This window comes from Lepus europaeus, chromosome 3 (assembly GCF_033115175.1).
Source record: "Lepus europaeus isolate LE1 chromosome 3, mLepTim1.pri, whole genome shotgun sequence".
In the NCBI taxonomy this organism is placed as follows: domain Eukaryota; kingdom Metazoa; phylum Chordata; class Mammalia; order Lagomorpha; family Leporidae; genus Lepus; species Lepus europaeus.
This window is the reverse complement of record NC_084829.1, coordinates 79,470,019-79,542,107: the sequence shown is the minus strand read 5'-3', so window position 1 is coordinate 79,542,107 and position 72,089 is coordinate 79,470,019. Positions and strand designations below refer to the sequence as shown.

Here is a 72,089-nt window from a genome sequence, read left to right as displayed (position 1 = left end):
CTCTGCCGTTGTGACCATTTGGGGAATGAACCAGCAGGTGGAAGATCCCCCTCTGTCTTTCCCTTTGTATCTCTCTGTAACTGCTTTGCAAATAAATGGATAAGTCTTTTTAAAAAGCTGAAAATGGTAGTAACCACATAATCACTAATCTCAGTCACTCCACTGCCTTGTTTTTGCATCTCCAGCTGTATTAGCCCTATTCTTATTGCAATAATAAAGAACTTGTGGCTGGATACATTGTATAGAAAATTATTTGATTTTAGCTAACAGTTTCTGATGCCGAAAATACAAGAGGGGGTAGCTTTACAGGTTTGGCCTCTGGTGAGGGCTCCATGGCAGATGACGTCATGACAGAACACAATCCTGAGAGAGATGCCAAAATATGAGACAGGAAGCCAGAGTGTAGGAAGCGGCCAGTCTTCCTCTTTTTATAAAAACACATTCTCAAAGGAACTAATTCACTCAGCAAGAACAGCATTGATCCCCTTCAAGGACAATGTCCTTAGTGGTGAAATTAACTTCCCATAAAGCTTCATCTTTTAAAGGTTCCACTGCTTCTTCATATCACCACCTTGGGAACCAAGCTTCCAACACATGAACCTTTGGGAAACAAACCACACCCAAGCCTTTTCAACATTTTGTAATGAATACACTGTATTAAGTGCCTCTGTTTAAAATATATATACACAATGGAATATTATTCAGCTATATAAAAGAATGATATTCTACCATCTGCAGCAAAATAGTTGGAGGACATCATGTTGAATAAATTAAGGCAGACCCATAAAGACAAATTCCACATGTTCCCCATTATATGTAGGATCAAATTTTAGAAAGAAAGAAAAAGAAAGGAAGAAAGAAACAGAGAGAGAGAGAAAGGAAGGAAGGAAGGAAGGAAGGAAGGGAGAGAAAGGAAGAAAGAGAGAAAGAAATGTCTGTGTGTATAATTACTGCTGCAAATAGTTTTATAAAACTTTGTTTTATACCTTGTGAAACCAATGGTAAAGAATGTTATGCTACTATAGTTGCAGTGATCTGTGATTACTTTAAAATTTACTGTATATGGGTGAAATGATAATTTTTCCATTCAATTATTATTTATAATCATTGTCTATATTCCCACTAAACTAGGATCTTTTTGCTTTTTACCAGTTAAAGTATTTGGCAAATTATCAAGCATTTTCACTGTAATATAAATTTAAAATATGTTATCTCAAAAACTTAAAGAGAGAAAAAGGAGAAGGAGGGAATGTAGAAAGGAGCGGGGAGAAGGGAGAGGTGGAAGAGAATATCATTATGTTCTTAAAACTGTATCTAGAAAGCAAATTGACCCTGTTAAAAACTAACTAAAAATTAAAATAAAAACTAAAAAGTATAAAAATAAATTGAAAAATATGTATAGTGGTTTCTGTTTCCATTACTGACAAAAGAACCTATGTATATAATATTTTTTTCTGAATTCTTGGCCACATAGTTATTTGTGATTCTGCTTCCTCAAGGGAAACCTGGGTCTTTGAATAATCATTAATTGAAGTGCTAACCTTACATTATGCTTATAACTCATATACAAATCATATGAAATGATTCAATAAAACAGAAAGGTTTCTCTTTTATCATGATAATGAAGCTGAAGATAACTTTGCTTAGGCACTAGCTTGTTGTGTTCTGCAAGTCACTTAATTTCTCTCTGCCTATTTCTTCATCTATAAAATAGAAATAACTTTAGTGTCCAGTTGCACGACTGATATAGCTAAACGAGTCAATATATGTAGTGTGCTCAGGGTAGTGAATATTGCAATCATCTAGTAAATATTAGATACATTGTTATTTTTTTGGACAGGCAGAGTGGACAGTGAGAGAGAGAGACAGAGAGAAAGGTTTTCCTTTTCTATTGGTTCACCCCCCAATGGCGCACCGTGCTGATCCGAAGCCAGGAGCCAGGTGCTTCTCCTTGGTCTCCCATGCGGGTGCAGGGCCCAAGGACTTGGGCCATCCTCCACTGCACTCCCAGGCCACAGCAGAGAGCTGGACTGGAAGAGGAGCAACTGGGACAGAATCCGGCGCCCCGACTGGGACTGGAACCCTGGGTGCCGGCACCGCAGGCGGAGGATTAGCCTAGTAAGCCTGGCGCTGGCCTAGATAACATTGTTATTGTTATTGCTATTTACTCTCACTTTTCCTGTTGCAAAAAGAACCAAGTCAAAACCTCTATCTTAAATCTAAAGTAAAAACAGTCTTAGTAAAAAGATCAGTGGTTGTCAGGAATTGGGAGAAGGAGAAATATATAGGCAAAGCTCAGAGGGTTTTTAGGGCAATTCTGTATGATATTATAATGGTGGACACTGGTCATTATATGTTTGTCAAAACCCATTGAAGATACAGCAAAAAGAGTGAATTCTAATGTAAACTGTATAAACTTAGAGTGATAATGATGTCAGTGTAGGATCATGAACTGTAACAAAGTACTACTCTTTGCAGGGATGTTCTTGGTGAAGGAATTGTGCCTGTGTGGAGGCAAAGTGTATGTGGAAAATCTCTGTACCTTCTCCTCAATTTTGCTATGAAACTAAAAATGACTCTAAGAAATAAAGTCTTGGGGTAGTATTTGGCCTAGTGGTTAATCTGCTGGTTAGGGCATCTGCATCCCATATCGCAGTGCCTCATTTTGACTCCTGACTCCACTACAAATTGCAGCTTCCTGCTTATGCACACCCTCGGAAGAAGTAGGTGATGGTTCAAGAACTTGGATTCCTGTCTTACACCTGGGCGACCTGGATCGCGTTCCTGATTCCCAGCTCCCAGATACCACCTGGCTCAGCCCCAGTCATTGTAAGCATTTGGAGAGTGAACTAGCAGATTCTCTCCCCCCACCCCCCACCTCCCTCCTTTCCTCTCTTTCTCTCTCTTTCAACCTCTCTAATGAGTGGTTGTCAGAAGTTGGGAGGAGGTATATACTTTTAGGGCCGTGAAACTATTCTGTATGATACGATAATGGTAGATACATGTCATTATATTTATATAAACCCATTGAATACACAGCAAAATAGTCCCAAAAATGTTTGAATAAAAGATATTTGAATGAAAATTTTCTATTGACCTTGTATAACTGTATATTACTTACCATACATCTCTTAGAGTATTCTCAACACTTTGGAAACTAATATACAGAATGCCAGGAATAAAACTCCACCTTTATTAAATGTATTCAGTGCCCTCTCAAAAATCTGTAATCCCTGGGGCTGGCATTGTGTCTCAGAGGATAAAGCCGCCACCTGCAATGCCAGCATCCCAGCTAACAGCCTGGGGAAAGCAGCGGAAGATAGCCCAAGTGCTTGGACCCCTGCCACTCATGAGGGAGACCCAGATGAAGCTCCTGGCTTTTGGTGTCTGCCTGGCCCAGCTCTGGCTGTTGCAGCGATCTGAGGAGTGAAACAGCAGATAGAAAATCTCTCCTTATCTATCATCTATCTATCTATCTATCTATCTATCTATCTCCCTCTTTCTCTGTAATTCTGATTTTCAATAATTTTTTTTTAAATTCAATATCCCTTGGGGCCAGTGCTGTGGCATAGTGGGCTAAGCCTCCACCTGCGGTGCCAGTATCCCATAAGAGAGCTGGCTCAAGTCCTGGCTGCTTCACTTCCAATCCAGCTCTCTGCTATGGCCTGGGACAGCAGTGGAAGATGGCCCAAGTGCTTGGGCCCCTGCACCCACATGGGAGACCCAGAAGAAGCTCCTGGCTCCTGACTTTGGAACGGTCTGGCTTCAGCCATTGCAGCCATTTAGTTTGGAAGACCTCTCTCTGTCTCTCCCTCTCACTGTAACTCTGCCTCTCAAATAAATAAATAATTCTTTAAAAAATAAAATAAAATAAAAATCCAAGCTCCCTCAAAAATATATGGAGAAAAGATAGCAAAAGTAGGCTTAAATTTGTGTTGTTCTTATTAGTCCTCCCTGACTGCTTTCCTTTTTCTTTTTGGTGTGAAGACACAGGTTTAGTTTACTACCTCTAGTTCAATCCAAGAATGTCAATAACAAGTCTACTTATTGAGTGCCTATTTGCCTGCATTGTTCAGGGAAACTGTGAGAGTACGGTAAACAAGGGAGCCAGTCTTCGAACTTATGAACCATAGTGTCTTGTGGTTCTTGAAGAGTGAAATAGCAGATGGAAGAGCTATCTCTCTCTGCTTTTTAAATAATTTTTAAGAAAAGAAATTGAGGCCCTTTTTAAAATGACATGCAAAAATGAATAAGGATCAGAAAACAATATAAACATATATCAAATATTTTTAATTTTAATCAATGTTACTAAGTCATGTATTTAATAAAAGAAAATAAAAAACCATTTGCAAATTCAAAAATAAAAAAAAAAAGATAAGGAAACTAGAAAGGCTGGTTGCCTGGTTTGATTGGCTTATGCTGTGCTTATATGTTGAAATGTACTTTATCCTATAAAAATGAACAAGTTCTTCATGTTAATAAATAAAACTTTTGAAAAGAAAATAATTTTAAAGTAGTAAGTAAATAAATATTTTTAAAAGGATCCCATGCTACTTTACAAATTGTTGATGTGGTCTATGTTATCTATGAACATTTTATATTAAGTCAAATTTGATGTTTAAAGTTAAAATAAAGTAACATAAATGTTAAATTCTGGGATAAGGGCTAAACTTAGATTTATTTGTATATATAAACATTTTTTAAAAAATATTTATTTATTTATTGGACAGGCAGAGTAAACAGACAGAGAAAGAGGGAGGGGACATGCAGGAGGGAGAGAGAGAGAGAGAGAGAGAACAAGAGAGAAACTTTCATCTGCTGGTTTATTCCCCATAACAGCCAAGACTGGTCCAGGCAGAAGCTAGCATCCAAGGACTCCATCTGGGTCTCCCACATGGGTAGCAGGGGCCCAGCTACTTCAGTCATCTTCTGCTGCCTTCCAGGCACATTAGCAGGGAGCTATTTTGGAAGTGGAGCAGCCAGGACTTTCACCAGCACTCTGATGTTGGATTCCAGTTTCACAAGCAGACGCTTAACCCATTGTGCCACAACTTCTTTACTTTTTAAATTTTTCAATTGCCTTCTCTGTAATAGGAAATGTGAAGCGTTGTTACAGATAGCTATTTATCAAGTTAGAAAACAATGCTATGAACATTGTTGATCTTATTGAGCAATTTTAATAAGAGTTTTTTTGGTTTTGCTGGAATTTGAATGTATTAGCCACAAATTCTAGACCAATGGAACATTTAAAAAAAATCCTAAACAACTTACACTAAAATTTCTTCCAGGTACAACATTTCCACACATTTTTTTCAATAGAAAAGTATATTTTACACATTTCAATATGTATAGCTGATAATTCTTTTACTGAACTGGAATAATTGAAATTTTTTAAAAATTTATTTGACAGGCAGAGTTATAGACAGTGAGAGAGAGAGACAGAGAGAAAGGTCTTCCTTCCGTTGGTTCACATCCAAATGGCCGCCACGGCTGGCACTACGCTGATCTGAAGCCAGGAGCCAGGAGATTCTTCCCGGTCTCCCATGTGGGTGCAGGGGCCCAAGCACTCGGGCCATCCTCCACTGCCCTCCTGGGCCACAGTAGAGAGCTGGACTGGAAGAGGAGCAACCGAAACTAGAACCCAGAGCCCATATGGGATGCTGGTGCCGCAGGCAGAGGATTAACCAAGTGAGCCATGCAGCTGGCCCCAAATAATTGAAATTTTGACAATTCACTTCAGTTACAAATACTATTTGTAAATGACATACTTCCAATTATGTCTACCGTACCATTACATATAACACTTGATAACCAATTAATAATAACCACAACTATATAATATCACCATCTTTGAGTGGGTAGTCACTTCATCAAATTACCAAATATTTCTCTTAGTAGTCTGATGTGAACATATTCATTTATTCTATGCAATTGGCAAAAACAAGTATTTTTAACATGATGTATCATATAATAATAGCTAATATTCATTGGTTATCTAACACATTTCACATATATCAACAAATAAAAAAGATTTATTTATTTGAAAGGCAGAGTTACAGAGAGGCAGAGACACAGAGAGCTGTCTTCCATCCACTGGTTCACTCCCCAAATGACCGCAACAGCCAGCCAGGAGTCTCCTCCAGGTCTCCCACATGGGTGCAGGAGCCCAATGACATGGGCCATCTTCCACTGACCTCCCAGGTCATTGCAGATAGCTGGATCCAAAGTGGAGCAGCTGGGACTCAAATTGGCATCCATATGGGATGCTGGCACTGCAGGAGGCAGCTCTATCTGCTACACCACAGCTCTGGCCCCTCATTTAATCTTTTTTTAAAAGATTTATTTGAAAGGTAGAGTTACAGAGAGAGAGAGAGAGATCTTCCATCTGCTGGTTCACTCCCCAAATGGCTGCAGTGACTGGAGCTGTGCTGATCAGAAGCCAGGAGCCATGAGCCAGGAGCTTCTTCTGGGTCTCCCACACAGATACAGGAGCCCAAGCACTTGGACCATCTTCTACTGCCTTCCTAGGCCATAGCAGAGAACTGACAGAAGAGGAGCAGCCAGGTCTAGAACCAGTGCCCATATGGGATACTGGCATCACAGGTGTAGGGTCAGCCTACTATGCCACAGTGGGGTAGTATTATGCCCATTTTTAAAATTTGTTTATTTTCATCTACTTGAAAGGCAGAACAACTAAGAGAGAGAGCATATGAGATAGATATTCCAGATATTCACTCCCTAAATGTCCATAACAGCCAGGTTAGGCCAGGCTGAGACCAGGAGCCTGGAATACCATCTGGCTCTTCCACGTGCATAGCAGGGGACCAAGAACTGGAGACATAATCAGCTGCCTCCCAAGATGCATCAGCAGGAAGTTGCATCAGAAGCAGAGTAGCCAAGACTATAACCAGCACTCTGATAAGGGATACGGGTATTGCCAATGGTGGGTTAACCTGCTGTGCCACAATCCCTGCCTCTATCTATAATCCCCATTTTAAGGATGAAGAAGCTGAAACACAGAGCTAAGTCACTCACCCAAGGCACCATAGACACAATAGAACAGGTAGGATAGGAGCTTGAACCCAGTGTAGTCTGGTTCAAGGTCCAGCCCTCTCATACAACAGTCATCTTGAGAAAACAATGTACTGTTCAACCTTCTTATTTGCTAATACCTAAGAGTTTTTCCTCCTGATTTTTTAATCATAAGCAAATGTCCAAAGCTACAACCAATTTCTCTGTCTCATGTTAAATAATAAAAGTTCTGGTGTTCTGGACATTGATTCAGACACCTGCTTTTATCTCTCTGTTCTTTAGAAATGTGTATCATTAGAATGCCTTTGCATTCAGACTAATCTATCAGACTTTCTTAACAAGAGACAGATACATTTTCCCAAGGCTACACTACCAGCATGAAGAATAATGTAGAGGATAGATAGTGGAGCAAGGCAGAGGACTGTGGAAGGAGCTTCTTTGATGTTTTTGGCTGAATCACCAAACAATAATTCAGACCTTGGCTATCCTGGCTCAGATTTCTGAATCTTGGATCAAAAAGACAGGGAAGTAATGTTAACATTGAAGTTCAATAGTATAAACCATGTGACATATAATACATCTAATCCATGCACTGTCATAGATTGATGGTGGAGGGCTATGTTGAATTGTTTAAATGCTTTAATTAGGTTTTCTTGTACTTACAATAATAACTGTCCTTGGATAAGATACACAACGAGTCTGCCTTATAATAAATTCCACAGTATAGACAATTAGAGCACTTATTGCTTAGAGCAATCAGCTAAGTTATTTACATATTAGATACTATTTGCATAAATTATTAGAGCAATGAAAGCGCCATGTATAAAGATACCAAAAACACAATAGTATAAATTGATGGGATAAAAATCTAACTCTGTGTTCTCCTGTTTTCACATTCTTTGGAGTCTGAGTGTTTTCCTTTTCTAGTCTATTTACTTGAAAATAACTTAAGGAGCCTATTTTAGTTTTTTATTGGGTTCTGTTGTCTTCAAGTGGGAAACATAACAGAGGCAAGTTCAGCTCCATGTTCAGGCACTGTCCTTATGGGAAGCTCTCTTATGGCTGTTTGTCACTCACACTTCATCGCTGTTTGTCAGGTTTCAAGTCAGCAGAGAGGTGACACGTGTGACAAAGTTCTCCTCTCTAGACCCAACTGAGACTGTTCGTTCTCATGGTCATGACCATGTGCAAAAGAGCTGCTGGTGCCCTGAGGAAAAGTAGGGAGTGCCTTCCCATTTAGAAATAACTCTGTGAATCACACCACAGACTGCGCTTCTCTCTGAGGCCTCCTTGATGAGTATGGACAGGAAACAAGGAAATCTCTATTTAAATTCAATGTTTGTTCCAAATGTCACTAGTGGTGATATAATTTTGAAGGAAGAAATTTCATTATGATGGAAGTTCAATAACTTAGAGGGAAGACGGGAGATCATAAAAGCAGAGCAATAATTTACATTACCAAAACATCTCTAACATTCAGAATTTAAAGCGCTTTTCAATCTTGAAACGAGTACAGTTCCTGTGGACCAAACAAAGAGACAGATTTGTAGCTTACTGGTTCTGGACTTGTGATCTTAATTATGGTAAGTGAAATGCACAGTGCTTCATTTTATAGAAAATAGATATTAAGCTTTCCAACATTTATTGTGAATATCATCATATTTAAACAGAAATTTCTCAGAAGCCTTATTGTTTGGAAAAATTATTTTTAATTGGTGGTGTTCTTACAATGAAGTTTCTTAAAAGGAGGATCCATACTTATAAATCCATTTTCATTGTTTTTACAAGGTGTTTTGATTATCATTAGAATTTGTATTATTTAATATCTTTATTCTCTTACAGCATTTGCATTAGGCCCTTTATTGTATAGCATTGTATGATGATATTACATTCATCTTTAAGAGATTGCAAAGAATCTGTTGGTTATAGAAGTTAGGTTGTTCTGTGTTGATTTCTTTTTGTTGTTCATGTCCACCTGGAAGCAACATATAATAAAGGGACAGAAAGTTATTCATGTCAAATAGATCATTCCCCCTAGCAGTGGGCATCTAGCCTTGCTGTTTAGAGGCTTGTGTCCCACATCTGGAGCTGCTGGCGCTGATGCCTGACTCCAGCTTCAGAACAATGCAGCCCCTGAGAGAAAGCAGTGATGGTTCAAGTAATTGGGTTCCTGCCACTCACATGGGAGACCTGCACTGTGCTCTTCACTCCTAGCCTGGGTCCCAGCCAGGCTCCAGCCATTGCAGGCATTGGAGAATGAGCCAATAAATGACACCTCTCTCTCTCTCTTTCTTTCTCTCTCTCCTTTGAATAAATAGAAAATAGAAATAAAAAATTGCAATGATTCACTTTAGTTACTGTGTCATTGAACATTGGTCTCTTCTGCTTCACCTCTGTATTGAACCATTGGCTCTAACAGTCCTGAGTTCTCAAAAAGTATTTATTTATAACTTTTCTAGTTTTACATTCCCTATCTGTCATCTTGTAATTCTTATTATTCATCTGCATCTTATTATACATTATTTTAACTACTGTATCACTTGGAAATGCTGAAAATATCAACTCTATATTTCTAAGTAGTCTTCCTTCTTAGTCTCATGATTAGCTTTTTAAAAATTTATTTATTTGAAAAGTAGAGTGATAGAGGGAGAAAGAGAATCTTCCATCTACTGGTTCACGCCCCTAAATGGCCACAATGACCAAGGCTGGCTCAGGCCAAAGCCAGGATGGTGGAGCTCCATCCAGGTCTCACACATGCATGGCAGGGGCCCAAGTACTTGGACCAACTCCTGCTGTCTTTCCAGGCACATCAGCAGAGAGCTGGATTGGAAATGGAGCAACTGGGACTCAAACTGGCACTCTGATATGGGATGCCAGTGTTGAAGGCTGCAATTTAGCTCACTGCACCTCAATGCCAGCCCGTAGCTAAACTTTTGATTACTAAAAACTTAAAGACAGTATCTTTACTGCTAAAATTGAATCAACACAGATAGCCATCGTTACCCACAGTTTATATACTATGACTTCTAAAACCTGCAGCCATGTTTGCCATGAAGAGTGTATTAAAGGCACACAGTTCAGGGCTGTATCTTGGAGAGTCTGATCAGATTCTCTCCGGTGTCCCTTCAGTTTATGTGGAAACTAGAGGCAAGAGTTCGTATAAACAAAAGCAAGAATCCTAAGAGCCAGAGACCTGGGTTTTCATTCTAATTTTATCACTTAATAAATTTGTGACATTCGGGAAATTCTATTTTGGCATCTGTGAAATTGGAATAATATCTCTTGTCTCACTGAGTTGTTTTGAGGGTTGTACAAGTTATGACTTGTTAAGTGTGCCATACTATGTATGGCCTCAAATAAGTACTCAATAAATTCTAATTACTCTACCCTTTTGAGTCCAACTCACCACCAATCAAATCAGCAATAATATACTTTTATGTACCAATAGTATATTGTATCTATATAATATAAATAATATATATTTCATGAGCTAGCTCATGAAAATGATTATTAATTTTCAGAATATTTTAGTTTCCCAAACCAGCTAATAAAAATTAAATTATACAAACATGCAATTAAATAAGTTATATTAAAACAATAGCAATAAATATTTAAAACAATGCATTAGTTATTTATTACATATTATTATCTTTGCTTTCAGATTATTTACACATACTGTATCTGTGTGGTGAAATTACTGCTCAAAACAAATATAACACCAAACTCAGTAAAGTCATTATATGCAAAACTTGAAATTGGTTAGAGTGGAAGTATTTACAACACAGAAATTTTCAAATGCTGTACCTCAGGACTATTTTCCCTAGTAAGATAGTTGCTCAACATTTGCTAGTATTCTACATACTTGATTTTCAAATGGAAAAGCACTCTACATATATAATTTTTGAAGTTTTATCTAAGTTTAAAATTCTAATGCTTATATAGTTTCACACTGAGAACACTGTGTAATAGGGAAAGGGATACCATTAGTGATCACAGAAACTTCAGCAGTTAATAGTACACCAGCTGTAGCTTGGGGGCAGGTGGTTGGTCCTGAAGGTTGCATGTAAGAAATATTAAGCATATAACCATAAACATTTGTCAGGCATGTATTTCTTGAAGTAAGCCCTGCAAATGGCCCTAAATAAAATTTAGTCTTTCATTCTAATTATGATCTGTAATTCACTGGGTGTATTTTTAGAATAGACATGACAGTACTTGCATGTCTATTCTCCACGGTGTCATGAATAGCACTGTTAAGGCATCGTGTTGATAAAAGTCAGTGCACTTTGTAATTGATTCTGAGAAGTCAGATCCGTAAAATCTAAATTCATGACATAAATGAAGACAAGGGATTCTGCTCCTAAAAATATATTCTAATTGTTGAAGAGCATGTTATCCACAAAGAATGGAGTATTTACACTACAAATTCCCAAGAAAACACTGAATATTGTTTATAAATTATGTATTTTATCTCTATATGCTTTATCCACAAACTGTATCTCTGGTTTTTTAGTTTTTATTTAGAGTATTTTTCTCTTGCTAGTACTATCTTAAAAAGCATTTAAATCCCATAAACCTCTACTTTTGAGCAACTATTTACAACTAAACTCTTTCTCATTTTGAAGTAACAGCAGGTTGAATCAGCTAATAGAGTAAAACAGCAATTTGGGCATACCAACTTTGTGAGTAAAAAAGTGAAAAATTTCAGCATTGAAGGAATTACTATATATTAGTCATTTTAAGAATAAAATCTGGAAAACATAAGATAAAGAACAAGTTAATGTCCAATTAATATTTCCAGCAATGATCTTATTTTATCACTTTACACTAAAATTCATTTTACCTATGCAAGAGAGTAGTTTCTACTACAAATTACTTTATTACAAGAAAAACTATTCCAACCTGATTATGCAATTTGAGAGGAAATTAAGAGAAAATCATATTTTATTGATAAATTTTGTGGATAAATTTTATTCCTAAATTTTATATTTTGCTTTTAAATTATTCAATAATTTTCCTACCCACATTTTTCTTGTGTTAGTGCATAGTGTTCTTTTTAATATTGTAATTATGAGACTTAATTGGTCTGTATTGCTTACTGGTGATGAATATATTAACATAATTCTTATGATTAATTTCTTACACTCATATGAACTACATATAACAGAACCTAAGAAGCAGCTCTAAAAACTTTTTATAAACCAAAATGGTTTCCACTGTAGCACTTTTCACAGTATAAAGTATGTTGTGGCAAAATAATCATACTTCCTATCATATAAGGGTTCAAAATGCCATGAAAATAGCAACCCCTGTTTGAGATTATTTTAATTTTCCATTCAAATATACAACATAAAAACAAATGAATACTCATAATATTAAAAGCATACTGGTTGTATTACCTTCATCAGATTGTGGGAAAAAACTATCCAATTTGTAAGGAATGATGAGCCGAACTAAATGAGGAAAGCTTAGGCAAGCCTCAACTCTCACATGAAATGAAGAACATCTAGAAAATGGTATTTGAAACCCTCCTAAAGTTCACCCCATTTGTAACTGGCCACAAATAGTGAGGATGTTCACCCATTACAGCAGACAGCCAGTTCTTGTTCCCTCCAGTCCAGCTTCACACACACACCAAACACATACCCTATATCTCAGTTAGGATGGGAGTTGGGAGCAGATGTCTCACCACGTGGCCTTGGAAAAGGCCATTATGCAGTACTTTTCTATATTCCTCCAGAGGAGCTCAGTGGAATGAAGCAGGGTTGAGCACAATTGTAATGAGCTCACCAGCACAACGTCATGGACTCTCTTTCTCCTTCTCATAGTCTCTCGCTCCATTTGTCTTGGAACCATACTTCAGACTACCTGCATCTGCATCCTTATTGTTGGCTCTACTTTCAGGGAAACCCATACTAAGGAAAATTCTCCATTTTCCCCTTCTTTGACTGCTTCATGATTTCACACTTAAACATCACCTCTTCAGAACAGCCTTACCTGAATGCCCCAACTGATGTAGATTTCTCTTTCCTGATAGCATTAGATTTGCTGATTAACTGAAGTCTCTCGCCACAACACACACACACACACACACAGACACACACACAGAATTAGATTATAGCTTTCTGGGTATCAGGTCACTTGCCTCCTTGCCTCTTGCATTTTTACCCTAGTGCCTGGTACCTGATAGATACTCAATAAATGTATGTTAAATGGGTGATCAAAATGAATGAAGAAAAGAATCCAAGGAAATAAAAAAAGAAGGAAAAAAAAAGATAGGGTTCCCTTGATGATAAATTCAATAAGGAGTTTATGCCTGATGACCCCAAACTGAGCCCCCATAAACAAAAATATTTTTCCTTTCCTATCCCTGGCTTACATACTCTTCCCATCAAAATAGCCCTGCAAAGAGCTTCCGCATCTTAACCCCTGAATGAAATGTAAAGGACTTGACATTATAAAGTACCTGCGATTGCTTCACCAGCACCAAGAAAATAAAACTCCCTTCTCAGCTAAATTCAGCAAGAGGTCATTTGGAAATTCCCCTAGATAGATAATGTGAGGAACAAAAAAAGTCATAAGCTTCCCCAGGAAAATGTTCACACCTACTGCAGGAATGGTGGGAAACTGTGGCCAAAACCTAAGGCCAAATGCTTTCCCAGGCTGCAGACGCACAGAGTGCAGACGGGGCCCTGCACCTGCCCCCAGAGCTGAAGAGGAAAAGAGGGGACACAGAGCTGCAGCTGCCCTGGCTGATCTCTGCAGGAGTGGTGGGATGGATGGACTGCACAGGGTAAATGGCGCTTTCAATACCACTACAACAAAACAAAACAAACAGCCCTTGATTTCAGGGTGAGAGAGGATAAGGAGTAAATCCTTATTCCAGCAATTGAGTGATTGAACTCAGGTATAGCAGAATGACAGCATGTCTTATGGAAACTCTTAAATCAGGAAAAAAGAGGGCATATGGAACAAGTATAAATCTTCAGAGTCAATATTTTATAAAATGTGGATTAGGACTCATTAGAGGAGCAAACAATTAATTTGTGGATCTTGACCATCATTTTCAGAAAATAAGACAGAGTTAGAGGATTACAGCTGAAAAATATCAGAAGGTTTGTATTTTTGTGGGCACATGCATGAGGGCTGGGTAACAATACAAAATGTTTTCTAAATTACAGGTTGTGGTTAAAAATGTAGGAAAATCCCTGTTTAGGGACACCCCTTCTCCCACATGTGACTCAGGGCCTCCCACATCAAAATCTGGGTTCAGATTGTCAAACTTTGGCTTTCTGGCCCCACCCCCAGAGATTCTGATTGATGAGGTGTAGGATGGGTCTGAGGAGCCTGCATGTTAGAGATGCAGGTGACTCTGACTTGAACTAAACTTTGAGACACAGATGACGGCATATGCAGGCTTGCCTTGAGGAGACGTGAAGAATTACTTGTCTTTTCACTTTCTAGCCTTGCCGAGTGCTTCCTTGTGATTAGCATCATGGGGAAGACCTTAATGCCTGATAAGAAACAGTAATGTGGTTGAGAGGGCTTCTGTAAAGTGAGACAGATTCAATTTCTAATCACAGCTTGCCAGCACTAGCTGTGAGATCTTGGGAATCTCATTCACTTTGTTTACATATGTGGGGTTAATAATTACAGCATAGAATTTAAAGATAAGATAAAGCAACTTGTTCATAGTAGCATAGGAAATCATAGGTATTATTACCTTTAAAAGAATTACCAATGTTCTGAACCAAATACTAGTTAACCTAATGTGACAGAGGTTAGTTGAGTGTACAAAGAACTATGTTAAGTCATTTGGAAATGCAGCAATTAAACAACAGTTTCTAGTTTCATTGAATTTATAATCTGATTCTTCATAGATTTTACTGCACAAAATAGCCTTACAAATTACCCAATTCACCTCTCTTCTAACAGATAAGGAAACTTAGACTTCACAGTTTAAGCAGCTTGCCCAGATTTGTCTTAATAGTTGGTGAAGGAATCAGAAATAGAACCAAAACACCTGTACCTAGACCAATGCCCTTCCACCTGTCAGTTCCTGGGTGAAAGCCCACTGGTGGGCTGATAAATGTCAACAACCAGCTGTCTGTGTTGGACTACATATATACATACATATACTACATACATGGACTACATATATACATACATATATATACATATGTTTATATACTTATATATAAGTACTTATATGTACATATATGCATATACATGTAGAGACTTGTATATATTTACATCCATATTTCTGTATATATAGTTGTATATAAATTTACTCAAAGGTTGCTAATATAAAGGAAATGTTGTACACAGTATACAAATAATGATAAAATTATAAAACTCTTTATTATGAATGGCATATCACCAACTGAATCTCATATAATGCTTGAAATGACTTTTGCTCAATTCTTATATCATTGGTCAAACTGTGTTTGCAATTAAACTACAATTTATCAAATGGGCTTCTATATCTACTGATTCTTTACTAAAATTGTGGTTAAAAACACGTAACATCAGAGCGGTTATAATCAAAACAGCATGATACTGGTACAGAAACTGATGGATAGACCAATGGAACAGAATAGAAACACCAGAAATCAATCCATACATCTACAGCCAACTTATATTTGATCAAGGATCTAAAACCAATTCCTGGAGCAAAGACACTCTATTCAACAAATGGTGCTGGGAAACCTGGATTTCCAGGTGCAGACACATGAAGCAAGACCCCTACCTTACACCTTACACAAAAATCCACTCAACATGGATTAAAGATCTAAATCTATGACCTGACACCATCAAATTATTAGGGGACATCGAAAAACCCTGCAAGATATAGGCACAGGCAAAGACTTCTTGGAAAAGACCCAGAGGCAAAGGCAGTCAAAGCCAAAATTAACAATTGGGATTGCATCCAATTGAAAAGTTTATGTACTGCAAAAGAAACAGGAAAGTGAAGAGGTAACCAGCAGAATAGGACAAAATATTTGCGAACCATGCAACAGATAAAGGATTAATAACCACAATCTACAAAGAGATCAAGAAACTCCACAGCAACAAAACAAACAACCTACTTAAGAGATGAGCCAAGGACCTCAATAGACAGTTTTCAAAAGAGGAAATCCAAATGGCCAACAGACACATGAAAAAATGTTCAAGATCACTAGCCATCAGGGAAATGCAAATCAAAATCACAATGCAGTTTCACCTCACCCGGTTAGAATGGCTCACATACAGAAATCTACCAACAACAGATGCTGGCAAGGATGTGGGGAAAAAGGGACACTAACCCACTGTTGGTGGGAATGCAAACTGGTACAGCCACTATGAAAGTCAGTCTGGAGATTCCTCAGAAACCTGAATATAGCCCTACCACATGACCCAGCCCTCTCACACCTTGGAATTCAACCAAAGGAAATTAAATTGGCAAACAAAAAAGCTGTCTGCACCTTAATGTTTATTGAAGCTCAATTCACAATAGCTAAGACCTGGAGTCAACCTAAATGCAAATCAACAGAAGACTGGATAAAGAAATTATGGGACATATACTCTATGGAATACTATGCAGCAGTAAAAAAAAAAATGAAATCCGGTCATTTGCAACAAAATGGAGGAATCTGGAAAACATCATGCTGAGTGAAATAAGCCAGTCCCAAAGGGACAAACATCATATGTTCTCCCTGATCTGTGACAACTAACTGAGCACCTAAAAGGAAACCTGTTGAAGTGAAATGAACACTATGAGAAACAATGACTTGGTCAGCGCTTCTCCTGACTGTCAAGGAACTATTTTATTCCTTTTAGTATTTTATTGTTCTACTTAATACCATTGGTTGAACTCTTCAATTAACACATAATTATTCTTAGGTGTTTAAATTTAACTGAAAAGTGATCCCTGTTAATATAAGAGTGGGAATAAGAGAGAGAGGAGATGTACAGTTTGGCACATGATCAATGGCAGAGCTAGCAATGTTCCAGGGAATTCCAATTCAATCCCAACAAGGTGGCATGTACCAATGCCATCTCACTAGTCAAACTGATCAGTTTCAGTTCATAATTAATCATAATGATAGGATTATCTGAGAAAGGGATCACATAAACAAGACTAGTGTCTGCTAATACTAACTGATAGAATTAAAAAGGAGAGAATGATCCAACATGGGAAGCGGGATAGACAGCAGACTCATAGAATGGCAGATGTCCTAAACAGCACTCTGGCCTCAGAATCAGCCCTTAAGGCATTCAGATCTGGCTAAAAAGCCCATGAGAGTATTTTAGGCATGGAAAGCCAAGACACTCTGGCAAGAAAAATGACCTAAATGAAAGATCTCTGTGAGTGAGATCCCAATGGAAACAATGGGCCATCAAAGAAGGAGGTACCTTTCTCTGAAGGGAAGAGAGAACTTACACTTTGACTATGGCCTTGTCTAAATAAGATCGGAGTTAGCAAACTCAAGAGGCTTCCACAGCCTTAGCAACTATGACAACAGCCTCGGATGATTGCTGACACCATGAACTAGAGTGTCAATTGTTAAATCAGCAACGGGAGTCACTGTGCACTTGTTCCCCATGGAGGGTCTCTGTCCTTAATGTGTTGTGTACTGTGTGAATTAACAGTATAACTAGTACTCAAACAATACTTTATACTTTGTGTTTCTGTGTGAGTGCAAACTTTTGAAATCTTTACTTAATATGTACTAAATTGATCTTCTGTATATAAAGATAATTGAAAATGAATCTCGGCCGGCACCGCGGCTCAATAGGCTAATCCTCCACCTTGCAGCACCTGCACACCAGGTTCTAGTCTCGGTTGGGGCGCTGGATTCTCTCCCAGTCGTCCCTCTTCCAGGCCAGCTCTCTGCTGTGGCCCGGGAGTGCAGTGGAGGATGGTCCAAGTCCTTGGGCCCTGCACCCGCGTGGGAGACCAGGATAAGCACCTGGCTCCTGACTTCAGATCAGCGCGGTGCGCCGGCCGCAGCGCACCGGCCGTGGCGGCCATTGGAGGGTGAACCAACGGCAAAGGAAGACCTTTCTCTCTGTCTCTCTCTCTCACTGTCCACTCTGCCTGTCAAAAAAAAAAAATGAATCTTGATGTGAATGTGATGGGAGAGGAAGCAGGAGATGGGATGGTTACGGGTGGGAGGGAGGTTACTGGAAGGAAAAAGCCACTGTAATCCATAAGCTGTACTTCAGAAATTTGTATTCATTAAATAAAAGTTAAAAAAAAAAAAGAAAATGAATCTTGATGAAGAATGGGATGGTTGCGGGTGGGAGGGAGGTTATGGAGGGAAAAAGCCGCTATAATCTAAAAGTTGTACTTTGGAAATTTATATTTATTAAATAAAAGTTTAAAAAAACAAATAACAAAATTTACCATATTAGCCATTTTTAAGAGTATAGTTCTATAGTATTAAATCTATTGACATTGTGCAATCAATCTCCAGAACATACTTATCTTGAACAAGTAAAACTCTATGTCCATTAAACAATAATTTTCTTTTCTTTTTTTTTTTTATTCATTTGACAGGTAGAGTTACAGACAGTGAGAGAGAGAGAGAGACAGAGAGAAAGGTCTTCCTTCTGTTGGTTCACTCCCCAAATAGCCACTACAGCCGGCGCTGCACTGATCCGAAGCCAGGAGCCAGGAGCTTCCTCCTGGTCTCCCATGCAGGTGCAGGGCCCAAGCACTTGGGCCATCCTCCACTGCCTTCCCGGGCCACAGTGGAGAGCTGGACTGGAAGAGGAGCAGCCAGGACTAGAACCCAGCACCCATATGGGATGAAGGAGGATTAACCAAGTGAGCCACGGCGCTGGCCCCAAACAATAATTTTCTCCACATCCTTCATAACCCTTTCCTCTCCTTTTTTAATGGTGTTCATTATAATGGGTATAAGATGATGCACTAATTTTTGACCAATAAAATGTTGAAACATAGTCATTAAATCTGACTATGTAATCTACTAGTAAGCTATTTCTTTCCCTCATATAGATTATATTCGTTAAACTAAAACCTATTTTAATTGTTTGCTCTTATGTTGAAACTTACACTCATCAATAATGTCAGTGATTACTTTGCTGAATCAGATATTTTTCCAATATTGGAAGAATACTTCCTCAGTTTTTTATTATTCACAACGTAATGACTACTAAGACAACATGTTTGTAAGATTAATTTATGTTTTACTATTTTCCTCATCACTCTGTAGGTGTAGACGAGAGGTAAGAAAATTTTCTCTCTAATGGACCAGAGAGTAAAGAGTTAGACTTTGTCAGTCATTTGTCTCTGTCAAAATGACCCAACTCTGTCAATGTAGTATGAAAGCAGTCATAGATACTGCATATGAAAGGACATTGCTGTGTTCCAGTAAAACTTTATATCAAAAGATGTCAGGCAGGCTCTAATGTGCTGCACCCTTCTTCAGACGATCAACAAAACTTTGTTTTACCTTTCTGCCTGCCAGTTTCCTTTATGTAAATACTCCTGATCATCATCTTTTTTTAAAAGATTTATTTTATTTATTTGAAAGACAGAGTTACAGAGAGATGTAGAGACAGAGAGAGAGGTCTTCCAACTTCTGTTTTCACTCTCCAGATGGCCGCAATGGCCAGAGCTGTGCCGATCCAAAGCCAGGAGCCAGGAGCCAGGTCTCCCACATGGGTGCAGGGGCCCAAGGACCTGGGCCATCTTCTACTGCTTTCCCAGGCCATAGAAGAGAGCTGGATTGGAAGAGGAGCAGCCAGGACACGAGCCGGAACTTCAGGCCAGGCCTTTAACCCGCTGTGCCACAGCACTGGCCCCTCTGAGCATCATCAATTTAATGTGACCAACATGAAGTTACTGAAAGTGGAGCTTAAAAGAAATGCACAGTAGCACACCAGTTATGGCATTCCCACATACAAATAGACAAATGATCTCAATAGCACAGATAATAGTAAAATGTAGTTAAATGATTAGGAAAGTGTCAATTTTGAGTATTTACTGCTTTTGTTTTTAATATAATTTATTTATCAATATAACTTCATTTTTATTAATGGCTATAATCAAAAACTCGCTTACAAAACTGAAATTCAACAATGGTCTCTCACAAACCAGTGTGGGCCAGGTGCAGCAGCCCAGTGGTTCCAGACTTTCGTCTCCTGCCAATCCCCTCAGAGATCTGAGAACTATCAAACCCTTGCCCTTTGCATCCTTTCAAATTTTAAAAAATTGTCTGCTGAATGAGGGAAGAAATCTACTTTCTGGATATGTATACTTCTTCCCCATAATTTCATTTCTATAAAAATACCTCCTTTCCCAATTATTATTCAGGCCTTAAGGTAATTAAGTTTCTGACCGAACCTGTACTGCCTTAGAACTTACTGAACTGAATGGTTACTCATGTGTTTGTATTGTGAGTCACATCTGGTCTAAAAGAATTGGTATATATACTCTTTAGAAGTTTCTAAAATCACAGCATTTCCCAGCCTGGGCCCCATAACTTTTGAAAGAAAGTAAGTAAAAGATGACATATGTGAACAGAGTCAGAGGCTGTGCAGTTTAGATTTGCTCCAACATATACAATGTAATCTTTGATAACCGATTTCACTTATTTGTTTAATTATCAATACTTGCCCTTCTACAAATTACAGGTGGTAATAATGTCCAGTTGTCTTGAAGTTTGTGAGGGACAATATTGCCAAAGTGAGTTGAGAACAATGGCTAATGGGCTATTGGAAATGTAGGTCATCATTTATCATCTGGGCATGAATTTGAGGCATTAAAGATTGTAATTCCATGAACTGACATAAACCCTTTAAACTTTGAAAAATGTGCTGAGATCGTTAAGGCAAATTGAAACTACCAGCTGAAATTAGTTTTCCAATTTCTGGTTGCATTTCCTTTAGCCACGTTCTCCCTTTCTTCCTGTGCCATAAGTAATTGAGAGATGAAGGCTTAATTTATTCAGATATGTTTTTCTTTGGGTCTGGAATAGATGGTCTATGGCACCATGCCACAGTTTCCACGTTTTTCCTTTTTATGCCTTTCCTTTGTTGCTCTATATTTTCCATTCTCTTTTTTTTTTTTTTTTTTTTTGACAGGCTGAGTGGACAGTGAGAGAGAGACAGAGAGGAAGGTCTTCCTTTTGCCGTTGGTTCACCCTCTAATGGCCGCCGCGGTAGCGCGCTGCAGCCGGCGCACCGCGCTGTTCCGATGGCAGGAGCCAGGTGCTTCTCCTGGTCTCCCATGGGGTGCAGGGCCCAAGCACTTGGGCCATCCTCCACTGCACTCCCTGGCCACAGCAGAGAGCTGGCCTGGAAGAGGGGCAACCGGGACAGGATCGGTGCCCCGACCGGGACTAGAACCCGGTGTGCCGGCGCCGCAAGGCGGAGGATTAGCCTGTTGAGCCACGGCGCCGGCCTCCATTCTCTTTTTTTTCTCCTAGATTTATTTTTCTCTTGCTTTCCAGAGTAAATGTGCACCTAACACTAGAGCTTGGCGTCATCCTTGAACCAGTTTGAGGCATAACATTTTGGTCTTCCTTTAAATAGGAGGCAACTTGAGTTCTAATGATCACTGAATCCATATTTGTCAGGACATGATATTACATCACCCATTTTCTGGTTCCAGGTCATTTCCACAATCTACCTCCCACCTTGCTATGTGTGTATACTACCAAACAAAGCCCTCCTTACAATGAAATGTCTCTTTAATCATAAAATATGAAGGAGGACACAGGACAAGGGTACTGGAGTTCAACCTGGTAAATATCCTATGCATGGTAAGCCTCAACTCTGTGTGTGCTGTTTGGTTCATGCTTCAGTCATGTGAGACTGTTGGCCTCCCCATGGGGCCTTCCAGAGCTGACCCATGTCCCTATTATGAAGATCCAGTGCAAAATCGCTTTACTTAAGTAATTTACTTTACTTAGAAGTTCTGACTATTCTTTACTAATGTTGTATGTAAAGGAAAATTTAGAAAGCCACATAAAGTTGGGAAATGTAGTTTGTAGTTTTAGTAGAATGGCATATTTATACTGACAAGCTTCTGTTTGTAAGTATATTGTTGAGAAGAGTAGTTGTGAAAGAGTTACCCAACCCAAAGTTTTGTTTGTCTTCTGTGTGTGTGTGTGTGTGTATGGCTTTGAAAGAGAAAACATTTGCTTTTATATCTCCTAAGATTAGCCAGAAGTAATTGTGGTTAGCTTTGCAGAAATTCCTCATCCTAATGATGCAAACAAAAATCACAAAGCACAGAGCTTTAGGTTTCAGAGGTGACTCACAAAGTCTAGCAATCCATCTTGGAAGTCTTAGCAGGCCTATTTTTGGGCTGTTCCCCACACATGGCGAGGCTGCAGAATCCCAGGTGTTCTTGCTGAGAGCAAAGTGGGAGCATGAGGATTGCCCCGAGAAGCAAGAACATGCTCATTAAAGCCTGTTTCTGGTGGGAGACGAACCCGACTGGCAGTTCTGCTTTTCTCCTTGTAGTGACCCCTTTCCTTGTTAGAGAGGGGGTCTGATGTCCAAATGTACCTGAGTTTAATGAGTTGTGGTTCACTGGGGACCCAGAGAGAGCACAGAAGTGCTTGCCAGGTGAACCAAGAACTGTTTATTTCACAGAAACTACCCATTTTAAATAATGTGAAACTTTTTTTTTTTGTGAAACTCTTTCTACGCCTTGAAAGTCTGAAATGGCATACATAATTAGGGGAAATTTAGGGCTGTGGCATCAGTGAACTAATCCAGCTGGCTGGATTAATGATTCCCTTATTTAAAAAAAATCCCTACAAATGATTTGATAAGATCAGTAGACATTCATCCATCTCAAATGAAGGTGGCATAAAATTAGAGAAACTCTTCTCATTCTGAAAATGTGGGATACTTAATCAGGTGAAATATCTTTGAGTCATGTTTTAGGGAATTAGGTCACCATATTGATTGTTTTAATCTGTCAGATACTTATTAGCTACAAAAATACTGTCTCACAGGGCAAATTTCAGTGAAATACATGTGCATCTCTGTGAAACCAAACATAATTGTATAAAATAAAATTGCAAGCAGAAAAGTGGCAATTTATACATAGCTAGAGAATAAAGTTTTAGACGAATTATAAATAGTGTGATGACTGCAGTAAGAAAACGCATGACAACTATTATAGTGTCAAAGCTCTCAAGAGGGGCTGCCTCTGTGGCATAGCACGTCAAGCCTGCGGCATCAGCATCCCATATGGGCACAAGTTCAAGCCCTGGCTGCTCCACTTTTGATCCAGCTCCCTGCCAATGACCTAGGAAAGCAGTGGAAGAGGGTCCAAGTGCTTGGGACCCTACACCCGCATAGGAGACCCAGAAGAAGCTCCTGGTTCCTGATTAGCCCAGCTCTGGCTGTTGTGGCCATTTGGAGAGTGAACCAGCAGATGGAAGATCTCTGTTCTTCCTCTGTCTGTAACTCTGCCTCTCAAATAAAAGTAAATAAATAAATCTTAAAAAAAAAAAAGCTCTCAAGAAACACCAAATGTGCATCACAAGCTAAGCTAAGCACTAATCTGGCAATACATGTCATGAAAAAGAGACTTTTTCCCCCTTTTGGCATGATATTCTGAAAAAATTTACCACTACTGGAAAAAGTTATTTTTTCTGTCAGTGTTCTAGAAATGATTTCAAATGTAATTAAAGTGTATGAAAAACTTCTCTACTGTTATTAGCATAAAAATCAACTGCAAAGGAAAACTGCTTTTCAATTCAATGTGTTAAATATCTTCTTTGCAAAATCAGTTACATCAACTACTGCATCATATAAACTTTATTTCTCCTGTTCAAATGAAAGTTCCAATTAACTTTGTGTATGTGATGTGTTGTGTGACTCTAGTCAAGTTCATTAATTTTTCTCTGCTTTGTTTCTCCAACTGAAAATTGAGATTATGTTGTAGCTCTTCCTCCTCACGATACTCTATAGAGTTAAATTGAGCATAAGTAAACTATTTTTATATGAAGTAATAAAGCTATAACCTGAAGATATTAATACTCTCATAAAATTTTAATTATTACAACTGAGAAAAGCAGCACAAATTTCCAAATACATTAAATAGAAGTATACAGCCTAAGTCATCACTGAGCTTAATAGGTTGGCAGGGAAAGAAACTGAGGCAACAACAGGTATGATGTATTGACCACATTCTTTATGCCAATCACTTTACATGCACTGTTTCATTTAACTGTCTTGACACCTATGAAGTCTACCTTATAAATGAGAAAACTGAAATTTGCAAAAGCCATATACCTTGCCTACTAAATTCATGCACTTGAGAAGTGGGAGAGACCAAGATTTGAACCACTTTGTTTGGGGGTGGCGCTGTGGTATGCACCCACATAAGAGACCTGAAAGAAGCTCTTGGCTCTGGCTTTCGGCGTGGAAGATTCTCTCTCTCTCTCTCTCCCTCCCTCCCCCCTCTCTCTTCCTCTCTCTGTGGTTCTGAAAAATAAATCAAATCATTTTTTATAATGTATAATTTTTTAAAAGATTTATTTATTTACTTAAGAGGCAAAGTTACACACAGAGAGGAAGAAACAGTGAGAGAGGTCTTTCATCCACTGGTTCACTCCCCAGTTGTTGCAATGGCCAGAGCTGTGCCGATCCAAAGCCAGGAACCAGAAGCTTTTTCTAGATCCCCCACACGGGTGCAGGGGCCCAAGCACTTGAGCCATCTTCTACTGCTTTCTTGGATCATCAGCAGGGAGCTGCATCAGAAGTAGAGCAGCCTATACTCAAACGGGCACCCAAATGGGATGCTGGTGCCATAGGCAGATGCTTAATCTACTATGCCACAGTATTGCCCCTCAAATAAATATTTTAAAAAAAAAAAAAAGGACAGTCCTGACTGATAGGCCAAATTCTTAATCACACTACTCTGACTGCCTATCCAAACTCCAGTTCCCTGTTCCCACATTCCAAGACTTTGAAATACTACATAAAGTCTTATCTAAAAACATAAATGGGATATACAGCTATTAAAACAGACTTTCCCTGAGATCTTATTCTATTCAAAATTTCCCATGAAATTGCATGACATATTATCATCCAAACGAAAATAAATTTAGGAGAATCCTATCACTTAAGTCTATAGGTAGAAGACATGCAACTGTGTTATTTGTGTGGGTATGCTAAGAAAATGCATTTTCTCTGCAGATAACCAAATATTTAAACTCATGAAAACCACTCCTGGACAGCGCTGCAGCTCAATAGGCTAATCCTCCGCCTGCGGCGCTGGCACCCTGGGTTCCAGTCCTGGTTGGGGCACCGGTTCTGTCCGGTTGCTCGTCTTCCAGTCCAGCTCTCTGCTGTGGCCCAGGAAGGCAGTGGAGGACAGCCCAAGTGGTTGGGCCCTGCACCCATATGGGGAGACCAGGAGGAAGCATCTGGCTCCTGGCTTTGGCCGTAGCAGCCATTTGGGGGGTGAACCAATGGAAAACGAGACCTTTCTCTCTGTCTCTCTCTCTCTCTCTCACTGTCTAATTTTGCCTGTCAAAAAAAAAGAAAAAGAAAAAAGAAAAGAAAAGAAAACCACTCCTGGGAATTTACCCAAAGGAAATGAAATAAGCATATGAAAGAGTTATCTGTACCCCCATGTTTATTGCAGCTCCATTCACAATAGCTAAGATATGGAATCAACCCAAATGTCCATCAACCAATGACTGGATAAAGAAATTATAGTATATATACACTATGGAATACTACACAGCAGTCAAAAAATTAAAATCCCTGTCTTTTGCAATAAAATGGAGCAACTTGAAATCATTGTACTTAGTGAAACAAGCCAGTCCCCAAAAGACAAATACATATGTTTTCCCTGATCTATGGTAACGAATAGAGTACCTAAAAGATGATGTATAGGAGTGAAATTGACATTTTGAGATTGATGATTGTTTACAGCTCTTGTCCTGACAGTAGAAGAACAGAGTTTTTCTTTATACTACTTGTTGAATTCTTACTGTAGGGTTAATCTTATGAGTATAAAGTTAACTAAAAATAGATCTTTGTAAAAATTAAAAGTGGGATTAGAAGTGAGAGGAGCAATAACGGTGGAAATGTGGGCAGGAGGAAGGGTAGGGTAGGAAGTATCACTATATTCCTGAATCTGTATAAATGAAATACATGAAATTTGTATACCTTAAACAAAATTTTTTTAAAAAGCAATAAAACTTCAAACAAAACATGTAAGTAAGCATGCATTTGCCATTTCAAAGAACAAAACATAATCATTATTTGGAGTATTTTTTCATGCATAGAATTATACTAGATTTTTTAATTTAAATTTTTTTATTTGAAAGACAGATCTCCCACCATCTGGTTCACTCTCCAAATGCCTGCATCTGGGCTGGGCCAGACCAAAGACGGGAGCCTAAAATTCAATTCATGTCACTCACTTGCGTAAAGCAAGCACCCAACCTAGTAGCTGGCTGTAGTAAGCCATCACCTACAGCTTCCCAGCGGTGCATTAGTAGGAGGCTGGAATCAGCAGCAGAGCATCTTATCAGCTGCATCAACACCACCCCCTTAGATATTTTTTTCACCTTTTCCTTGTGGAAAATGTTCCAAGTCAATGATATGAGATGTGTAAAGACTAGGAATAATCTGTGTGGAATAATGAAATGAATAAGCTTCTCACTGGCCTCACCGATACTATGTACATGTTTGTCATTTTAATAGTTTTTCCCCAACAGGTATTTTAAGGGAAATACAGAAATTAAATTAATTTTTAGAAAAATGAAAAACATGCTGTAAATATAGAGAAGAATGCCATGTGTGGTAACTTCAAAATCTTGATAATGAAAAATACTTACTTGACATTATTGACCATGGTTAGAATAAAAGAGAATTTTTAAAACTAGTAATAATATAAACTGTTATGGCTTTCAGCAGGAAAAACAGCAATTTTTGACAAAAATACACTTAAATGCACCTCACAGAACAGGCTTTTTTTCTGAAATATGTATCTTTTTCTTAATGTTATACATTATAAACAATAAATGTCACAGTGGGTTCAACTTGTATTTTAAGGTCCTGGAGAGCACAATGTAGAGAGCTACTTAAACACCAGGGAAGAAATCAACTTATTCTGAAACAGCCACCTTATGCAAAAACGTCATCTAAATGAGGATGTTTGTGTAATGTAAATGAACTTCTTTTACTAAAAGTAGACATTTACCACTGCTATTAACACTTTATCCCCAGGAGGTACAGTTTTCCCAGTGCTAAGCAGTAACACAAAAATGCACAATTGTTCTTCCTAGAAAAAAGCATTGCTGCATTCAATTGGTATTTATTCTATTATTTTGCAAAAACACTGGAACATAAGGAAAAAATATACACCATATAAAGTTTCATTCCACATAAAACTAGGCTTCTGAGAGAATAATTTTCCAGCCTGCCAGATGTTTTCCTGCTTTATTACATGTGAACAGTAGTGATATATCAAGAATATTGAGGAATCCACAAATATATTAAGTCTCCTACAGCCTTGCCTATAAGCATCTTAATCATTTGCAAAAAAAAAAAAAAAAAAACACTGATGTTTATAGTTGGCATCTTCTAACTAAAATGATGCTTTGAAAGACACAGAATGTGATTTCCATCCATCTAATTCCTGTTACTCCATTCTACCACAACTTGAAACTGAAAGCCAAGAGACAGAAAGAGAGGGGCGGGGGCAAGGGAGAGGGAGAGGGGAAGGGAGAGAGAGAGAGCAACGTTCACCTTTATTTGCTTTCATGAGAAAACATTATTCCAAATGAATTTGATAATGTTAAATTAGTTCTATAATTTAACATACTAAATGTTAAATTAGCCCTATAATTTTCCTTTTTAATTGTTCTTTTTAAATGACTCCTGAAATGATTAATTGAGATGAGATGTTGACAGAGTCAGACGTGGCACAAGAGACAGGAAGTTTCTTCTGCCAGTGTTGGTTGGTTGGTCAGGAGTAGGAGACTGAGAGATGAAAATGCACGCACACACACACACATGCATATCACAGGCACATCATATCATACACACACACACACATTTTCATGCACACGGGATCCCTTGTACACATGGAGACACACATTCATTCAATAGGAAACAGTAAGCAGTTGAAGAATTTTTGAGTGGAGAGAAATATAATCAAAATCATAAAAAAACAGGCAGATTCCCTCAGTGTTATTTGGAACTGCTTTAACAGACACCATGCTGCATCAAAATGTGGCAAGTCAGATATTTTCACAAGAGAAGCAGAAGCAGACAGCAGTGTCGTTACTGCAAGAAGTCCAGCGTCTGAAGCCTGGTGAGTTCTGGTATCAGATCAATGAACTGAGGTTCTCTCGCCCACTCCTGCCAACAGTATATGTCCTTTCAACCTCTGGAGTCTATTACTCCTTCTCACATGAGACTACTAACGGTCCCAAGCCTGAGCTTTGATTTTACGTAGCATCTACTAGATAGCACCTCTAACGCTTTATAGTCGGGACAAGAACCAGTTATGTGTGCTATCGATAGAGTGACCAAAAACTCTGAAAATCACGGAACAGAGTAGTCAATACCATACTCAACTGAATCTTGATCCCTAGATCAATACCATGAATACTGAACTTTAAGTTAAATTAATCCAAGACAAAGCCTCTGTATCTTCCCAACAAAAGAAGTTAAAACTTCTGACTAATAAAACATACTCACAATTTCTTCAATCACTTTTCTTTTCTCTGGCTTACTCCAAGAGATTTTGATGACATCTCTATTGTTACTACTGTCTCATGCATGTTGATGTTTTTTAAATTTTTTGGACTTTGATCTTGAAGCAATTTTATAAACTAACCAGTTGTGAACACCTACAAGAAATGTTACCTTTAGCACTTCTTCAGTTTGGTCAGCTGCACAGGTCTAACTGAGGTTGGGTACAGTTCTGTTTACCCCATGGCATTTTGAGAATTTTCTTATGATGTATAGTCAGGACAAACATCTTCACAGAGAGGACCGGAGACCTCTAGAAGGGGTTGGGGGCCATCTGGTTGTTATCTATAGAGAACAAGTCACCAAAAGCTCGCATGCCACTTCCCTGAAAGCCAGAGCACAAAGGGGTGGGGGGTGAGATGAGGGCTCTGTGCTGGAGCAGAGGCCAGAGGGAAGCTCAGTGAGTTGTTGCTTTGGATGATGGTTGGCATCAAGTGGACACAGGTGCTACTAGTCAACGTAGCTTAGTTCAGCTTGCTCTGGAGAGAAGGGAAGGTGGAAAGCAGGGAGAGAACAGGGTGTTAAAATGCTGGGTATTAAATTATTATTAAATGGCCTATTATTATTTAATGAGCATTCAAATGTGTATCTGATACCACTTAACCTAGATCATGGTATATCTATTTAAGTTGGGTGGCTCATTGTATAACAGTACTTCTGTTCTTTCTTTTTTAGAAGAATATTCTTACTTTTATTTTGTAATTAGGGGATTTTTCCTAGCATAAAAATTGGGTCTAAATTTATTTTATTTCTTTGAAGGGCAGAAAACCAGAAAGAGTGGGTGAGACAGGCTGACAGAGCAAGAACTCTGAGTGAGAGCAAGAGAAAGAGAGTGAGAGCAAGCTCCCATCTGCTGATTCACTCCCCAAATTCCCACAACAGCTGGGGCTTGGTCAGCCCAAGCCAGGAACCAGGAACTCAATCCAGGACTTCCACATGGGTGGCAGAGACCCAGCTACACAAGCCATCACCTTCTGCCTCCCATGGTGTGCATTAACAGGAAGCTGGATTTGGGAGGGGAGCTGATCCTTGAACCCAAGCACTCTGGCCTGTGGGATATGGGCATCCTAGGTGCAGTCTTAACCAGTAGGCCAAACGCCTGTCCCATAAATTGAGATCTCCAAGCTAATGGGGAAACAATAAAATTTTGAAAATTTAAAATGAAATGAAAATCTTTCCAGGCCAGCAGAACCCAGCACCCTTGTAGCTTATGATAAGGGTTTCACTTCCAGTTAAGATTTGTGGTCCTCACTGCTGACCTCAAACTTGATCTTTAAAGCACCTGAAATATGACAAATAAACTTTGACAGAAATATATTTAATGACTCATTTGCTGACATCCACAGGTAAGGCAGAGGAAACTGCTAGTTCTCAAAAAACCAATTTGCATCTGGCTGTCCCCCTCAGGAGCTGCCTGCAGGGCTCGGTTCCCACTTACCTGAAGGAGGCTGCATGGCTGAGCCCTGCACCCACGCCTGGGGACCTCGTCCCATCCAGCTGGAGTTAAGACGAGGGGCTGTAAGAGTCTGCTCCCAACTTGTTAAAATTCATCATTTGTAACCATCGAGATAAATATTTACTTCCCCTAACCTTTACTTGTGTCGATTTTACTCAGGGGATGGGGAAAAAAATCTGCTTTGCAGAAATATCCCCAAGTTTTCTGTTAAATTCAGCATTTTAGAAAGAAAAGGAAAAATTCACAAGGAAAAAAAGAATCCTCTAGATAGTGAACAGCTCCTCTCGCTGAAATTTCTCCCTTTCCTGCTTCAGAGTGTTTATGAAAGGGAAGTAAGTAACCAGCCTGAAAGTCTGCAACATAGCATCAAACACAAATCTAGCACTGGGAACACTGGAGCCTCTGTGAAACTCCAAACGCAATATTAATTTCTTCTTAAGAGTAATTAATGGGCTGGCACCATGGCTCAATAGGCTAATCCTCCGCCTGCGGCGCTGGCACACTGGGTTCTAGTCCCGGTTGGGGTGCCAGATTCTGTCCCGGTTGCCCCTCTTCCAGTCCAGCTCTCTGCTATGGCCCGGGAAGGCAGTGGAGGATGGCCCAAGTCCTTGGGCCCTGCACCCGCATGGGAGACCAGGAGAAGCACTTGGCTCCTGGCTTCGGATCAGCATGGTGCGCGCCGGCCGCAGTGGCCATTAGAGGGTGAACCAACGGTAAAGGAAGACCTTCCTCTCTGTCTCTCTCTCTCTCTCTCACTGTCCACTCTGCCTGTCAAAAAAAAAAAAAAAGAGTAATTAATGAAAATGTCTACATTCAAATGTCTTCAAAGACTTGGGAAAGGCCCATTCCAAGTTTCCTTACAAACAAAGATCCAAAATATGAATTTGTGTCTTATGTTTCATGTCTTCAATCTAGACTTCAATTTGAACTTGTTGGGTCAGAATGACAGGGCTATGGAATTCTTAAGTACACAAAAGAAAAGTATTTTGGAAAATTTTAAGTGAGTTAAAAATCTCATATATTTTTTCAGTTGCAAATAGTGTGGTATTGAATGATGCCTTTTCCTGATCATAGCATTTCCTGACCAATTATATGTGATTTGATTGTTCTGTTAGTTTTTGCAATGTATTTTCTTATATAATAGCAGGAGCAATGCTTTTGTCTTTTCCTATCAAACCTTGTTACTCCAGGAGTAGTCCCTGGACTAGCAGCTTTGGCACTGAGTTTATTAGAAATGGAGAATGCAGGATCCACCCTATACCTTCTCAATCAGAAAATGCATTGTAGCACGTGTGACTGCTGTGCACGCTCTACCCTGAGGAGCCCTGTGCTAAAACACAGCTACACAAACTTCTTACAAAGAAGAGATGGGCTTTAAGTTTTTCATAATGAATTATTAAAGATAAGCCAAAAATGCTTTGAAAAAATCCTAAAACTTCTCATATTTAAACCAATTCATGATAATGACAACATCACAGAGTTTTAACATGACTTTTCCTAAATTTCTTTCTAGAAATCCCTGAGTCCCAAACAATGTGTAATAAACCACAAGGTGCAACCAAAAGAATAATTCTTGATGACACATACAACAGCAATTGCTAGCTTTTGTATGATATAACTTTTAATGGGCCAGGATTATTACTGTGTGCTCATTTATCAAATACTTGTGTCTTGTATGCAGTCGTTTTGGAACTCGTGATAACAGAATAATGCTGCAACTCTTCCAGCAAAGCTGTAGAAAGCTTTCTTCAGAACAAGAGTAACCTCTACTGGATTGTGGTTCTCTTTCTGGAAATCCAACACGAAACTGAGGATCTGCTCAGTTTTCAGAGGAAATTGCTCTGCTTACTCTGAGATAATCTACCTTCGTTTTCTGAAATAAACTACAACTCCTAAGGAATAATAAACTTGCGACCTGAAGAACACATTATCTATGTGAGAATTTAGGACAATTACATAACATTTTCCTGTCAAATCACGAAATCAGATTCAATTGGTTAAACTGTGTGTGCCAATGACACATTTCCTACTTAAATAATTTAATGTATCATCTTCAATCATTTAAAAATAAATTAGTTACAGAAAAAAATGCTTAGTGACAGTAGTGGTCTGAGGGTAAAGACTCTATGTCAATTATTTCTTGTTTCCATTTTCTTGAATTTCCAAAATGCTTCACAATGAATGTTATTATTTTGTAATGACAAAACCCTTTATTTTAAAAAAAGAACAAAGAATTACTTTAACTCTTGGTGAAAATACAAAATAATTGCATATTAAAATAGAATGAGCAGGGCCAGTGCTGTGGCATAGCAGGTAAAGCCACCATCTGCAGTGCAGGCATCCCATATGGGCGCCAGTTCGAGTCTGGCTGTTCACTTCCAATCCAGCTCTCTACTATGGCCTGGGAAAGCAGTAGAAGATGGCCCAAGTCCTTGAGTCCCTGCATCCTCATGGGAGACCCGAAGAAGCACAGCTCTAGCCATTGCAGCCATCTGGGGAGTGAACCAGAGGATGGAAGACCTCTATCTGTCTCTGCCTTGGCCTCACTGTAACTTTGCCTTTCAAATAAATGAATGAATCATTTTTAAAAAAAAAAAAAAGGGAAAACAATAGAATGAGCATCTCTGATAAGGTTTCTTTTTGTCTGTAATGTGTCCATAAAATCAAATCACTTCATTCTAGAGACGCTTAAATAGAATTAATCACAGGAAAACTACCACATGTAATCAAAGTAGAAACCTAAAATTTAACTAGATGTGTTATAAAATTCATACAGCTTTGCCCCTCTTTTTGACTTAGAAAATTATACGTTCTTGTTGACTGGATGGAGAAAATTCAGAATGAGAAAAGTGTAACCATAAGAAAGTTTGTGTGGATATGGGTGGTAGATTGATAGATTATTCAAAAAAGAAAGCATAATTTTGATTATATTTCTCTCCATCAAGAATTCTTCAAGTGCTTACTGTTTCCTGTTGAATGCATAAAAATTCTTAAGCGTGGCTACAAAACTTTCTATGCTCTTGTTCCAGTCTTACCAGTCACCTCCACTACTTGCTATCCTTTTTTTGTCCTAACCAAACCAAATAACTCGCTATGTCCCTAATACAAGCCAAGTTTTCCATTCCACATTATCTTCACTGTTTCTGTAGTTTCCTCAGTACCAATTTTCCCTGTCCCACTCCCCACCATGATCCCAAACTCCCTGGAAAAATCCCACTCTGTGCATTACGGAGCTTTACAGCTTCCTGTAACAGAATAATTAACCAACTGTGTCTTAAAAAATACATTGCTATCTTATATAACAGGAAGTTCTGATATGGAAGGAGCCGCTGGCTTTCCACCATTCTACTTTGCTATCTTCAGCAGCTGGCCATTTTCTTCAAGTGTATTTCCCTATAGTCACAATATAGTCACCACTGCTCCAGGCATCGCTTCCTCACACACCCACTGCAAAAGGGGAGGGGAGGGAAGTTCCCCGTATATACTTTCATTATAAGTGACGGAAAACCATTTCCAGCATGCCCTTAGCAAACCTCTGCTCGGCTGCCAATTGAAAGGAACATTATATTCATTCTCTAGTTTCCAAGGAGGTGGGGAAAAATAAGCATTTAGTATTTTCAGCCTCTAAAATGAGGCTACTGTCCAGAAAGAGGATGGGGTTGAGGTAGGAATGGTTATTATATGGCAACAGTTGTCACTATTATTTTAGTTCTCCAAAGCCCTAATCCTATGACATTGACATCATGAACTCTTCTCTGAGTCATCTCTCCTTTGGATTTCCAGAATGTTGTATATTTCTATGCATGTTTTGTGGTTAGTTACCTGTATGTTTGCCTAATTTTCACTATGAGAAAGCATTAACTATGTCTTATTCATATTTTATTCCCCATTTGCCCCAGCATAGTCATGGACCCTTGGAAATTGTTGAAAAAATATTACCTGAACTCAAAAACTTCACTAATTTGAACCGTATGTGGATGATTCACTCTAGCTATGGAACAAAAAAGACTTACAAGCCCCAGCGAAAACTTAGGATTTTCACAAGTAATGCATATTCTACTTTTCAATAAGCAAATTCCATGCTTAAAAATCAGAAGCAACATGTAAAAATATAGATGGTGAGTGGTTGTTGCTGTGATTGTCACCACCTGGGATGCCTGCATCCTACATGGGAGCGCCTGCTCTGCTTCCAATCCAGCCTCCTGGTAATGTGCACCTTGGGAGACAGCAGGGAATGGCTCAAGATGGTTCCTGCCACCCTTGTGGAGATCCAAGTGGAGTTCTAGGCTTCTGGCTTCAGCCTGGCCCAGCCCCTGCTGTGCAAGTATTTGGAGAGTAAATCAATGGATAAAAGCTCTGTGTCTCTGTCTCTTTCCCTTTCTGTCTCTCTCTGCTTTCCAAAAAAATAAAAATTAATAAAAGTGTAAAAATATGTAGAGAACCCAGGCTAATCTCCTTTACACACACACACACACACACACCCTGGCAAGACTGGAGCCAGAAGATAAAGGGAGGCCCCCGAGGACTCATCCCAATTCCAGACTCAACCTAATTTAGACCAAAATGATTAGAACGACCAACTACTTAGAGCAGCAATCACAAAGAAATATGCTTAGTTCCTGAGAATTATGTGGAGTTATCATACTACTTCTGGACTTCAAGCCTCTTCTTTTTACAGTGAGTGAATTTATCTTAACTCGATATTCTGCCACTCACCACTGAACTTAATCCAAATTAATGCATCAGTCTCCCCTAGAGACTGGAATGCTGCCAATCTCCAACAGCCACCGTCTTGAGGAAAGTCTTCTTGAGTAAAGCCTCAATCAAGCCAGGAACTTGGCTTAACTCTAAGACTGGCCAAAACTACATCTATCTAGGCAAGCATCATCAGCTCTCTGCGTTCAGTTGTGTTGGCAAAAATGCTGGCTGCACATTGAGTTCCTCAAGCCAAACAAAGTACAGTAACAAATTGTTACTATCCTAAACATCAACATGGCTGACTGTGTTTAGTTAAAGCTCACTGTCTTCTTACCAAGGAGTCAAAGGATTGAGTCAGATCTTCCCAATGCCAAAGCAGCTTACCACCAACCAAGGGGTAAATTAAACACAGGACAATCTGACTCAGTGGTTCTTCACTTTGTGTGCTACATTTTTCACCAAAGAACCTCAGACTAACACTGTGGTAATCTGTGCAAGCAAAATAGTCAAGTGTAGGCAAAGAAAAGTCAAGGCAACCTAAAAATGCATTTTGTATTTCCATCTAAAGGTTGCTAATTGAAAATATTTCTTTGGACTAGGTGGTTATTTTATGATATGACCAGTAAGGTCAGTTCAAATAATAAGGAGCTTGTTTGACTTTTCATTGTTGCACATGTCGGGGTAAGTATAAATAAACAGCAGGAAAACCTCCTTAAACTGGGCCCTGGTGAAGACAGAGAGCCAGAGGACAGGTGTGCTTGTTCTCATGGCATAACTACAAGATATTAAGATTTTAAAGTCAAATTAGCTCGATGAAAATTAAATATAGTAGATGACTTTCAAACCATCCTATGCCAAAAAAGGAAAGAATTTTTAAAGAAGCATCTATTAGGGAGCTACCTGCATTACTGAGATACTGAAGACAGAAGCCAAGCTCTCAAGGACTTGAGAGAGCACCAGAGTGAGAGGTCTACACACAAATGACTACAATACAAGATAGCAACAATAGAGGGCCTTCCTATGACAGGAAGAGTTTGGCAGTGAGAAGGTAAGTCATGGAGTAATGACTTCATGACTGCCTGTGCATTTTTTTTTAATTAGTTACTAAAACTTTATCTCCCCATGAAATAGCCACATAACAATTTGTCACTTTTTCCATACTTGCTGAATAGAAACATTTTATAAATATTCCTAATTTCTCTAAACACACACAGCACTGTGGCTTCCATGGGATAGAATTTGAATCTCTGGGTTCAAATCCCAGCTATACCACTTCCTAGCTGTGTGAATTTTAGTGATCTATTTAACCTCCAGCATGCTTCAGTTTTCTCACTTATGAAAAAGTCCCTGCCATATTTCCATGAAAAAAAAAAAAAACAAAGTTGCTTCCTATTTTAAGTTCATATTATGTATGCAGTATATGTAGAAAGCATGCACACATATGATACAATATGTAGTATAAAGTGTAACCATACATAATGTAATATAATGTTAATTTTAAACTAACCCATATCTGTGTGACCAACTTACCTAAGGACTATTAAGAACAGAACACCACCCGATGTTTAACATGATTCGCCAGTAGTGAATTTTTAGAGTGCAGATTTGTTCAAATACTCTCTGGTGAATCCAAGTCTCAATAGACTTCTTATCAAAAGACAAGAGAGAAAATAAAGGGAAAGGGATGGGCATTTGGGCTAGTAGTAAAGGCACCAGTTAAGACACCTGCGTCCCATAAAGGAGTGCCTGGATTCCATACCCAGCCCCTGCTTCTGACTCCAGCCTCCTGCTAAGACACACCCAGTGAGGCAGTGTGATGGCTCAAGTAACTGAGTCCCTGCCTTCCGCTTGAGAGACCTGGATTGAGTTTCCAACACCCAACCTTGGCTAACCAATGTTTATCCAAGCACTGGGGGAGTATACCAGAGGACAGGAGTTCTGTCTATTTCAGTCTCTCAAATAAACAAATAAAATTAGATAAGAAAAAAAGAGAATGGCCAGTGTCGCAGCTCACTAGGCTAATTCTCCACCTGCGGTGCCAGCACCCCGAGTTCTAGTCCCAGTCGGGGTGCCGGTTCTGTCCCGGTTACTCTTCTTCCAGTCCATCTATCTGCTGTGGCCCAGGAAGGCAGTGGAAGATGGCCCAAGTGCTTGGGCCCTGCACCTGCATGGGAGACCAGGAGGAAGCACCTGGTTCCTTGGCTTCAGATCGGCATAGCACGCCGGCCGTAGCGGCCATTAGGGGAGTGAACCAACGGAAGGAAGACCTTTCTCTCTGTCTCTCTCTCTCTCTGTCTAACTCTGCCTGTCCAAAAAAAAAAAAAAAAAAAAAAGGAAGAAAAGAAACAGGATAATACATGAAACCCTGTTGTTGTTTACTCCATTCATTCACTCAGAGGTCAAAACCAGCTGGTCCCAAGAACTGACCTGCTAAACATAGCATCATGTTTAGACTTGATTCCAGGAAGCTTTAAAAAACTGATAATTAAAAACTAATAGAAAGTATGATCTTACTTTATTTTAAAAAAGCCATTTTAGCTACTTGTCTCCTATCTTTCTTGACATCACTAGTGGATTAGTTTTCCTGGTGCAAAATTATAATAAAGAATCTGACTCTACTCTTGATGTTCAAACTCTGATGCTTTCAAGCCCTTGTCTCTCTTTTACTCTCTCATCCACATCTGGGCAAACCAATAAGAAGTCTCCAGCCATCATTCCCCTGGCTTAGGAGTAAGGCTGACAAGCAAAAGGAGTCAGGAGAGAATTCCAGTCAAACGAACCTGGGAACTCCTGACTTGCCCATTCCCTTACCCATGTTAAAAATCAGAGCCACTCCTCTCTTGTTGTCTAAGCTATTCTAGACCACATTGGATATCTGTTCTCTCTCTACAAAAAGTCCCATTGTTCCAGTCATAAACCTTTTTAGACTGCCTTGGTGTATGTGTGTTTGTGTGTGTGTGTGTGTTTCCTGGCTGGCATTCGCTCCTTCTTCTGCACAATTTTTTGCCATCCACTATCCTCATCAGATGCCAAACCAGTGAGAACCACCTAATCTTGGGCTGTGAACATTCGAAACCATGAGCCAAAATAAATCTCCTTCCTTCACAAGTAGCTTCTCTCAGGTGTATGTTATAGGGATGAAAAGCCAATTTACAGTGCAATATAGATCAAAACAAGGCCTATTAAAATAAGACCTACAAAAGGAGAAAGCCATCGTTTCTACCGCTTTACCTTCTAATGACCCAATTTGACCAATGTTCAAACTTGATACAAAATGAATGATATCTAAAAGTGGATTACTCTAGCTTTAATGCCATAGTGCATCCAACTAAGACTCTCACACTCAATATTGAAATTACTGACTCCATCCAATTAGCAGCCAGAAAATAGTTTGCCAGGACACATTTGACAAACATGTTCTATTAAGTTTCTATGTCAGCAGCCTCATAGCCCCAGTTTGTATCCACCTTTGAAGGGACCCACCACAACTTCTCCTGGCTGTCGGTCAGGTACCTCAGCTGCCCTGTCCTCCCGCTGTCTCTGTGGCCAAGATCTCATCCTATCGTCTAGAAGTACAGGTATGATTCTCACTGATGAGATTATCCTCTTCCAAGATTCATTTGCTATCTCATTCAAGAAATACAAATACTCACAAAAAAAGAAATGAGTCATTGCCCTACAAGAAAGTACAAGTTCCTGCCACTTCAGTTTAATTCTCAGGGATTATTTTGTCAGTCAAGGGCTGCTCCATCCCTGACAGTCAGAAAATAATTATTGACCTTCTCACTATCCTAACACATTAAGATAATCCAACACCTTTAACACTTCCAAGGTTCCAGAAGCAACAGATTCCTCATTGACAAATTTTACTTAAATTCATTTACGCTGTTACTTAAAATTGGATAACCTTGAATGGAATGCCCTCCAACAAAAGGCTTTAGAATTTGTACAGATTGTGTTTTTATAAATAGGCATTCCCACTGATGTCCCCCAGGGCCTCCTTCATAGTAGAAGCTTTAACAACCTTGCTTTTTGCCTTCTGGAGCCTATCTGAACCATCCACAGCGGCCGTAAGTCGCCCATTGGCTTCTGATGCAAGAAACTGCCCCCGCCCCCTTTCATGTTACAGACCATTTGTATATCAGCTGCTGACTGCACACTGGCCTTTCTGGACACAAAGGCCCTCACAGGCCCTGAACCCGTGACTTGCCATTAGCAGCTGCCTCTAATGCCTTGGCTCACCGATGTGGCACCCTTCAGACCTGGCACAGTTATGGAGGCCTCCTCGTTAAAATGGTAATGGTGCTTACAAAACAAAGCCAAATATGCACCTATGGGAGCACTGTCCAACTTACAGGATGAAGTGGCTGGCCTCTCTGTCCTCAGTCCCTTACCACATGCAGTGGTACTACAGGAGGCCACCCTTTGCCAAGACCCAAGGACCACATAGAGAGTCCCTAGGAATGAACTGATTAATCAGAAAAGGGAGCTCATGTACTTTATCCATGGTAAGGCCACCTTACCACATGATGGAGCCCTCCACCGAGCTGTTGCTATCCGACCCCTAACCAGAATATCTCCACTCAAGGTTAGGACTCAAGAGTGAGCACAGCTGGCCAGACCTAACGCACTCATCTTTGCATGAGAGGACGCTTGGCCAACAATTGGTTCAATGTGCACATTTCACAGATCCTTGGAGCATTACCAGTTACCTAGTAATGGCCAATTAGTCTGGCCAATAGCAATATCAATAATTCATTATCCAACGTCACCCCTTTTAAGCTAAGAAACTCTGGTAATTGCTCATGATACCCAAAATATAATCCATGGTCACTGGTCTAGCCAAACTAAAACCAAAATAAGAGTCTTCTTCCGCACACTTGTTATCTCCTTGAGTATTCCACATATTACTGATGGTGACCAAGGCATACATTTCACTCCTCAAAACACACACCCTGGGCTCTTAAAAAAGCATTTAATGGAACTTTCACCTCCCTCACTGACCTCATGCTACAAGCCTGACAAAGCACTTATTACTAGCTTAATTAAGGTTAAAATTAATTGAGTGAGACATGGCACACTTCAGTCATCAATCAGACATCAGCAGTGAGTTGGAATACAGGGTAGAGTCTGTCTCCATTTGTGATATGATTATTGACAGCTTTTAGAGCCCATCCCTCCTTCTCCCACTTTTTTTTCTTTGAAAGCTCTTATTTAATGAATACAAATTTCTTAAGTACAGCTTTAGGGATATAGCGGTTCTTCCCTCCATACCTGCCCTCCCACCCCCACTCCCGACCCACCTCCTACTCCCTCTCCCATTCATTCTTCATTAAGATTCAAGGCCCATGAGCTTCATCCTTCAGCATCTGCTGGGACACTAAAACCACAGAGAAACCCGAATGTCCCTCCAGCCTCATCTACAATCCCAATGAAAACACACAGACAAGTCCTGCTCTCCCCAGGAAGTGCCACTGTGCAACCAAATTGACCTGCTTCTACCTTGTTGATGCACATGTGTTGTCAACATTCTTGATACTTAAACCAATGTGAGAAGAAGGGGATTGACCCCATCTGGTTTGAGAGTGGGGACACAGACACAGTTATTCATTTACCCCCCTGCTCATGGACTTCTAGTTGCTTCCTCACTGTCCAGAGAGTTGCAGATTTATCTTTCTTACTCTCCACTGTTCTCCTCTCTATACATTATGCGTCACATGCTGCTGTTCCTTGAGCACACTCAGTCTTCAGCTGCCTCCACTGTTTGCCAATGTTGTCCCTTCTTGGCCTGAGTTTTGTCTTCCACTCACCATTTCAAGTTTCCTCTTCCTTAAAAACATTTTTATAGCTAACTCCAGCAAAAACCCTTTTGCAAAATCTCCCAACAAGATTAGATCTCTCTGTGCTTTAAACTTATCTCACACTGTTTGAATCTCTGGTCCATGCTCCTCATGTTGTGGCCTACAACAGTCATTCACATCTTAAAGCTCAGGTGTGGAAAACATGGGGCCCGGATAAAGTCCCATTCTTTCCTCAAAACACAGCAATGCAAATCCCAAATCTGAGTCTTACTACCTAGTTGTCCTTGGGAACAATATCTGTTCTTGCAAAGCTTCAGTTTTCCCTTCAAATGATAAGAAATAAGACTTTCTATATAGCTCTGTCTTGTGCCTGACTCACAGTAAACACTCATTAAAATGTTGGTTGTTGTCATTACTTATTACTAGATCAGATGCAATTTCAAATGAGAAACTCATTTTGTAAGATACAGTGCAACAACAATTCCTGATAGGTATCAAGTTTTAATAAATATAGGTTGAATTAACTGAAGAAAGGATTCCTGGGTCTTCACTGAAATCTGAAAGCAAATTAACCAGAAGATTAACCAATTAAATCACTTACATGGCATCTAAATTAATTCTAAGTATATATACACAAATCATCTTAAAAAGAGAAGGAGAGAGAGTAGAATTCAGGCAAAGATATAGATTTGTCTTGAAAATTTATTCCTAACTTATGATTAGCTAAATAAGTTATCCAATTGTTTTTCTACACCCAACACAGCCTTTCCCCACCCTGCAACTCTCTGTACCTCTCCCAACTGGCTTATGGGCTTAGGTTCCTTCTAAGTTTCTTATTTTAACAAAGAACAGACATTCACCAATTTGAAACCGTGACAAGTTACTTGGCAATTTTGTCAGTTTCTTTCTGATCAAAATCCTGTCCACAGATATTTCATTACTCTTTAGTTTGATGTGAAACTTTTAAAACATATAGTGATGTATGGTTTATACCAGAGAACATTCAAAGATTTGTGGAAAATGGAACTAAAAGACAAGTTTATTTTGGGGCAAAAGATTTTGAAATCCATGCATACTACTGTTTAATATTCCTAATTTAAACAGATATCAAAGTTCCTAGAGGCTAGAAAGTGTAGTAATTATCCTTCAAGGATTTGCCTTCAGGGGAAAAAATTAAGGTAGAAAAATTAAGGCAGGAAGACACAAAGATGTTCATTAGACTATTAGTTAAAATTTCAAGAAATATCCTATATGTATAAAATACTTGATTGTCTGCAGTACTCTAAAACCAGGTATCAAAGTATGTTGGGTTTTTTTTTTTTTTTTTTTTTTTGACAGGCAGAGTGGACAGTGAGAGAGAGAGAGAGACAGAGAGAAAGGTCTTCCTTTACTGTTGGTTCACCCTCCAATGGCCACTGTGGCTGGTGCGCTGTGGCTGGCGCACCACGCTGATCCAAAACCAGGAGCCAGGTGCTTCCTCCTGGTCTCCCATGCGGGTGCAGGGCCCAAGCACTTGGGCCATCCTCCACTTCATTCCCGGGCCATAGCAGAGAGCTGGCCTGGAAGAGGGGCAACCAGGACAGAATCCGGTGCCCCGACCGGGACTAGAACCCGGTGTGCCGGCGCCACAAGGCGGAGGATTAGCCTATTGAGCCGTGGCGCTGGCCTCAAAATACATTTTCATGTTGGTGGAGAATGTTGACGGCATTGTAAATGAACAAGCAAGATGCATATGACATAAAGAGAAGGCCATTTTCTCAATTTTAGGGCCTGTCTTCCTTTGGGTACAACTATTCAAGGTTTATTTTTAAGTATCTACAAAACATGAGTTTATTAAAGGTACGTCTGTTGGATGTCTTATAGCCATGTGTTTGAATGATCTATAAGAATAATCACAGAACATGTTAATTTAAAAGTAGTATTCTTCAGATATAGTGTAGTACTATATGTAAAATCAAGAGAAACTGTATCATAGCGTTATATATAGTTGTGAATTGATACAGCCACTGTCACAGTTCAGATCTCTGGAGTATAATTGGTCACCTTGAATGTCACGTATCATGGTTCTCTTTAGGAGAAAACAAAAAGCAGCAGAAACAGGACTGTGGAGGAAGACAGGATGTAGGGAAGCCTGTAAACTTCTATTAAGAAAAAGTCTATTTTGATAACATCCTCAGGTTATTTAAAAAGTCTTATTAGATATTTACTTCTCACAAAAGGATTGTAGTTGGTCATATTTCAAGTTTTTACTTCCTTGAAAACAAATGTTTCCTTACATTAACAAGTTAAACTAGGAGCCACAAATAAGTCCTATTATCATAAAATGTCAACTAAACATAAACTGCATGTCTGTTTTTACAAACATTTTAAGTTTTTGATGGAGTAATCATGTTCCTTAATCTTAAAACATATTTTCGTCTTAAATAATAAAAAGTAAACCTCATCAATTCTGCATATGCTACTTTAAAAGGCATGCATGATAGGTTTTTTTTTCTCAAAACTCACATAAATGACAGTGCCAACTCTGGCATATATATGTATATATATGTATATGTATATATATATAAATATATATATATATTTATAATACAGATATAAATATCTGTATATACACACACACACACTACAGTGGGAGGAGCTGGGCCTATTGTGTGCAGCCCTGCACATCAGGAAAGACAGTGAATTGGCACATTAGCAGCAGGGTTGGTGATGTTTGGCCAGTCAGTCCACTGGTTTTCCAGGGTGATAATGGATTTGCATTGATTAGTTTCCCTGTTTGGTTTAAGCTCTTGGAGGATGTAACATGCACCTGGAGTGGGTGTGGGCCAGAACAGCAGACTAGAGCATGCAAAGCTGACTGTCTCACATGGTAACTAATTTCATGGCCATGAACTTGGTCTCATTTGTTTAATTTTCTCACCAGCTGAGCTAACTCATCTTCAAGATCGAATACAAGCTAGCATGGTCTTCCAGAGGTATTTTTTTCTTTACAAATGAAATATTACTGTTAAATTTCCAAAATATTTCCTAACATGTCACAGGCTTAAAGGAGCATTATAATAATAAAACTTCCATGAAAAAAAAAAGATTTCAAAATCATTTGAGTATATACAAGGGTCTGAAACATCATCATTTTTTAATAAACAAACTAGATGTGAAATTTAAAGCAAATGGAAACATTCACTTGAAGCAAAAGTAAATAAATCCATCAAACTAATTGTCTTTTTTTTTTAATTGGACATTGAGAATTTCAAAGGTCTTAAGGTAGGAAATTAGTAATACCATCATTTGACAAAAGGAGACTGGAACATTAAGGTCTTGCCCTGACTGTCATAATAGAACACACTGTCACAATTATCCCTGTTTTCATTTGTAGAATGGGAAATGGATTTGACATGTCTGAGAGATCTTCCAATGCTGAAATACTATGAACTCATATGCTGTTTATATTACATAAATTATATATCAAACTTTTTTAAATATCTAGATTTTTTTAACCCATGAAAAAGAGCTGCTAAAGTGTTCTAAGGTCAAGCACAAAATTTAAAAAGTGCACCTTTCTTGAGTCAAAAGTCGCTGAAGATAAGAATGAAAAAATAGCTCTGCAAAATATCTCCAATGAGTTGCTTTTCCTCATCTAAAAGGAGACAGAATCATTCGGACAGTGCAGAATATATTTTCTTAGACTAATTATTTCTAGTGCAGCACTGCGGTACTGCTCAGAGATTTTTAAGAGACACTGTAGAGGTACTGTTCATATATTATCCAGAAATACCACTTCCTCCCTTTCGTCTCCTTTACTGTTTAGAATCCTTGCTCAAGTCTAACAGCAAAATTGGAATTTCATCCAATAAATGTCTGCCTTCAGTTCATGGTGCAGGTCTGAAACCTGGATGACTGAATGGATTTTGGAACAGGAGGAATGCATGTGCCAAATTGTTTTTAACCTTGCACATACTCATGGTGTCTCTTTTACTGCAGGCTTTGGAGAAAAATTTAAATGGAAAGCAGAAATGACATGGGAAACTCACATACTAAAGTTGCAAAGCCTGGACTATCCTCAGCAAGCTGAGCCCATCTTACATCAGGCCAAAAGGGACAGAATGAAACAATTCCTAAGGAAACAATCATGGTGCATTTGGATCTTTCTTTTCACAGTGACTTAAATTAAAAATTAAAAAAAAGTATAAATTTTTCTAATTATATAAGAGGTGAACATAATTCACATTTGTTAGCAGTCAAGCTATTTATAAAGGATTTACTACTTATGATTTGTTCATTTATTTCAATCGAGCTTTCCCTCCACTCCCATAATTCTGTAGCTTATCCTTTAAAAAAGTCTATCAAATGTGCTTTAAAATTTCCTTATTTTGTAGGAAAAAAATCTATCAGCTGCTGTACAAATTCGCCCTGTAGGTTACCACTGAATCACACTCATGGCAGCAAAATGGAATTACAAAACCTGCTGCAACCTGAATGGTTTCAAAGAAAGAGGAGAGTTACAATTCAGGGTCCAATAGCTGGGCGACGCTAAAATGCTTGCCACTTCAAGTAGAAATGTATTAGGGGCTTATCAAATGTTCGAATTTTTGAAGTATTTTTTCTTGAAATGAAATTTGTAAAGGATAAATGAAAGATATTTTCTGCTAAGCATTTGAATCATGGTAACATAAAATATATTACTGATGAAAATGAATTTTTAAATTGGATTACTTGTAGGTTTCTGGAATCTAAAATGTGTAACAGTACTATTAACACAAATGGGTTTGTTTCATTGTTAAATGAAGTGATGTTTTTATTTTATTTTTCCTATATTCTACTTACTGTATTTAAATAACAGCTATTTCCCAAGGAACTTAGAATGTCTTGTAGGTTTATAGACTTATGAACTATAGTTGCACAATATCAATTGGCTGTCAAACCATAACTATTTTTTACCTTAAGAATTTTCTACTGCCATTTTTTTGGACAAGAGCAAGGAGTTATGTGACAGAAAACACCAGTGATAAATTGGGAAGTCCAAGAGAAAAGTAAGAAACCATAACGTCACAAAAACTACCTATCGAACAGGTGAAAACTCAGCTCCGTGTGCTCACAGATTTATTGTTGCTTCAGGGAACTGCCGAGCAACACCAGACGATGAATACACTGCCTTCCTGACTCAGCTAAGACTCAGTTTTTAAATATTAATTAACACATGATGAAGACACAATTCTTCCAACCAAAGACTGTGTCAACATTATAATTTGCTGTTTTCTACTATATAGGCAGACTCACCAACCCAAGTTCAACAGCAACTTACTCCTAAGAGGGTGTGCTGTAATTTTACCACACATTTTCACTATTTCTGGCAGGCTAGCGTCATCATCTTCCTTGGAAAAGAATGGCAGCCAGCCAGTTTATCCCTGAGTGAACACTTCAACGTTAAATGGAATCTTAAGCATCATATATTTAGCTTTTTCTCAGGTAACCCACAAATAATGAACACTAAAAATTTCATAAAATGAACTTTATGAAACTTAAAGTATTAAAACTTCATATTTGAATGAATCACGCAATCTAAACAAAGGACAGATTTACATATTTTTATCTTATTTTGAAAACTTTGAATTTACTTCAACGAAGGGATCAGCCAAAACTTCTGGAACCTACAGTACTAATTCCATTTTATTTATAGCAATATTGAAATGTAAATTTTATTTCAAACATAAAGCACTGCAGAACACAACCAATTTAAAGGGAAAGTAGGCAGGCCCTAAGACTAACTAATGCAAGTTTATGTACTACTTTCAGTTAAGTAATAAAGGTGAAATTTAAGTCACTTGATGTAATACCTTGGAGACTGACTAACAGAATTTACTTTCGAGCTTCCATGGCTGATAGTAAGCTCAACAAACAAATAAACAAACTTCTGGTCTACTACTGATATAAATGAACTAATGATTGCTTTCATTTATACCTGTGAGTCTTCACAAAGGTGTATAAACAAACACAACTCAGTTACAACCAAAATATTCTCGAATTCTTAAATTCTTCACATAAGAACCTATGATTAACTGCAATCCTCAATTATGGACATGGATACTTATCTCCCCTTATTTCCTCAAGCTTCAAATTCAATCATGGCAATTTTAAAACAAATTAGCTGAGCCTCTGAAAAAGTATCAATCATTTATGTTTCTTTTATTGAAATGTTTTTAAAAAGATTCTCAAGAAAGAAAATCTAAGTTTCAACTTGTATTATGATCTTAGGGAAGTATTTTTTAATTCATATTTTAAAACTTTTATTTCAGAATTTTCTGTCTTTAAGATACTTCCTTTTCATATATTTATTTGCACTGTATTTCATGCTCTGCTATCAAAGTCCACAGAACAATCTCATACGGACAGTTTTCCTAAGTAAACAATAGTGTTCTGTTCCAGCTTCATCAGTCTAGAAAAAGTCCTGAACTGTCAACCATTTACCCTCAGAACTCTTACCAATTTCATAATGCTCTTAACAATTTTTTCATGAATAGCATTAACTTTGAGACCAGGAGAAATCTAGTCACATGAATATTCAAACACTCTATTTAAATCCTAAAAAGATCCACCATTTCAAAACTATCTCCAAACTCTATTTATATAAGACATTGCTTTAGTTTGATCCTCAGCTATGTTAACTAATAACACCATCTGAATGAAGACCATTCGGTATCATTGCCCTTCATCCTTTTTTTTTTCAAACAGCAAACTTGAACACACTGTAATTCTTTTAAGAATCTTTATTGATTTTTTTCTTAACAATTCAGTCTTTTGGATCTCGATGCAGTTTATAAAAAGAACTTCAGTTTCATATAAACTGCAATCAAAAAAGTAATTTACTTTGTCAAAGAAGTTATCTGAAGTTGCAGGTTACTTTTTGTAATATGCAGAACAGTAAAATGTAAGCATGCTCTTGGATGCAGGTGCTCCTGTGCACTATGGAGTTATTTTTAAGAGCTTGCTAGGGTCTGCAGGCAGTTTATAGGATGCAATTATTTTCTCCATAATCTTACGCATAGGAGAATAAAACTGATATTTATGAGTAAAGAAATTTTCTCAAAAAAAGTTGAGGCAGCTTTTGTTGAATGCTATCTGTGTGGGTACACTTGCTACACCTTGAACTGCACTAAGAAAGAGACAGACAGCAAGGAGTCCACGTTCATGCTGAAACTTGAAAAATCCCTCCACACAGGTGAAGAAGTTCCCAGAGAAGGAAGAGGGTAGAACACCATGCACAGCTGTCCATCGTGTTACATTAACAGAACACACCAAGAAACTTTACATAACATGGAAGCAAATCCCCTTCACTGCTTTCAAAGTCAGTGGTGTCTACAGTGGAGGGTGCAAGTGGAACAAGCCTAGGACGGGAGAAAGCTTAAGTCTACACCTCATGCAGAGTTGTCCTTGATCTGTCCGCTAACGTGGTTCAGACATCCGAGTTGGAGCTGAGGTTTGTTAACCTGGGATCCGCGTTGATTTCGTATCTGTAATGATACCCTTCCATGTGATCCCTGCAGGCATCTCTGATGTTATGCATCCACTTTTTTATCCCCTTGCGGTTCAAATACAAAACCAGGAGGAAAATCGCGCCTATTAGGGCCAAAACAATGCCCAGGAAGACATAAGAAGTCTGCAGGGATGGCGGCAGGATAGGGTCACAGTCCAGGTCGGAGCTGTTGAGTTCCAAGAGCACCCGGCTCCGCATTTTTTCTGGGAACGCACAGGTGAGCCTGGCTTTGCCCTGCACTACCTCGGTCTCCTTGAGCCAAGCCACCATGTCAGCCATGTGGCAGTCGCACACCCAGGGATTGTTGTCCAGGAAGACCCTGACGTGGGCCAGGCCTTGCAACTCGGCTAGGGTGCCATTGTGAAGGACTTTGAGGGCATTGTCCTCCAGGTGGAGGCTCTCAAGGTGAGTCAGGTTGCGGAAGGACACGTAGGTCAGGCTCACCAGCGAATTGTTACGCAGGTCCAGGTGTCTGAGGCCCGGCAGGTAGGCCAGCAAGTCCCGGGGCAGGTACAGGAGATGGTTGCTGGCCAGCTCCAGGCGACTGAGTCCACGTAGCGCGTGGCCCGCCCGCAGGGCCGCGGCCACCATGCCCTCCAAGCTCTTGTTCTGCCGCTGGTCCGCCGGGGGCGCGATGTGGTTCAGCATCAGTTCCATCAAGGGGCTGGGGGCCGAGACGCTGGCGTTGCTGCCAGAGAAAGCGAAGGGGCTGAGGTGGGCCAGCGGGTTGTGGCTGAGGTCGAGCTGGCGCAGGCTGTGCAGGTGCTCGAAGGCGCCGGCGCGCACCTCCTCCAGGCGGCTGCCGCTGAGGTTGAGCGCGGCCAGCTCCGCCAGCGGCGGCCGGCGGACGAAGGCGCCCGCGGGCAGCACCGCCAGCTGGTTGCCGGTGAGGAAGAGGTTGCGCACGTACGGGGGCAGGTCGGCGGGCACCTCGGTCAGGTTGCGGTTCACGCACTTGACGGTGCGCGCCGCCTCGGAGCACTCGCAGGGCGGGGGGCATTGGCCCGGCAGCGGGGGCTGAGCGGACACCTCGGAGGCCAGGGACGACGCCGCCGAGGAGGTGGAGGAGGCCGCCGAGGAGGTGGGAGAGGGCGAGGAGACCCAGCCCAAGAGGACCAGCGCCAGGCGCGCCAGCCGCAGCCGCCCGTCCCCGGCGGCGGGGCCCCGGGAGCACGCCCCAGGCATCGCGGCTCGCTCTCCCCGGAGCTGGGCTGGGACGACGCCCGCTCCGAAGGCTCGGGAGGCTGGGCCCGGAGGGCGCGGGCTGGCCGGAAGCGTCTGGAGAAACTTTCCTCTCGTGGGAGCGGAGGAGAGCCGCCGCCGCCGCCGGAACGTGGCTCACCCCCGCGCCGCGGGCGTCCCCCCTCCCGGGGCCGAGTCCCCCGCGCTGCCCTGCCCTCCAGAAAGTACGCACGGCGGCTCGGGACGGTGGGCTCGCGCTCCTCCTGCGGCTCCTCTACCTGCCGCGGTCCGGGGTGCCACCGCCTCGCCGCTTGGGTTGGCGCCTCTCGCTGGCTCCGCGGCGCGACCTGGGACAAGCGGGAGGCAAGCGTGAGGAGCGGCGGTCGCCTCGGCTCCCCGAGTGCAGGAGCCCGGGCTCTGCGAGCCAAATCGTCTCCACTCTGCGCCCCCCACCACTCCCCCCGAGACCTCCCGCCGCCCGCCCCCTCCAGCCCCCACTGCACATCCTCACCCGGGAGAGCGACCCGGAGCGCCAAGTCCCCGTCTCCGCGGCCCACACTATATACACCCTTCCAGCCTCGCGCCCTCCTCCCCTCGCGATCACGCTCGTCGGCCGCCTCGAACTTCTCGCTTAATCCCCAGCGCCTTCCCCACCCAAACTTCTCACTCCCGCGGCTCCTTCCCCACCCGCCTCCGCGGACCACCTGCCTTCCGGGGCCTCCGCCCCCGCCTGGACCTCTCCGCCACGTCCAGGTTGGGATGAGAGGCAAGTTTCGGGTTACAGGAGTCTTTTGATCTCTTTTGGAACCTCCTTGGATTAGCAGGAAATGGAGGGCAGCGCAGCTGTCGCCCCCCTCCCGGGCCGCACCCCGCCAGCCCCTGGGATCCCAGAGGGGCGTTAAGTCCTCTCCAAAGGGAAGGAGGGGGTCGGCGAACAAAGCGGCGCTGGGACCCCGGGCGCGGCGGCTGCTCTCCCGCCCTAGACTGGGGAGGGGGCCCGGCGCTGGCCCCGCGCCCTCCCCCGCGCCGGCCGCTCACCTCCGCGCGCGCGCGCCGCTCGGAGCCAACTCCGCGTCCCGGCAGAGTGGCGGCGACTTCCCGGCTCCGCGCTGCGGGCGCCGACTCGCCTCGCCCCCCAGCCCCTGGCCCAACCCCCGCAGCTGGGCAAAACCAACCCGGGGGAGGCGGAGGGCCGGGCCTGCCGCGGGGACTCGGGCTGCGCGGCCGGCCTCGGCAGCCTAGGTAGGAGGACTGAGGGCGAGGGCTCGCGGGGAGCCGGGCTGCGCGCCTCCTCCTGGTGGCAGTTCAGGAAGAACGGGCCGGAATAGGTGAGGGAATCCCTTCCTCTCCCCCCCCTCCCCGGCACCCTTTGGTGGTTCCTCGTGTTTGCATAACTGTATTTACCTTGGAGGGGAGCGAACCCTTTGGTGAGCCTCGTGGAACTCACCGTTGCGGGCACCCTCGGCAGCGAAGAGGTAGATGCAAGCGGGGCAGACAGAGCCGCGCAAAGCCGCGGCAGGCAGGAAGGAGCCGAAAAGCTAGGGCGGCGGCGGCAGCCGGCGCCCAGCCTCGGAAAGTCTCCGCACCGACGTGTGATGCCTTGGGCTGTCAACTTCAGAGTTGGGTGTCATTCATTCCTTCCCACCTGTGCCGCCCCCGCTCTGCTGGGGTCGTTGCGGAACTCGAGAGAGAAAGGGAGAGAGAAAGAGACAGTCAGAGTCAACTTTAAGAAAGCAAGATGAGTGGCGAGTAGATAAATTCTTGATCCATTAGCTTTTTCTGCTCCCCAAATTGAAAGCAGAGGGAAGAAAGCGACAGCCGAAGCATCCGAAAAACACAAAGGCAAATGGCAACGACGTGAGTCACCCGGAAAGTGGACCCGCCCCCTTCCCAGAAGAGGCGCGCGCTGTCAGTGCGGGTGCTGAAGCCCGGGGACCCCACCCGCGGGGCGGTGGGGGTTGGGCAGGTGGGCCCGGGAGGGCAGCAGAGGGTCTCAAAGTCCCTCCTCCCAGGGGCGCCCGACAGGCGGCTGGAGACCAGCGTAGGGGAAGGGGCAGAGTGGAGGATCACAGGAGGCGTCCGTTAGTACTCCGCAGAGGTTTGGGAACCTGAAAGGCCAGTGGCGCTCTCTCCGTAACTTTCATCCCCTTTGCGCCCATCAAAAAACCTCCCCTAAAAGGCGGGAAGGTGCTGACTGTTCCTGGGTGCTGCACTGGGGGGCGGGGGGCAGTAATTAGGGCAAACGCGATTAGGTAAATTCAGATCTAGTAATATACAAAAAGGGTCAGATGAGAGGGGCTGAAGTTTGTGTCCGTGAAATGTGTCCTTAGCATGAAAGCCCCAACTCGGGAGGCCCTATGACTTGTGTAAGAGAGAACTGCAAAAAGGGCCCCGAAAAAGCTGGAGGAGTTGGAGACTGCAGAGATTCGTGCAAAAAGCCAGTTTCATTAATTTGCATCTTTAGCACATTTATCTAAATCCCTTTTTCTTATTTTTAAAAGTGTTTTGCAACATAAATGTGAAGCACTTGGAAAAAAGAATCTCAAAAGCTGTCATGTTCTGTAACCTGATTGTGGGATGGTTATATAAATCTATACATATGTTAAAATTCATAGGACTTTGTACACTAGAAAGTCAACTTCCCTGTATGACAGTTTACAAAATAAAATCAATTACTCCTAGGAGCGGGGTGGAAACTGTAGTAATGTTTGAGCCCGATACTAAATCCTCTTCTATCTGAAGAACAGCTGCCCTGGTTGGAAAGTGAGATGTATTTGAGGAGCTGGAAAGGCATTTATATACTCTGATCTGATCCTCAAAACTGTTCACAGGCAAGATGGATACCATTAGTGTTACTGTCTTGTTGTTGTTGTTGTTGTTGTTGTTGTTGTTGTTGTTGTTATTCTCTTTTACAAATGAAGACACTGGGGATTTGAGCCGAGAATAACCAGCAGTGATTGAGTGCCTTCTACTTGCCAAGCCACAGGCTGCTCACTTCACAAAAGCTACCTCACATGCTTTTCACACATGTATGGAGGTACGTCCTCTCATTCCAGTTTCACAGACTAGAAAATTGACCACAAAATAAATTATATAACTTGTTCAAATGAATGAGTGATGGAGGTGAGGACCAGGCCCAGATGTGACTGATTCTCATATGTAGTTCACATTCCAGGTGAGATTTGTTTGTGTTAAGCCCTATTCATGTTTCATTTAAGCAGAATGGAAGCCTCCTTCTAGGTTTGTTGTTGTTGTTTTTTTGTTTTAAGTGAATTGGTTGTCTATTTCTCAAAGGGAAAGAGAGGGAAATGTAGTCTTTTTTTAAGGTTTTATCTATTTATTTGAGAGGTAGAGGTACAGAGAGAGGGAGAGTCAGAGAGAGAGGTCTTCCATCCACTGGTTCACTCCCCAGAAGGCCTCAATGGCTGGAGCTGAGCTGATCTGAAGCCAGGAGCCAGGAGCTTCTTCCAGGTCTCCCACATGGGTTTAGGGGCCCAAGCACTTGGGCCACCTTCTACTGCTTTCCCAGGCCATAGCAAAGAGCTGGATCAGAAGAGGAGCAGCCAGGACATGAACCAGCACCCATATGGGATTCCAGTGCCACAAAACTTGTTGTCCACCTCTACCTTCCGGCAGCTGACAGTTGGTTACAGCTTCAGAGTAGGGACCGGGAAATTTAGGAACATTTCTGGCTTACTTGCTGTGTGTCTTCTGTGTACTTGTTTCCTGATCTGTGAAATAGGACTACTAATTAAACTTTAAGACATTTTCATGAGAATTGAGAAAATGTAGGTAACATGTTTAGCAAAATCACCAAGTATTACTGTTCTCGCCTTAATTACTCTCTCTCCTGCAGCTTATTGTGACCCCCTTTATCTTGGTAACTATGTTGTGATAGGAATACTAGGGTGAATACTTGAAGGTCTCCTTAAACTAGAGTTCCAGATTTAGCAGGTAAAAATACAGGACACACAGTGAAACTGGAATTTCAGATAAGCAGTGGATCATCTTTTACTGTTAGTTTGTCCTGTGCAGTATTGTAATACACACTACAACAATATCTCTTGTTTACAGTTAAACTTCAGATTCAGTTGGGTGTCCTGTAGTTGATCTGGCAGCAAGCAGCTCATAATATGGTGGAAGCAGCAGATGCTGAGGTCAAAGCTCTCAGTGCAGAACTGAGTGCAAGTTTGGTGTAGGTCTCTTTCCAGGTTCCCTTCTTCTTGCTTCTGTTCTTGCTATTCTTTATATTAGAGGGATCACAGCATATGCATTATTCACAGTTTTCTAAAGACAACCATATATCTTTCTCATATAGATATACTTTTCTCTTTTTTTAAAGATTGTAAAATATTCCATACAATGGCTTGTTATACCACAATCTTTTAACCATCCTATTGAAAAAAACATTTAGATCAGTAACTATTTTTTCAAAGAAGTTGCCTTCAAGTGAGAAAAGCTTACTAGGATCAGTTCTATTTTGATTGTCTTAAGCATTTAATTATCTTAAATTATCATACTTTACTCCTGACAGCTTGAAAATTTTTTGTGCATGATGCTATTTACATGCTCTAAAGCAGGACAGAGGATTACAGAGTACATTTTTTCACTATTTATTCTTCTATTCCAAGATGAAGTAAAGAAGGATCTGACTATCTTGACAGAGAAGCAGAAATTTTAGTGTATTGCAGTAGGTCACTTTGTATCTCCAGGAACCATGTCTCTACACTATCATTTATTTAGAAGATTTAGAAGGAATCACTTTTCTTCTGATGACCTGATGGAAAATCATTAGTAAGTTTTTGAAATATTGCTTCTAAATCCTGGGAAAGCAAGGCATAAGTAAGTATGAAAAAATGATGGGTGATTATGGCCATCCTCATGGTAACTGGCAGAGAGAAGCCACAGAGGTTAGGATGAACACACAGCAAGATTATTTCAAGGTAGTTAATTTTGATCCCTGCCTTAAATTAAAGGAGTTGATACAGGCAAGCACTTTCAAATCTGAAAAGTCTTCAAAACAAAATCAAGTGTTGGGACATCAAGCACTTATGCCATAACACCATCAACCAACACTTAAAACATGGATGATCAGTTTGGGAGTCAATATGATAAAAGAAAGGGTAGGGGGAGTTTATATATATGTATATATGCATATATTAATAATTCTTAAAAAATTATTGATAAGAGAACTTTTCTTAGCTTATCTCAAATCACTTTAGGAAGAATGAGGTTTTTTGGTGATATAAAAACTAAATGAAATATAAGAGAAATATAGAGAATGGGTCAAAAATGATGTATTTGTCTCATTGATCAGTATAATGAGAGAGTTAGTTAAAGAAAAATATAACAAAGGTGTTTTAAAATTCATTGGAGATTAAATAAACATTAAAGGAAGAATAAGAAAAGAACTGTGATAAAATAAAAAGAATAAACTGGCATGGAAATAAGTGATTCTTCAAGGATGGGAAAATACTGAAAGGTAAATGCAAGCAATCATAATCTACAGAAGTCTCCACATAGCTAAAATCATAGATCGCTCAGCTTGAATTCAGTGAGGTACTTTTCAAGATTTCACTGGATACCCTCCTTATTGGTATACAAAGACAGAATAAGAAGTCCTGCCCCCTGACAACTTACAGTTAATGGGGAAGCAGATTAACAGTCACAAAACCTGTGGTAGGTGCAAAGGCTGGGACTTGGAGTGGTGAGATTTCGTTTGGTGGTGATGCTTGAGTTATTTTAAAGTGTTATTAAGAACTTGCCAGGTAACAGATTAGCACGCTAGTGAAAGGACTCAAAGAATTTCTTCAGTTCTAGAGACTTCATGGGTAGAGCACAGCACACATTAGAGGGAGCGGTATAAGCCAGATTTGAAGTGTGGTGGGATCAGATTACTGATGACCAGTCTCAAATGTTTGCCTTCTCCTGAAGTGCTGGGGAACCAGTGGAGGCTTTTCAGCAGGGAAATGACATGATTTTACATGCATTTTAGAAAGATCATATTTGTTGTTTGTTTGAGGGGTGATATAGGCAGGAAAGACTGAGAACTGGGGGCGAAGTTGGGAAGCCCAAATGAGAGGTTATAAATAATGTCAAGCAAAAAGATTGGCAAGGCAGGAACAAATGATATAGCCCAGTAGTCCTCAACAGGGTGGTGCTGCCCATAGTGAGCAGTTTAGATATTTCTGGAGGCATTTTCTGGTGGTCCTGATAATAGGGGAGAGCCGCTAGCACTCAATGGCCACAGGCTTGGGACAGCGTTATACAGCCACAGGGGCAACGTTATACAATGAATTGTTGTACATGTGAGTGACTGTCAGATGAAACTGATTTTCTTAACCTGGAAACAGTTCTGTTTCACTTTTTTTTTTTTTTTTTTTTTTTGGATAGGTAGACAGTGAGAGAGAGAGAGAGAGAGAGAGAGAAAGGTCTTCCTTCCGTTGGTTCACTCCCCAAATGGCCACTACGGCCGGCGCTGTGCCGATCCAAAGCCAGGAGCCAGGTGCTTCCTCCTGGTCTCCCATGCGGGTGCAGGGCCAAAGCACTTGGGCCATCTTCTACTGCCTTCCTGGGCAACAGCAGAGAGCTAGACTGGAAGAGGAGCAACCAGGACAGAACCAGTGCCCCAACCGGGACTAAAACCCGGGGTGCCGGCGCCTCAGGTGGAGGATTAGCCTAGTGAGCCGTGGTGCAGGCTCTATTTCACACTTAAAGTCTGCATACGTATAGTATGGTTTTACTATACACTGAATTTTCCAGACATAGAACTATATTGTTCATTAAGGGAAGAATATGTATTGTTTTGTTCAAGACTTTTACCAAAATTTTATCTTCAGCACACATGTCACTCGTTCTATCTGAATCACCAATAAAACATATCCATCAGTTAGCATTTGTAGTTGTTGCATTTTCAGTGACTCTTATTTCAAAATGTAGTATTAAAAAAATCTATCTGTATTATTCACTTGAATTTTAGTCTAAGTCCTGTTAAATCCCAGCTTATTTAGAAGAAGGTAGAATTATATCATCATTTCATTAGGTCTCCCAATGAAATTCTGTCCAAGTATTTACATATTGTACTACATATCAATATAATTTAATATTTAATTAATCTCATTTTATTTCTTCTTTATTATTTCAGTTAATATACTACAAATTTTTGAAAATTTTATTTTTATATAATAAAAATTGCTTTATAAAATATTTGTATTAAAAAGGAACCAGTGGAAGGAAACAGGCATTTGGTATAGCAGTTAAGATGCCCACTTTCCACTTGAGTACCTCAGATTTGAAACCTGGCTTCAGTTCTGGCTCCTGACTCTAGTCTCTGCTAATGCAAACCCTGGGACAGCAGTGATAATTCTTGTCACTGGATTTCTGCTAACCAGATCAGAGACTTGGGTGAGTTCCTGGCTCCCAGCTTTGACCCTGGCTCAGCCCCAGCCATTACCAGTGTTTAGGGAGTAAATGAGCAAATGTGAACTCTCTCTCTCTTTTTCTCCCCCTTCCTCTCAAATAAATAAATAAATAAATGGAGATGTTGGGTTTAGAAAGCTTGAAAACAATCTTATATAGGTTAAACATTCCCAACCCAAAAATTCAAAATCTGAAATGCTCCAAAATTCAATATTTTTTGAGTGTTGACAAGATATCACGATGGAAATTCCACATAAAATCTCATGTAAAAGTTTGCAGTCAATACTAAAAATATTGCATAAAATTACCTTCAGTCTAAGTGTATAGGCACATATAAAACATAAGTCAATTTCATGTTTAGATTTTGCAAGTATTCCAAAATTTAAAAAAACCCAGAATCTGAACTTTTTTCATGCATTTCAAGATAAAGGATACTCAACCTGTAGAGATCTTTAAGAATCAGAATCTATAAATCTTAAGGATTTATTCATTAAGGTGAGAATACAGATATTTATAATTCTAAACATTGTAATTTATAGATAACTTTTTAAAAATTTTTTTAAAGTTATTTATTTTTTTGACAGGCAGAGTTAGACAGAGAGGGAGAGAGACAGAGAGAAAGGTCTTCCTTCCGTTGGTTCATCCCCAAAATGGCCGGAGCCAAGTGCTTCCTCCTGGTCTCCCATGCGGGTGCAGGGCCCAAGCACTTGGGCCATCCTCCACTGCCTTCCTGGGCCACAGCAGAGAGCTGGACTGGAAGAGGAGCAACTGGGACAGAATCCGGTGCCCCAACTGGGACTAGAACCCAGGGTGCTGGTGCCGCAGGCAGAGGATTAGCCTAGTGAGCCTTGGCGCTGGCCCTATAGATAACTTTTGTATTTTAAATGATGACCAAGTAAAATTATAATAATTCTAGATTGAAGAGTCCAGTTTGGTTGTGAATATGCTTAAAAAATGCATAGAGAAAGGGTGGAACAGTGAACTTATCTTTTTAAAGAAGAACTTTTCTTATTTGGTTGAAATTATTGTCTTTTAAAGGAAATTGTGGTGAATATTTAAATCAGTAGTGTTACCCAATATCCTTTTTTTAATGTAAACTAATTTGGCTTTAAAGGTAACACTGAAGATTCTTCATTGTTGTAGTTCTTACCCAATATGGATTCCTAAACCAAAATGAATCCAGCCACAAAATAGGAGCAGTTGAAATTGTAGCCACCATCCAAATTCAATTAATTCAATTAAATGTAATGCATTTCAATCAATGTTTATTCACATGCCTTTTATGGTAGTATCCCCTTTTCTTTCCAAATAGAGCCAGCAATTTCCCTTAACAAAATGTCTGATCCTGGCACATTAACAATCTATTACATGTCCATGGCAGAGACTGAGCAGATATGCCTAGGCCAAAATATGGGTACGTGGCCCTGACTTCTCTAACCTATTTTATAAGTCTGCCTTGTAAGCTGAAATACAAGATTCATAAGGTAGCTACTAGCATGGCTTGAAATAAAAATACATGAGTATTTATCAGATTTAGTTTAGATCCTCATATAAAAACCAGGGAAGAACTAGAAGATGTTATGTACTTTGGAATAGAAATGTATCATATTACCTTGGCAGTGGAAAAAAAAGAGGTTGATGAGTTTAACTGTGGAGACACAATCAAGCCAGTATTAAATTATATGACCTGAACAGAGTGGGAGACCGGAGCGGAAGATGCCTACAGTGAACTGGAATGAAAGCCCGCTGGAACAGTGTGTGAAATCAGGTTATACTTTAACCCAGGAAATGTTGATGTGGTGACATTTACAAAGGGGTGGCATTCAAAATAGTTTAAAACAAGTATGACGGAGGATGGCCTAAGTGCTTGGGTCCTGCACCCCATCGGAGACCAGGAGAAGCACCTGGCTCCTGGCTTCAGATCAGCGAGATGCGCCAGCCGTGGCGGCCATTGGAGGGTGAACCAACGGCAAAAAGGAAGACCTTTCTCTCTGTCTCTCTCTCTCTCACTGTCCACTCTGCCTGTAAAAAACAAAACAAACAAACAACAACAAAAAACAAGTATGGCACAGACACTGAAGTGTTCAACAATCAGGCAGGGCACCAGCTGTCAACAGCTGCCAGAGTGTCACGGGTCCAGGCTGCCTGAACACAAGCCCTGCATGGCTTCTGGAGGACTCAAGGCATTTTGAGGATGCTTCACCTCAACCATCATCATAATATGTACAGTCATTCTAAAATCGCTCCGTAGTTCCTAAGCTCCATGGTAAGGAATTGAAAACTTCTTTAAAAGTGAACAACCAAGAGTTATAGACAGAACTTGTTGGTTGTTTATAAAGATTTTTGGAGTATGTGCTGAGTCCCAGTAAGCACTGTTCTGAGAACTGAGGACACAATGGCGAATGAAACAGATAAGGGACGTATTTTCAGGGAAGTTATTGTTAGTATTAATTTATTAAATCAGTTACCCCAAATGTGGAAATCTAGTTTTCGTTTTTAAAAATTCAATTAAAATACTTTGTCATTCAAGGTAGCAAACACATGCTCAATAGTGGAGAATAGCATAAAAATCTGTGCACCTATTCTTCAGCCCTACAAATTCCAATATTTGATTTCTTTTTCAATTTTCTCTTGCATGTAACTCTGTAATTTGGTAAATTTTTATTCATTTATCCACTCTTAGACCCATTTAGCCATCAAGACTCAAAAGGCACGCCCTTTTGCAACCCTGCTAGCCACCCCAGCCCATTCTTAGGTAAACATTAATGTGATTTCTGCTACTATGGGTAGTTTGGATTTTCTAGAATTTCATATCAGTGGAATCATACAGTATCTTCTCTTTTACATCTGGCTGTTTCACTCAGAACAATTTATCTGAGATTTAGCCATATTGTTATGATTATCAATAATTAGTTTATTTTTATTTCTTTTCTGAGTAGTAGTCCATAGAATGGACCAAGGACACTTTCTTTACCCTTCCCCGTTGGTGAACATTGATTTGGATTGTTCATTCTGGCCATATCACGTGTAAGTCTGTGATATATGTCCATATTCAAGTCTTTGTATGGGCGTATGCTTTCATAACCAAGATAAGAAATAGAATAGGCCGGCGCATGGCTCAGTAGGCTAATCCTCCGCCTTGCTGCGCCGGCACACCGGGTTCTATTCACGGTTGGGGCACCGATCCTGTCCCAGTTGCCCCTCTTCCAGGCCAGTTCTCTGCTGTGGCCAGGGAGTGCAGTGGAGGATGGCCCAAGTGCTTGGGCCCTGCACCCGCATAGGAGACCAGGATAAGCACCTGGCTCCTGCCATCGGAACAGCGCGGTGCGCCGGCCGCAGTGCGCCTACCGCAGTGGCCATTGGAGGGTGAACCAACGGCAAAAAGGAAGACCTTTCTCTCTGTCTCCCTCTACTGTCCACTCTGCCTGTCCAAAAAAAAAAAAAAAAAGAAATAGAATAGATAGAATTCTTGAGTCATGTGATAAATTTATGTTTATTTTATTTTTTCAGAAATTGTCAAACTGGTTTCTAAAGTAGTGCCTCTTTAGATGACCATCAACAGTGAATAAGATTACAGTTGTTCCACAGCATTCTGACACTTAATATGGTTAGATTTTTAAATCACACTCCATCCAAAAAAGGAGAGTAACCTGGGACAAGGCTTGTATAAAAGGAGGTCTAAAGAAATGGGTCTATGGGGACCTGTATTGTGACACAGCCGGTAGATATTCTAAAAGGTATATAATGATATCTCATTTTACTTTTCATTACTCAGTGATGTTGAGCACTTTCTAACATGCTTAATTTATACCTGTGTATTCTCTTTCATAAAATGTCTGATTGACTCAACTTCCTGTCTTTAATTTGGGCTTGTTGCCCCTTGCGATAGAGTTTTAAGAGTTTTTAAAAATCTACTGTCTAGGATATTAATATTAATATCCAAGAAACATTAATATCCAAGAAATAGTCATAGAGTTCTATACCTCAGCAAATATGGTTAAAACTACCAATTTCTGGCCGGCGCCGTGGCTCAACAGGCTAATCCTCCGCCTAGCGGCGCCGGCACACCGAGTTCTAGTCCCGGTCGGGGCTCCGGATTCTGTCCCGGTTACCCTTCTTCCAGGCCAGCTCTCTGCTGTGGCCAGGGAGTGCAGTGGAGGATGACCCAAGTGTTTGGGCCCTGAACCCCATGGGAGACCAGGAGAAGCACCTGGCTCCTGCCATCGGATCAGTGCGGTGCGCCGGCCTTGGCGGCAGCCATTGGAGGGTGAACCAAACGGCAAAAAGGAAGACCTTTCTCTCTCTCTCTCACTGTCCACTCTGCCTGTCAAAAATTGAAAAAAAAAAAAACTACCAGTTTCTGGGAAAAGTAAAAAAATTTATTTTAATCGCTCAAGCAAAAATCTTGCTACTTTAAAGGAAGAGAAATCTAATTGGTTCATATTCTTGTTTTTTTGTTGTTGTTGTTGTTGTTGTTCTATATATGCCAGAAAATTTGGGAACACTATCCATAGTTTTAGTATTAAAACATAATTTAATTTTTAAAAACATTATTTATTGCATTTAAATAGTTGACATATTTACACACTTGGTCTTAGCCAAAAGGCCGAGAAGCGATAAACAGTTGAAATATTTAAAGTGACAGAAGGTATAAAAGAAAGTTTCCCTCCAATTCTGTCCCTCTGTCTTCCAATAAACCTTTCCATAGCTAATCAACTTTTATCAATTTTTTGTGTGTATTCTTTTTCCAGTTATATATTATGTACATGTATGAAAATTCATTTTCAGGAATAGTTGTAACTCAGAGATTATTACTTACTAGTATAATGACTCTTTTGTGTAGATGGTATTCACTGGTAATGTATTAACTATCCATTGCTGCACACACACATACACACACAAAACAGACCTAAAACAACTGTTTATGTGTGTTTTGCATCAGTAGATTGACTAAGGACTGGATGATCTGAGTTTGATAGGCTTAGCAAGCTCTGTTACTTGGGGCTTGCTCATGGTCCTGAAAATTGACTGGTGGGCTCCACTCTAAGTTGGGCTTGACTGGAGCAGCTTATTTGAAGATACTTCAGCTCCAAATGGCTCCTACGCTTCCCCTAAAACAATTGGAATAGCCTAAGCGTTTTGTTTTCATGGCAACAAGAACAAGAAAGCCCAATATATGTCCTTGCTAAAACACTGCTTGTATCACATCTGTCAATGTACTAAAAAACCATAGCAAATCACATGCCAGGCCCAGAAGCAGGGAGTCACACTCCATCCAAAATGGGTAAGTGCTGTAAAGTACCCTGGCACAAGGCTTGTTTAAAGGAAGGTCTAAGGATATGGGTCTGTTAGAGCCAGTGTTGGGCCACAGCAGCTTAAGCCACTGCCTACAATGCCAGAATCCCATATTGGAGCTCTGGTGTTGGCCCCAGCTGCTCCCACTTCCAATTCTAGCTCCCTGCTGATGTGCCTGGGAAAGCAGTGGAAAATGGCCCAAGAGTTTCAGGCTCCTGGCTTCTGCGTGACTTCAGCCTGGCCCAACCGTGGCTGTTGCGGCCATTTGAGAAGTGAACCAGCAGATGAAGATCTTTTTCTCTATATATCACTCTGTTTTTAAAATAAATGAAATACAATAATTTTTTTTAAAAATGGGGCTATTGCAATTTACTTAAATAATTAACCTATTATGATGTTTTCAGCCTCTTCTCATTATAAGCAGTGCAATAGAGACAAAATGTACAAAAGTCATCTTCCACTTATGCAGTATATCTGTAGAATAAATCTTTTAGAACTGAAATTCTTGGTTAAAAGATAGGGGCTTTTGTAATTTTAATTGGTTTTGCTAAAGCACTGTTCAGATATGATTGATTGAAGCAATGTATATTCCTACCAACAATCTTGGGACTATGTTATCATTTTATAAAAAAATCTTTTCCGTTCTGACATGTAAAAACATAATCTTTGATTACTCTATTTGTATTTTTCTTGTTGTAAGACTGACAATCTGTGTTTATGTTTTAAAAACCTATATTTCCTTTTTTGAATTCATCTGTTCTTATCTTTTACCCATTTTGTTCAGTAGAGTTGTGGAGGTGTTTGAGGATATTTTTTTTGTTTGTGACTGTTTTTCCTCTTCCCAGTTGATTGATTAAGGAAAATAGAACTTTATTTATTAGTTAACATATATCCACACACTTGCTCTTGGACTTTGGTTTTGGAAGTTTTTCATGTAGTTTTTAAAAATTGTGGGATAGTCTAGTTTATCACTCTTAGAACTTCTGAGTTTTGAAATTCAGGAATGCCTTCATTTTAACATTAAAATATTTCACTTTTACATTTATATCTTTATCACCTACTGTATTTTTTTAGCATTTGTTGGACTCTAGTATCACTTCTTTTTGTTCTTGTTTTATAGAGCTTTTTACTTTAAGCTTTGTCACTTGAAAAACTTCAGGTTAAAATACGTGATTACTTTCGTCATCTGCTTTCACACAATATTTTTGTGTGCTTTTGTCTGGCATTTGTTTTTCTTGTTCTTGTGCCCTGTCCTTTGTGATTATTCTTCTTTGAAAGAGGTCAGCTTTTCCTTGTCTACTAATTGCCAAAGGCTCATGACGTGAAGAGGACTGAGGCTGTATTCCAAGTAGCCAGAATTTCCACGAGGGACTGGGATTTTGTGTGTTACATTAACCTTCATGCTTTCCCGGCCAAAGAAAGTACTCCGGTGTGGAAGTTTTCACAGTGCAAAAGTCTTTCCCTGTCTTCTGCCAGAGACCAACTGATCCTGGCAAATACTGTGACCTGTGCAATTTCTGATCTGACCTCGACTCCTTTGCTTTATGGAACCAACCCAGTCCTAAGGAAGCTCTGCCAATAGCCATTGCATCGAGTACCTGACTACACGATTGGTGTTTTGCACCTCTGTGTATTTCATCTTCCAGAAATGTTCTTTATGATTTAAAAAAAGTCCTTTTGGCTTCCTTCTTGCTGAGTGCCAGTGCCTTAGGAGCCTTCTCACCTAGAACCTTATTTGGGGAATTAACTCTCCCAATGTCCCACAGAAAATGTTTGCACATTCTATTTCTTGTTTCCCTTGTCCTTTGGATGATTTTCAGGAAGAAAAGAGGGAAAAGATGACAACGTCATTTTCTTCAAATAGTAATTTTTCCGAAGCTGTGTGGTGGTAACCCTATAGCACAAGAAAGAAAAACACTATTTAAAAAAATTATGAAATTTAATAGTGTAGGATGCATGTAGCCCAAAATACTAGATAAAAATTATAACAAGGGACAAAAGTAAGTTAATTAATTAAAAAGAAATATCAAGGAAGGATCCAAACCAACAGTGTTAGAAAAAAATCAGAAATAGAACAATACTAGTTGTTATGGCACTGAATGAAAGAGTTTAATATCCCCAGTTAATAATAATGAGTCTTACAACAAAACTATATACTGTTTACAAAAGCATTTGACAGATTGAAAACCAAAGCCTTTGTAAAGATACATCATCTAATGCAAACAACAATAAAACATAGGGAACGAGTCCAACTGAAAGGAAATAAAACAGGACAAAGAGAATAGTTGTGTTAAGAAAATGAAGGTGCAATATCAATAAAATTTATTCAATGAACAGCATGAAAATGTGTCCATTAAAACTGCAAGAATTATAAAGTGAAATTGAACAAGAAACACTTGTAGTATGAAACTTTTAGATGCCTCACTGATGCATTATACAGATAAAAAAGTCAATAAGTTAATGAAGAACCATAATGTACTTCATATTATAATTCCATTATCCCATATGTCTTCATTTTATAGTTCTTATTGAATACATTTAATATATAAGTCTCTATTGGACAGTATTGAACTTTAATTTCAGAAAGCTGAAATGAAATGAACTACATTTTCTTATCACAATGCAATAAAATTGAATTCACAATAAAAGATCTACAATTTAGAAGTTAGAAAATAAATTTCAGTAATAAACCGGACATTTTTTAAATTGTAGACGAGTTATAAGTCGTGAGAAATATCTTTCAAGATTTATGAGAGGGGTTGGCACTGTGGCGTAGTAGGCTAAGCCTCTTCCTGCCAGGCTAGCATCCCATATGGCTGCTGGTTCATATACCGGCTCCTCCTCTTCTGATCTGGCTCTTTGCTAATGGCCTGGAAAGGCAGTAGAGGCTGGTCCAAGTGTTTGGGTCCCTGCACCCATGAGGAGACCCCAGGAAAGCTCCTGGCTCCTGGCTTCAGATTGGCTCAACTCCCACCATTGCAGCCGTTTGGGGAGTGGACTGGTCAATAAAAGACCTCTTTCTCTTTCTCTCCCTCTCTCTGACTGCAATTCTGCCTCTCAAATAAATAAATAAATCTTTTAAAATGATTTATAGGAATTGGATAATATTGTGGTACAGTAGATTAAGCCATTTCTGCAACACAGAATTCCATATCACGGTGCGAATCCAATTCCCCAGCTGCTCCATGTCTGATCCAACTCCTTGATAATGCACCTGGGAGAGCAGTGGAAGATGGTCCAAGTACTTGAGCCCCTACCACCCATGTGGGAGACCCAAACGGAGTTCTAACTTCTGGCTTTGGCATTGCCTAGCCTGGGACATTGCAACCATTTGGGGAGTGAACCAGTGGATAAATTTTCTCACTATTTCTCTGTAGCCATCTCTCCCCCACTCCCACTACTCTGCCTTTCAAATAAATAAATAAATATTTAAAAACAAAGAATTGTGGGGCGTAGTAAGAGCCATATCACAAAGTGTTTAATAGCAAATTCTTGAGCTAGAATAATTCGGTTGAAGCTTGGACAGATTCTTTTTAACTGTTCTGCACCCTTGCATGAAAGTATAGAGAATAATAGTATATATCTTATAGATCTGTTTTGAGGAGCACCTGATTTATTGTGAGAAATTTAAAATGATAGCCATTATTTTTACTAGGAAAAGAAAACACTCTTATTTTTTTATTATAAAAAATGAAAATAAATTATTTAAATATTAACACTCAAACTTTGATAAAGAACTAGGAAAAACTAGAGAAAAAATCAGAAAAAGAAATGAACAGGGAGAAAATAAAACAATAAAGTAGAAAAACAAAATATGGCATCAATTTCTAGAAATACTTAAATTAGGAGAACTGTCAAGAAGAAAAGATAGAAAATATTAAGTTCTTTGCAAATTGATGACTTCTACCAAATTTAAGGGACAGAGTGATAATTTCTATAGTATTAAATAGAGATTATATCATTGAAAAAGTCTATATGAGAAAAGGAAACCCTGTGAGAAGAGGCACATTTGGATGGCCTTGGGGGTTCATTTCCTGTTTGATGGCTTAGCAAAGAGATGGTTTAGTAGGTCACAGGCAGCTGAGGAGTACAGGCCAATAAGAACCTGTAAACTATGAAGATTGCAATCTCATCTATCTTTCTTTCTTTCTTTCTTTCTTTCTTTCTTTCTTTCTTTCTTTCTTTCTTTCAGATTCATTTACTTATTTGAAAGGCAGATTTACAGAGAAGCAGAGGCAGAGAGAGGGAGAAATCTTCCATCCACTGGCTCACTCCCCAAATGGCTGCAATAACCAGTGCTGAGCTAATCCGAAGCCAGGAGCCAGGAGCTTCTTTTGGGTCTCCCACGTGGGTGCAGGGGTCCAAGGACTTGGGCCATTTTCTACTGCTTTCCCAGGCCATAGCAGAAAGCTGGATCAGAAGTGGAGCAGCCAGGACTTGAACAGGCCCATATGAAAATGCAGGCACTGCAGGCAGCAGCTTTTCCCACTACACCACAGAGCTGGCCCTAGTCCCACCTCCATCTTTCTAACTAGGCCTCTTTTCAGATCTGGAAGTTTTCCTAATGCAAAGCAGCCTCTCCTGCCACTATAAATATGTTCACCGTAATGGACAAGACCACTCTTCATAGCAATAATGACCATGGAACATGCCTTTTGGCCTAACTGTGGGACAGTAAGAAATCAGATTGTAGTCATTCTACATCTTGTTTCTTTGTTAATTTCCCTCCAAATATTGTTTCGTGAATCTGTACCACATGGCTCTACTGCTGTGTACAACTCTTTTTTTTTTAAAAGATGATTTATTCATTTGAAAGTCAGAGTTTTACAGAGAGAAGGAGAGGCAGAGAGAGAGAGACAGACAGACAGAGAGGCCAGAGCTGCACTGATCTGGAGCCAGGAGCTTCTTCCAGGTCTCCCACGTGAGTACAGTGGTCTAAGGACTTAGGCCATCTTCTACTGCTTTCCCAGGGCATAGCAGAGAGCTGGATCAGAAGTGGAGCAGCGGAGACTTGAACCGGAGCCCATATGGGATGCAGGCATTGCAGACAGCGGCTTTACCCTCTATGCCACAGCATCGGCCCCCTGTGTACAACTCTTTAAAAACAAAATTTAACATTAGTACAAAACAAAAAAATTGTGGCTAAAATGCTTGTAAATTTAGATACAAAAATGCTAGTAAGAGAAATAAAATACTAGTAAGAAAACTCAATAGTATATAAAAGGGAAATTATCTCATGGACAAACAATATTATTTTCCAGAAATTCAAATATTCAATCTAGGAAAGTGTCAACATTATTCATAGTATTTATAGATGATAGAAGTTAAATCCAAACTATTCATGAGTTTCCAGGGCTATGGAAGCCTTTAGAGTTCGCTGACTTTGATCTTATTCTGATAGGGTCATAGTCAAAGTGGAAATTCTCTCCTCCCTTCAGAGAAATGTACCTCCTTCTTTGATGGCCCCGTTCTTTCCACTGGGATCTCACAGAGATCTTTCATTTAGGTCTTCTTTTTTTTTTTTTTTTCTTTTCCATGGTATCTTGGCTTTCCATGCCTACAATACTCTCATGGGCTCTTCAGCCAGATCCAAATGCCTTAAGGGCTGATTCTGAGGCCAGAGTGTTGTTTAGGACGTCTGCCATTCTATTAGTCTGCTGTGTATCCCACTTCCCATGTTGGATCTTTCTCTCCCTTTTTGATTCTATCAGTTAGTATTAGCAGACACTTGTCTTGTTTGTGTGATCCCTTTGATTCTTAGACCTATCAGAGCCATTGATTGTGAACCGAAATTGATCACTTGGACTAGTGAGATGGCATTGGTACATGCCACCTTGATGGGATTGTATTGGCAACTCATGACTAGAGCCTAGGAAGATTACTGACACCATGAACAGGAGTGTCAAATTGTTAAGTCAGCAACAGAAGTCACTGTGTACTTACATCCTATGTGGGATCTGTCCTTAATGTGTTGTCTAATGTGCAGTGATGCTATGACTGGTACTGAAACAGTATTTTTGCACTTTGTGTTTCTGCGTGGGTACAAACTGATGAGATCTTTACTAATTATGTGCTGAATCGATCTTCTGTATATAAAGATAATTGGAAATAAAAATAAAACCTGGTGTTAAATTGGAAATGGCATAGAAAATTAATTAATTTTTTTAAAAAAAATATTATGTAGGATCCCTGTCTTTAATGTGCTGTACACTGTTATTTAATGCTATAACTAGTACTCCAACAGTATTTTTTTTTCACTTTGTGTTGCTATATGGGGGCAAACTATTGAAATCGTTACCTAATATATACTAAACTGATCTTCTGTATATAAAGAGAATTGAAAATGAATCATGATGTGATTGGAAGGGGAGAGGGAGCGGGAAAGGGGAGGGTTTTGGGTGGGAGGGAAGTTTTGGGAGGGGGAAGCCATTGTAACCCATGGGCTGTGCTTTGGAAATTTATATTCATTAAATAAAAGTTTAATAAAAAAAGTTAAATCCAAACTATCTAAACAAATACTTAAAAGGCACTTGTTAAAAATGCTTTGCCAATTAAGACTTGTGGGAAAAGACAAGTAAAGTTTGGGGTTGTCAAGAGTCACTTCATTACATTATAATCATGCCAGCTTTACAGATTGATTTGTGAATAATTTGTAAGTGGAGTGATGCGATTGTCAAATATAAACAGACATTAAAAGCCTGCGATGTAGTTGGCATAAATAGGTTTGGTCAGATGCTCTGGATAACAGTATTGTTGTTAGTAGATTCTGAGGAAGACAGTCTCTCAGTTACAAGGTGGCTTCTGAGAAATTCAAACCAATTCTGATGAATTATTATTTATTTTTTCCTCCTGAAGCATTTTTTCTCCCCTACAATACTCCAGTTGGAATACTCCCATTCCAGTATAGGAAGAAATTGCTCATTGGATTGGTATTAGAATATGATTTGGGCCTTTTAAGATAGACTCTCTTGACATTGATTCCAACTTTTTTATTGCTATTTATGTAACTTTTTATATTCTCATCTCATCTGTAAATGAGGATTAAAGATAATTAATTAACACCCACGTCTCAAAAAAGAGATCTTCACAACTACCATTCCCAAACTGGGCTTCTCCTACCAAAGGACAAATTTATCTCCATTTAGGGAAGACCCAATTTGTGTCTCTGCCTAGATATAAAAACAATGTTTAAAGCAGACTCATAGAATGGCAGATGCCCTAAACAGCACTCTGGCCTCAGAATCAGCCCTTAAGGCATTCAGATCTGGCTAAAAAGCCCTTGAGAGTTTCTCAGGCATGGAAAGCCAAGACACTCTGGCAAGAAAAATGACCTAAATGAAAGATCTCTGTGAGTGAGATCCCAGCGGAAACAATGGGCCATCAAAGAAGGAGGTACCTTTCTCTGAAGGGAAGAGAGAACATCCACTTTGAATATGGCCTTGTCTAAATAAGGTCGGAGTTCGTGAACTCAAGAGGCTTCCATAGCCTTGGCAGCTCATGACAAGAGCCTCGGGTGATTACTGATGTCATAAATAAGAGTGTCAATTGTTAAATCAACATCAGGAGTCACTGTGCACTTATTCCCCATGTAGGTTCTCTGTCCTTAATGTGTTGTGCTATGTGAATTAACAGTAAAACTAGTACTCAAATAATACTTTATACTTTGTGTATCTGTGTGGGTGCAAACTGTTGAATCTTTACTTAGTATATACTAAGTTGATCTTCTGTATATAAAGATAATTGAAAATGAATCTCTATGAAGAATGGGATGGGAGATAGAGTGGGAGTGCTGGTGGGAGGGAGGTTATGGGGGGAAAAGCCACTATAATCCAAAAGTTGTACTTTGGAAATTTATATTTATTAAATAAAAGTTAAAAAAAAAAAACAACAATGTTTAAAAGCTCTGTGAAACCTCTCCCCAGCAAAGCAAGCAGGGCTGGCCAAAAACTATGTAAACCTATCATCTTAAAATCTCAGAAAATTGTACTAAGGGCAAATAGCAAATAAAGGGGCATTTATTCAAGAAAGTCTATTAAAATACTATAGAAAAGTCTGCAAAATTGAACCAGTAGATGCTCTCCCCCAAGGCCAAACTCAGCTAGATGGTAAGAGCTGCATCCAATGGATAAGGCCAAAAGGATGCTACTTCCTCCGTCCTCAGCTCCCAATCAAGTGTTACCAGGTCACATCAGAAGGTGCAGGCTGCCAACATTTCTCACCTCCCTGAACTCCAAGCTGGAGAGGCTAAATTCCTCCGCCTATCTTCCATCTGTACAGAAGCTCTGTCCCAAGCATAGCAAGCCCAGCACATGGGTCTGAACTGTCTGCATCCTAACTCATAGGGCATAAGTTCTGCAGCCGAGGAGGCACGCTGAAAATGTCAGAGACTATGTACCTTGCTCTCTGCAGTGTCTGGGATACAGGCTCAAATATTATTTCCTGTGGGAGAGGCAACCTATAAGAAAGGGGAGTTTTGATGTTCTCCGACAAAACTGACTTTATTTGACAAAGAGTGTGGCAATGTTCAAGCCTAAGGGTACTTTCAAAAGCAATATTTATTCTTAATTTAAGTACAACAGGCTGAGTCATAGGCCAGCCAGTTTACTAGAGAATTACTGGAAAGATGGGGCCGGCATTGTGGCATAGCAGATTAAGCCTCCACCTGTGGTGCTAGCATCCCATTTGGACCCAAGGTTAGATTCCCGGCTGCTTCACTTCTGATCCAGCTCTCTGCTTTGGTCTGGGAAAACATCAGAAGATGGCGCAAGTGCTTGGGCCCCTGCACCTACCAGGGAGACCTGGAAGAAGCTCCTGGCTCCTGGCTCCTGGCTTCAGATTGCCCCAGCTCCAGCCGTTGCACAGTTTGGGAAGTGAACCAGTGGATGGAAGACCCCTCTCTTTCTCTCTCTCTCTCTTTCTCTCTGTAACTCTGCTTCTCAAATAAATAAGTTTTTTTTAATTACTGAAAAACTAGGCTAGAAGAGCCTTTTTGAGGTCAGAACAAATCTGTTTTGACTAGCCTCAAAAACTATCCCTGCCTGAATTTAATTGTTAATTACAATTATAATTAGATTTAAAATTATAACTAGTTTTAATTATAAAAGCATGTTACTTCTTATTTCAATCTCTTAAGTGATGTTTTAATGCGATTGTATAGGAGCCAGTGTTGTGGCACAGCTTGTTAAATGGCCGCATGCAGCACTGGCAACCCACATGGGCACAGGTTTGAGTCCTGGCCAGGTCTACTTTTGATCCAGGTCCCTACTAATGCACCTGGGAAAGTAGCAGAAGATGCTCACATGCTTGGGCCCCTGCTACCCATGTAGGAGACCTAGATGGAGTTCCAGGTTCCTGATTTCAGCCTGACTCAGCCTTGGCCATTGTGGCCATTTTTGAAGCAGTGGACAGAAAATCTCTCTCTCTCTTTCTCTCTCTCTCTTTCTCTCTCTCTCTCCCCCCATCTTCCTCACCCCCGTAGCTTTGCTTCTCAAATAAATAAAATAAATTAAAAAATAAAATGCAATTGTATAAAATAATACATATATTATTGTGCTGTTGACCCAGAACATATAGAACTGTTGTATATTTGCCAATGGCAATATAAAGAAGAAAAGTGGGAGAAAAGTTATATTTAACTAAGGAAAGGACATTAGATGGTAACTTAAAGTCATGGAACATATGTGGAGAACAAAAATGTTAAGTAATGAAGTTAATATAACAAACACTATAAACATAACTGTTCTTTCTTTTCTCAGATTTTTTTAATAGACACAAAATTTATAATAGTCATGAAAATGTATGCATGTATGCTTATATAAATATATTATGAATATATAACAGCACTAAAAGGGGAAAAGGAAATAAAGCTATAGAGGAGAGGTATTTCTATATCCCAGTATTTCTATTGAGTTTATAGAAGTAA

The 72,089-nt window shown here is 40.1% G+C and overlaps 1 protein-coding gene across 1 annotated transcript; it reads right to left on the bottom strand.

The window, feature by feature from the left end:
* Nucleotides 1-47,020: 47,020 nt before the first annotated feature.
* On the bottom strand, nt 47,021-49,542 carry TPBG (trophoblast glycoprotein). Its single transcript, XM_062187588.1, has one exon. It carries the CDS (start codon nt 49,454-49,456, stop codon nt 48,191-48,193), a length of 1,266 nt encoding a protein of 421 aa, XP_062043572.1. The 5' UTR covers nt 49,457-49,542; the 3' UTR covers nt 47,021-48,190.
* Between the last annotated feature and the right edge of the window lie 22,547 nt (nt 49,543-72,089).

Excerpts from the sequence above, each read along its gene's own strand:
- TPBG (XM_062187588.1), bottom strand. The coding sequence starts at position 49,456 with ATGCCTGGGGCGTGCTCCCGGGGCCCCGCCGCCGGGGACGGGCGGCTG.